This window comes from Schistocerca serialis, chromosome 6, assembly GCF_023864345.2.
Source record: "Schistocerca serialis cubense isolate TAMUIC-IGC-003099 chromosome 6, iqSchSeri2.2, whole genome shotgun sequence".
Lineage (NCBI taxonomy): Eukaryota > Metazoa > Arthropoda > Insecta > Orthoptera > Acrididae > Schistocerca > Schistocerca serialis.
Genome location: NC_064643.1, coordinates 181,124,272 through 181,187,198, shown reverse-complemented (window position 1 = coordinate 181,187,198; position 62,927 = coordinate 181,124,272). Strand labels below are relative to the sequence as shown.

Genomic DNA, 62,927 nt, shown 5'->3' with positions numbered 1-62,927 from the left:
TTGTAACAATTTACTGGATAAACTGTAATTTTAATTTTCCATCTCACAGGACAATTTGAAAATGAATTCAAGTAACACAAAACTAGTCATAAATTAAATAAAAAGTGAATCTTGCAAGTTTGGCTTTTTCTGTGCTGAACATATGTTTGTCAAAATCATGATGCTACCAGATTAGTCATCACACAAATGATAGATGGATGGAGGAGTCCACAGAATAATTCTGTTTATTTATAAGCTTATTGCCCTGTGCAAATTTGATGTCTACTGAGAACCCATTTTGAAGAAGGTTGCACAGAAATGGAGGATGACTACTCATTCCAAGATGGAGAATAAAAGAAAGAAGATACACGTGTACCTCTCTCAAGGATGGACACATATCATTAAACTATGCTGGAGGAATCTTTGTCCTTTCAATGTCTGCACTATGCCATGCAATGAGGCTCTAAAATTTTAAAGTAACCAGAAGAACAGCCACAAATTTCCCATCCACAATACTTTTGCACTCGATAATCAAATAAACAAATCTCTTCCATCTTTTTACAAAGAATTTGATGGGACCTGTACTAAAATAGAATTGAACAGAGAGGGCAGGCTTTTGGCATACACAAAAACTTTCATTTGCAACAGCAACATTTCAAGATCATCTCACTATGTGTGAGAATCGGGAGACTCCTATGGAATGTCATTAATATAACTGAAGTTCATTGAGCAATGGAACTGTGCATAATGCATTGTGTGAATCAGTTTACAGTTTAAATAATAACACAATCTTAGGTTTGTTGTCTCGCTCAACATTTCACTCATTAAAGGTATTCTGAAGCAATAAAATTGGAACTGGCACCCAGTATTTTGATTTACTTGTAGCACCAACGTAAAAATCAAATTGAGAGGGGTATGATAATCAGTCGTTTTTTGTAGCATATTAACAATATATGACATGCAATATTATTCTTTAAACTTGCATAGTTGATTTTTAAGACACTGCAAAACACTCCTCTTGTGACGTTCACCTGCTTTGTCCCTTCATTGATAGTTCTCTGTGTCAACTTTCCACATTGTTATACTGGCAGAAAAAGGGGGGGGGGAGGGGTGGAAGTTCAACACTGACTACTGTAAATGGTGGAGCCAACAGTTGCACAATTGTGTCTCACAGTTCTTTACTTTCACTGTTCACACCCCCTAATATTACACAATTATATGGGCACTTCACTGTTGGTAAAAGTTTGTAAGCCTCATTAATAGGTTGCAGGCAACATCAGCATACTGCAACAATAGTTTGCTGTTGAACATCTATGATCAGTAAAAACCTAACCACACAGTTCTTACAGAATAGTATGGCACACGTGACACTATTTTTCAAATAAACAGACATTGTCATTAATTGTTCTAACACACAGCCTATTTGTGTTACACTTATTCCACTGTTAAGTTGATGCATTGTTGTTATTCTAACCAATATTTGTTTCAAGTCTGAAAATCTGCCATGGACCGACTGTCTCAGGACCAAACATTGGTCCTTTACACATCCTCACAATAATAGGCACTGAAACTCTACATTGTTCGATGTTTAAGTTACAGAAATTACAATTAAAACATAACTCATTCAATTTACTGAATACATCGAAAAATTCCTTCTTTGTAACAATGCCTTCTACCACAAAGGTTAGACCAAATTATTTGTTCAAATAATAAAATTAACAGATATAGTTATACAAACAATACTTTTGACAAATCTGGTAATTACTTTGGAATTAAGGGCTGGCTTTGCTAATATGTTTTTGAATAGAGCCAAACAAGTCCTTTAAGAATCCTAGTAGTTCATCTTCCAAATGTTTATAATTAGTACAGAATTTATATTTGTTTATAAGTCAACAATAGAATCTAAATCACAAAACAATTACTGATTTCACCCTATAACAAAAGTATTAACTAGGAATGGGCAAAATAAATTAGGAAATTAATTGAATACACAAAACTAAGCACAAAATTAGACCTAGTGCTATATTCCTTAAAACTGAGTCTCCAACCTTTCTCTTTTGTGGAAATGCAGATTATACTCATGCATGTTAATGATAATAAGACAAAAATGGAAATCAAATGAATTTAAAGAGGCAAAACAAGAGAGAAAGTTAAGAGATCACAGCTTGCTTTGTCACACTCTACCTGTACCTCAAAACTAGTAAAATGCACATTCATTGCTTTCACATAAAAGGGCTGATACACTCCAACTCCAGGTACATAATGTAGCTGTGATCTGATTCATTGTGACACATTAACTATCAATGAGAAAAATGTGAAAGCAGCTTTAACAGTGGGAGGTTTAACCCTAAGATTCCTTCATGTTTACCAACACTAAGCCCTCACAGTCAAGCAACACAATCATGAAGCAGAGTGCACCTTTCTCCTTTTTTATCTACTTCCAATACCCTCATGATTCCACAGACTGAAATAGGTTAGACATACTCAGAGGCTTCAGAAACAAAATGCTGCATTCACCTGGCACAGAATCATATCTTGTGCACGTGATAGTGCAGCTTCAACATCAGCATCCTTTTATATACCACACTACAGCTTCTGTATTGTGCCAGTGCAGATCTGTCTGCTAAACTCCAGAGACCATGTCTTACTTCCCCTTCGGGGGTACCTGTCACAACTCATACTGTGGTAGTCTTTTATGTTTAATAATTACATACAAAACATCTCTGCTAGACTAGTTAAGGCAGTCAGCTCCTGACTATGAGGGAACTGACTGAAAGCTCATTATCTCTGTGTCTTGACATGGCAAGGAAACCGAAAATTTTATTTGAGAATTCTGTCACAAAAGAAGGGTTTACATACTGGAAAACTGTGTTTTAATGCAGTATGTTATCATACAATTACTAGCATTTCAGGTCAGTGTATGTCACACTACTATGTATCACAAATATTTATCTCCTACATGTTATGGTTAAAATATAACAGCAGTTTGTTTTACATCTTGACATCTGTTTCCTAATTATCACCTCACATTAATAAACATATGCATTAGGATTGAACCCCAGACCTTGGGTCTGTAGTCTGGCACTTCACTAAGTCCCACAATTTGCTCAGAGGGTCATGGATTGAAACATGCGCCTGTCATTCTGAACAGTGGTCCAGCTGCTTACACCATTAGTGGACAGCATTGTGAGCATTCTTGGGGATATCTGTTTTTAGTGTAAGAAAGATGTAAAATGAGATTAATAAGAATTACAATCAACAATTTGTTTTATAGGAGACCAGTAACAAAATAATGAGTAGGTGGAGTATACAATTGTAAATCTAAATACACTTATTATAAAGAAAAACAAAATCCTGCAAGCTGAGATGGATAAGATATTTATAAAATGTGACTGTAAAGGAAATTACAACATTATTAATGCTTGTGATAATTAACATTTCAACAACATACTAAATACAAACAACCTGTGAATTCTCTGCAAAAACAGCTTTGACAGTTGTATTACAAACAAGTGTTAGATGACAGTGAATGCTGAGATAAAAATTGCTGAAGTAACAAGTATTCAAACAAGATAATAAAGAAATGAAATATGCAGTTCTGTCAAATACACAACATGCAGTTAGATTATGGATTCTTATTTTGTTGTGGAAACATATAAATGCTACTGCAGCAACAAATGCAGACGTTATAACTTTACTGTTTAATGCAGTAATGATGTTCATTCAAACTTGGCTCAAGTGGTAACCACCACACAGTTACCACTACATTAATAATAATTAGCTTCTGATGTGACAAAGAAATAATTTGCAATTTTCTGTCCATTGACTAGCCCATTATCGTCACTGTTGCTATGCTTACTGTCATTGCATTTAATCATTACTCACATAATGTAACTGTGTTTTCTGTGGTTGGGTGATGTATTACAGCAGTCCTAAAAAGTAAGAGGTAAAACAAATGAACAGTGGAGCAACTGAGCAAACACATTTTCAAAACATATAGAAAATTTTGAGGGCATTACAGAAAATGTGAATCTTTATCTGACAATGTTTAAAACAGAAAACTCATAAATAAAAAAAATTAGGACTTTTACAAGCACAGCTATGTGCCTATTCAGATAATACAAAGACATAACATAAGCATAAAAAGATATATGAGTTGTGCCCACACAGCTGCTGATGGATAGACAAAAATTGTTTAGCTAAAGTCACTCTATGTACTGAATGGTACTTCATTTGTAACCCAGTGAAACAGCACATTGTCATACCAGTAACACACTATTAAAGATATAGTGAATCAAGGCCACAGAATGATGATGCTCCCTCCAGTATGGCATAGTTGGCATGTTTCTTGATGTTCACTTAATTGTTCTGGAAACCCTGACACAGATTCTAACACTGAAGTCCAGGGCACTTACGCATTGTCTGTAGTGGCACTAGTTTAGGAGCAGAGTCTGCACAGTGTAGCCAAAATATATGCTACGTGAGAAAGGTTTTGAGGCACATCCAGATTCACATTCTTCAGCTCCTAAGTCTGAAGTTGTAACTCATGACATTTTTCCCTACTAAGCTGAAGGACTGTAGTGCTGATACTTTAGGGTTGTGGTCAGGGTACATGTGCCTGGTACCAATTTCCTCTTAGTGAGGAAGATGAGGTATCTTTTTTGGTAACAAAATCCCCCTGTCTGCTCCTGCAGTGGGAGGTACAAATGGTAGCATGTGGCAGACAGTACATCGCCCCAGCAACATTGAGATGAGAAAGTGGAGTCTGTGTGTCTGAGAAATCAGAAATGTCCAGTCCTGCTATGAACAGAATGACAAGCTGGTGGCTGCACACCACACAGAAGAAATTCTGAGAAAATTTTCACAGTTATCTTGACCCTCAGGAACTGAAGACTTCACACTGTTCTGGCAGTCTCTATGTGATGCATCCAGCAGCATTATGAAAACACAAAGAAATAGCTCTCCTGGTGTTTGAGGCCTGGGTCTTCAGTGGCTGTAGAAGCTGTGAAGTGAAGTTGAGGCTATCATGTGTGTCCATTTTGTTCCCACTATAATAACTGCTGAGCCATTTGAGGATAGTTCAATGGTATCTAACAGCACAGGACATCTTGTAGGTGTGATGTTGTGATGTGTTTTCGACCAGCCCTACCACATATTCTGGTGGTCATGTCCTCATGGACATGTGGCAGCACACCTCCTGTATGGTGTATTCTGGGTCCTGACCATCATATCATCTGCCTGAAGAGTGAGGCTTAGCCCAGTTCAGTTTTGATGCATGCAGTTTCTGCTGCCAACTGTAGGTGACACTTCCGTAACAGACTCCTGTGTTAATGTCACACAAACTCACTCATAGGCTCTTTGAATATATATTACTTTCATTAGCACAAGCAGTATAACAGATTTTAGGAATTTGAGATGGAATCTTGATGGTACAGTTTACTGCACAGATTGGCTGACACAACTAAGCTTGCTGGTAAGCGCTCCACTTCCCATTAATATGTCTTCTGGAATGCAGAGAGAATTACAAAAACATTAACTGCATAGCATTCATAACAAGGACACAGCACCCAGAAAACATCGCAAATCATAGACAATAACAAAATGATTATGAAAAAATAAAAATATAACTTAAAAAACTAAAACTAAAACAAATTCCAGCAAAAACATAATTAGAACCAAACTTATAAACACATTACTTACTTATAACAGTAGCTATGTAAACATGTAGCATCACTGACATCCAAGCTGTCAAGAAACAAATTGCATACGTAAAGATGTATTAAAGTCAGACACATGCTTCCAATGTACATCTAAGGAGAAACCAGAGGGAAACATTCCGCATGGGAAAAATATATCTAAAAACAAAGTTGATGTAACTTACCAAACGAAAGCGTTGGTACGTTGATAGAGACACTAACAAACACAAACATAAAATTCAAGCTTTCGCAACCCATGGTTGCTTCATCAGGAAAGAGGGAAGGAGAGGAAAAGACGAAAGGATATGGGTTTTAAGGGAGAGGGTAAGGAGTCATTCCAATCCCGGGAGCAGAAAGACTTACCTTAGGGGGGAAAAGGAACATATATACACTCGCACACACACACATATCCATCTGCACATATACAGACACAAGCAGACATATGTTGTGTTTGTGTTTGTTAGTGTCTCTATCAACGTACCAACGCTTTCGTTTGGTAAGTTACATCAACTTCAGTTTTCAGATAAAAATTGCGTAGACAAACATTACTTTCAATTTCCCTACACTATGCACATATAAAAACAATATGATCACTAACATATTGATCAAGTTGTAAACCAGTACAAAAATACACATTTCCACAACTCCACAGATTTTAATAGGAATTTATCCCAAAACTGACTACAGCTTAAGAAGGCTTTCAATAGTCATTAACAAGGTTACTGCAATGTCAGCCAACTAACTGACAGAACATGATATGATAAATCTCAGTAGTGCCAAAGGGTTAAAATGAACATGACGTGAATAAGGACTATGCAACAAAGTAAACTTACATACTTACATTGACAAATAATGTCATTTGATTGCAATGTACTTATTATAGTTTCTACGTTCATTCAGTACTGATACAATGAATAACCTGTGTATACACAGTTCGCTCTTTTTTACACAAAAAAATATTTACTTTTGATCTGATTTGCCCTGTATTATGCACATGCATATACAGCAACAGAATGAAATGGAATCTAAAAAAAGACAGCAGTTACAACATTTATAAGTGCCTAATAAGTGAAATGTCCAAGTGGATATGTCAGTACAAAGTGAGAAAGGAAAAAGTATCTTTAAACATTAATTGTATTGCTATGAACTTTACATTTCATTTTGGATGAAATTTTCAGATAAATAGGGCAAAAAGTGTTTTAACACTATTAGTACTAGACTTAGCTGTACCCTTGAAGTACCATGTTGGTAATTTCTGCCCCACAGTACCAAACCACCACTTTATTGGTATTTGAGAGGGGTTTTTGATGTTGCCATGTTAACAATATGTTCAGGAAGACTGTAAAGTGTAACCAAAGAATAATTTTGTCCCTAAAATTAATGAATTTTACACTGTCAGAAATAACTGGTTTTTTTTATTTATTTTAAATTTTCCAGAAGAAATTTCTCGGTCTTTCATAAAACCCTATTAAAGCAAGTAAGTAAAATAATGTTACAGGGTTTTTCTTTATAAAAGGATTGAAACAGAGTCAAACATACTGTTTTTAATGAGTACAATAATGTTTTTACTTTTGCAGTCAAATAAGGTAAATACCAACTATTTGTAAAAGATTCTAAAATGCAGCATGTGACTAAAGTGCTCTGCATGTTTTCTTGCCTATTGCAATCACAGAACAAAAATATAAATAGAAACTATTTTACTCTACAATTATAAACATTTGGAAATATTAAGGAACAAAGGAGTGGACAGGATTGTCTAAGATGGGATAGACTCGCAGTTTACATGTTCCAAGAGAAATTGTACACATGCTTGTTGCAGTTGAACTGTCTGTGAAATGTTTTAGTCACCTTTTCTTTTATGCAGGAAACCTCAATCTGACAACACTTACTATTTCCAAGTTGGCCAGCACTGGTACTGAGCTTCTGCAAGATGATATTGGGTTCTCTCTGCACTTGTCTCACTACCAGGTTCGTCACTCGATTACATCGGGCAGGCCGCTGTGGCTGAGCAGTTCTAGGCACTTCAGTCCAGAACCAGCCTGCTGCTACAGTCGTGGATTCGAATCCTGCCTTGGGCACGGATGTGTGAGATGTCCTTAGGTTAGTTAGGTTTAAGTAGTTCTAACGAAGTCTAGGGGACTGATGACCTCAGATGTTAAGTCCCATAGTGCTTATAGCCCTTTGAACCATTTTTGATTTCATTGATGAAACATTCTGCAGATTGTAGAGAATCTCAGCCCCCACAAAGTCGTGTTGCCTTGCCATCATCATATCTACGATGTGAACTTGCTAAACTAAACTGTAAGCCCAAGAGCTTGATGCAGTGTCCTGCGCGACAAAGACTGACAGTACTTCATATCATGGCAATTTTTGGCCCCTACAGACTGGCAACATCCAGACTAACGAAGTGATGTGGAGAAGCCACAGAGTAACATATAACAACTACCCTGAACTACATCACTACCATCTAGACTGCCTCAGCCCACTTGGCTTAACCTCAGACAAGGATATACAGACAAGAAACCTCCATGGGGGTGACTTGCCTGGTATCTGCTATCATCTAATGCAACTATGAGCAAAGCCCCAGACAGTCCTGAAAACAGATAGGCACCTGAAGATGGGCACGACAGCCTGAAACTGATAATGGCAATAGGATAGGCCTACAGCTTTTTAAGAGTACTTGTGTATGTTGCATTCTTCATCAACAGTCCTTAACAGCCATGGAATTCAATGTGATACAACACATATAAAGTAACATGATATGCTTAGCTGATAACAGCCAGTTGATATAAATGGCATAGTTATAAAAAGAAATTCCACCTATAGAGCTATTTTGAAGCATTTATGTCTGTAAAATATGGCAAACTGAACAGTACATAACACCATTTGGCTATCCAGGCCCACCATGTTCCCATAATAATTTGAAATTCCCAGCCTTTTCCACTCTGGCCCACAGGATCATGCGGTTTTGGTTTTAGATTTACCATGGCTCAACTATATGACTTTTGTGTGGCTCTCTGGACTACTATGATTGTGAGAGTTCCCAGCTTGCGATTTTCAGATGTTTTGTTTCATACTATGATCACCAGTGAGCAGCAGGTCATTTCAAACTTCAATTAGAAGGCAAAGCCATGTATCCCTGAGGTAGGTAGGTACAATTTCATTAGTTTAAGGTAATGCTGCATTATTTTATTCTGCGAATGTTTAATTTATTGTTTATAAGGTATCTAAAAATGCATTAAATGGTTAGTAGGAGTTTAAAAATATTTATTTGTTTTTGGACTGGCACGGTCATGTGTGTCAGGTATTAATGATGTCAATCAAGCTCACTTTTATATGCATGCAGTGGAGTCAATATTCGCACCAGATTCTACTTGTAAATAAAATATACTTTTGTCTTTTAGAGTTGACAGATGAAGAAACAGTACAGTTTATATTAAAGAACCCCAGTTTACATGATTTCTCCAGTGAAGACGATAGTAATTTTCAGCCGAGACCTCATCATGCAATGTTGTGGGTGACAGTGATGATTCTGATGCTCAGGATTATGACAACAGAAAGGAGGAAGAACAGGAAGTACAAAACAAATACCTGTTCCAGTTCCAGCCAGGAGGCTTCTGTTCTGCAAATGAAAGTTACTCAAAACCACATTCTCCTCCATTGGATTACACCTCAATTCAGTTTAATGTCACTAACAATTCAATGTCATAACATGCCCAAAATAGGAACTGAGGCAATAGTCACCATCATGATTAATCAAATAAAAGATGTGAACTCAAGAGAAGGAGAAGTTGAAAGGGGTTAGTGTCTTGAGTATGTCCATTCTGGTGTTGCCCTAGTTGTAGTGGAATAGAAAGACAACCAGAAAATAGTTTTAGCATCATCCTGTGCAGGAACAGAACCACCTAACAATTTAAAAAGGTGGTGCAAAAAAAAGCATTATTATGTAAAAACTGACTGTCCATATGTTGTAAAGTATTATAACTAACACATGGGAGAGGTTAATATATGATCAACAGATAGAGTGTCATAAAACATGGACCAAAACAAGGAAATTAACTCTACAGTCAATAAGTCACTTTCTGACTTGAGTACTGTCAGTATTTGGTTGCAGCACAGAGAAGACTGCAGAAAAAACAAAATCCAAAAAGGAGTATCCTTTACAGAAAAACAGAAAATAATTGCTTTCATTGTTAGAAAATAATTCCTGGTGTGCAAGCCAGTTTTCAAAAGCATCACTGTACTATAGATCCCCTAGTAAGAATTTGCAGCAACAGTGTAAAAGCAATGAACATCACAGACTGTGTCTTAGCCCTTTATCTAGATACAGAAAGAGCTTTTGATGGCACATGTAATTCTGTGCTATGCTGCAAACTAATTGCTTTCTGCAGTGACCTCCAAATCATACAGGTACTCAGTACTATTGTGGACAACAGATCTACAAGTCACAGTGGACAGCATACATACTGAAGCTGGAGTACAACAGTGTGCCATCTTACACCTCGCTTCACTCACTGGAAAGAAATGCTTAGCATTATTTGCTGATGACACTGTCTATGGTGCCACAAAAAGACATGAGGAGACCTATAGTGCATGAACATGCACTATATCAACAAACTGGAAAAATGGCTCACCTTGTGACAAACACTCAAAAATGTCAACTCGTCATCTTCAGCCATAAAAATTTTGCAAGTAATAAAAGACAAACACTAAAAGTTGTGAAACTAAAACTATGGGGACAAGACACAATGCCAAAACTGAATGCTAGCTATCTTGGACTAACTATGGCTGTTCCAGAAGCTTCACATACACAGCATCATCACAAAAGCAAGAAAATGACTAGGACTCTTAGAAAATAATTAAGGAATGCAGAGATGGAGTTCAAATGACACATTACTATACATCTACATACATTTGTATTATATATATTGGTCACGACATCTTGGTAGATGATTGTTTCAGTGTCTGTGTGTTTATGGGTTGCATTTTTTCATATGACTCGTCAAGCCAATGGCAGCACGGCATCTCTTGCCGCAATTGTCACAAGTGTATCTGGCTGCTGAGGCAGGAGCAGTGGTAGCACTGCAAAGCTTTTTCTGCCTTAATCTGTCTAACAAGCCTTCATCATGCTTCGACATTCCAGATGATATATCATCATGCCACTCTGGTCTCATGCTAGCCCGTGCCTCCCATCTGTTAGTGTTGATTCCAAAGCTCTCCATATCTCATTTGCAGGGGTCCTTGAATCCCAATAAAGGACATCCTACAGGCCTTTTGGCTATAGAGATCTCTCCAAGCATCACCTCACATGGTAATCTGTCAGGATCCATACGGTGGACGTGTCCTGGCCAGCAGAGTCGTCTCTGCTTCAAGATAGCTGAAATACTGTTGCAGTTAGTTTTAGATAGCACTGCTTCGTTGGTCACTCGGTCCTTCCACATTACTACGAGGATGGATCTCAGGCACTGCATGTGGAAAGCATTAAGGTGACGTTCTTGTTTGGCATAGGTAGTCCATGCTTCCGATGCATACAAAAGGATGCTGAGGACGCAAGTTTGATATACAAGAATTTTGGTGGTCAAAGAGAGTTTGTTGTTTTTCCAAACACGTTTGGAGAGTTTGCCAAAAGTTGTTGCAGCTCTTCCAATGCGAGCATCAATTTCCTTGTCAACAGACGTGTTTGATTCTATAGTAGATCCAAGATAGCAGAAGTTATCTACGACTTGCAGAATAGTACCATCTAGTGTGATATTCGGCTATGTGTTAGGACCCTAAACCATAATTATGGTCTTACTGCTGTTTACACTCATCAAGAATAGGTGGCATGTGTGACTAAATCTTGACACTAGCTCTTGCAGCTCTTCTGCGGAGTTCACAACAATTGCAGCATCATCAGCATACACGAGTTCACAAGCGACTATCCAAAAATTCCAAAAAGTGTAGGTGCCAGCACACAACCTTGTCTTACAGTTATTAATTCCAAGTAAAGTATTTTCAGTGAATAGTATCATTTAAATAGATATTAGTTTCAATTGATGGATGAAGTCGAGTAATGCTACCACAATATGAAGTTTGTGTTCCACAGTGAATTTCAATGATAACTCAGAGAAAAAGCACATGACAAGCAAGAGTAACTAGTTTCTTGAGAAAATGATTACTGATATGAAGATAAACTGTATAACACAGAATATCTTTCAGAAATACGTGGGTATCTACACATTATCAGATGAAACTTGAAGCTAAGATTCAACGTTCACTGAGAATGAGGAAGCACATTAAGTGGAGGTCATAAAATATTGCAAAGCTCCCCACATCAAGCTATGTACATATCAACTCACTGGAGGATGTGGCAGTTTTCTTTCTTACGAGGTAGACTTTCACAGCAGGCATTTACTTCAGTTAAATCTGCTGGACTGAGAGGCTGTGATCAATATATGAAATTATTACCTGATGTTTTGTCACCAGCTGTGGGAGCCATCTCTACTGGTTGCTGTTTCACTCCAAAAGATATTTCCCACAGTCGGAGACAGAGGTCTGGGGACAGTTTCCTGTACTGACCACAGCCTCTCTGCCTGAAAGTTTTAATTGAACAAGTGTTCTTGATCTTCCAATACTCCACACCCAGATGAACCAACTGAGCAGTCTGGGGATTTTAGGCAAGTTAAGTCATTCTCTTGATCTGAGCTTGAGAACACCTGTTTGCATCACAGATTATTATTGAGTATGAAGAAACTCTATTCTGTCCCAGCTGCTCTGTATAGCAGCCCCTACACAGATTGCTGCATGTTCCTGATCCGATGTTGCAGCCCTCATCATACACTACTGGCCATTAAAATTGCTACACCAAGAAGAAATGCAGATGGTAAACGGGTATTCATTGGACAAATATATTATACTAGAACTGATATGTGATTACATTTTCACGCAATTTGGGTGCATAGATCCTGAGAAATCAGTACCCAGAACAACCACCTTTGGCCGTAATAACGGCCTTGATACGCCTGGGCATTGAGTCAAACAGAGCTTGGATGGCTGCCCATGCAGCTTCAACACAATACCACAGTTCATCAAGAATAGTGACTGATGTATTGTGACGAGCCAGTTGCTCGACCACCATTGACCAGACGTTTTCAATTGGTGAGAGATCTGGAGAATGTGCTGGCCGGGGCAGCAGTCGAACATTTTCTGTATCCAGAAAGGCCCGTACAGGTCGTGCATTATCCTGCTAAAATGTAGGGTTACGCAGGGATCGAATGAAGGGTAGAGTCACAGGTCGTAACACATCTGAAATGTAACGTCCACTGTTCAAAGTGCCGTCAATGCGAACAAGAGGTGACCGAGACGTGTAACCAATGGCACCCCATACCATCACACCAGGTGATACGCCAGTATGGTGATGCCAGTTACACGCTTCCAATGTGCGTTCACCGCAATGTCGCCAAACACGGATGCGACCATCATTATGCTGTAAACAGAACCTGGATTCATCCAAAAAAAATGACGTTTTGCCATTTGTGCACCCAGGTTCGTCATTGAGTACACCATCGCAGGTGCTCCTGTCCGTGATGCAGCATCAAGGGTAACCGCAGCCATGGTCTCCAAGCTGATAGTCCATGCTGCTGCAAACATCGTCGAACTGTTCGTGCAGATGGTTGTTGTCTTGCAAACGCCCTCATCTGTTGACTCAGGGATCGATACGTGGCTGCACGATCCGTTACAGCCATGCAGATAAGATGTCCGTCATCTCGACTGCTAGTGATACGATGCCGTTGGGATCCATCACGGCGTTTCGTATTACCCTCCTGAACCCACCGATTCTATATTCCGCTAACAGTCATTGGATCTCGACCAACGCGAGCAGCAATGTCGTGATACGATAAACCTCTATCATGATAGGCTACAGTCCAACCTTTATCAAAGTCGGAAACATGATTGTACCCATTTCTCTTCCTTACATGAGGCATCACAACAACGTTTCACCAGGCAACGCCGGTCAACTGCTGTTTGTGTATGAGAAATCAGTTGGAAACTTTCCTCATGTCAGCATGTTGTAGGTGTCGCCACCTGCGCCAACGTTGTGTGAATACTCTGGAAAGCTAATCATTTGCATATCACAGCATCTTCTTTCTGTCAGTTAAATTTCACGTTTGTAGCACGTCATCTGCATGGTGTAGCAATTTTAATGGCTAGTAGTGTAATTCTGTAAAAGAAGATCGGGAGCGCCTAGCCAAACCAGGCATATCAAAATTTTTTAAGGAGCTCCTACTCTTGCATGGCTCCCTTTTATCCTGCTGCTTGCAACAGACAAGCATAGCTTCTGATAGGAATTGAGTTTCAACAGTTAAAACTGAATTCACACTTCCTGTAACAGAAAAAAAAGATTAGAAATGGAGAAAGTATTGATCAAACCAGTGGTGTCATTTTAAGCACAACTTAAGAAATGTGTGCTCATGTTTTCTTATTCTTAAGCTAAATATTTTTTGGCTTTTTAAACAAAACAAAATTTTTTCATGATTTGCTGTTGACAAACTGTTTATTAAGTATTCACGATCTACAATGGAACCTTGCATAGCGAGCATAATTCAATATATGATGCAACCCAGCATTTTCGTTAAGTAAACTTGTAGCGTGTGTAGCCACTGCTTTATTAGGGTGATGATTTTCAATGCATGATGCAACACACTTCCATGCTTTCAGCTTTTCTCTTATTGTGCCAGAAGATTGCTGCTTTGCTGTTACCACCTTCTCCTACTCCTCTGAAGAACTCCTCTCCACATCTTCCTGCTGTGAAACATCCTGCACTCCTTGAACTCTTCGTTGGTTATTTCTTGGCTGTGATCTTTAACAAGCTCATTGATATCATTGTTATCAACTTCTAGTCGTATGCTCTGGGCCAAAGACACAGTGTTGTTGACTACAGGCTCCACAGGCACCAATTCAGATGCATCAGAGACACACTTGGCAATGCATTCTAGCCAAAGCTTCTTCCAACCAAAAGTGAGAACTCATTTGGTAACTCCTTCCCACGCCTTTTCAATCATTTTGATGCAGGCAATGATGTTGAAGTGATATTTCCAAACCTCTCTTAGAGTGATGGTGGTAGCTTCAGTCAACTCAAAGCATTGCTCAAAGAGTGCTTTAGTGCAGAGCTTCTTGAACTTAGAAAGAATCTGCTGCTGCTGGTCCACAGGCTGGAATAACAGAGTGGTGTTGGGAGGCAGAGATTGGATCTTGATGAATAGAAACTCTTCAAGGAGGTGGTCTTGTAGACCTGGAAAATGGGCAGGAGTGTTGTCCATAACAAGCAAGACACGGAGTGGCAGAGTCATCTCAAGCAAATAGTTTTTCACTGAAGCACCAAACACTTCATTGCTCCAATCACAAAAAAGATCACGCACCATCCAACCCTTGTTGTTGGACCTCCACATCACAGTTAACCTGCTCTTCTGGACTTTACACTTCTTGATGCTTCATGTAGTTTCTGGATAGTGAACAAGCAACAGTTTAATTTTCAAATCGCCGCTTGCATTGTGGCAGAGTAACAGTGTGAGACGGTCTTTCATTGGTTTGTGACGGGGCAATGCTCTTTTTCTTTGCTGCTGTAAAGGCATGCTTCAGCAGCTTTTTCCAGCATAGACCCATCTCATCATAATTCAAAACCTGTTAAGGTGGATAACCCTCAGAATCTACAAGCATCTTGCAAGTTGCTGATGAAGATCTCTGCTGCCTTTGTGTCTGGCTGCTTCACAATGCCTCACAACGCTGTGGATGCCAGTTCTTCTCTTTAAACTTCCAGAACTGCCCACAGCTTCCCTTAAACAATTCTTCAGCTGCTAATGATCTTGGCGTCTTCTTAATGAGGTCAGCGAAAATCATTCTCGCCTTCTCACAAATGACATTCTTTTTATTAGTGTCACCTTGCAGTTGCTTTTCATTTATCCGTATAAGGAGAAAGCTTTTGACATCGTCCATAATATGAAACCATTATTTAGATGCTCTTGTCACTCCCTTTGAAGCAACTATTCCCTTAAATATTGCCCTTGTTCTTGAGGATAGGGCAAATAATTGATACAGAACGATTGTATGTGCATACTAAATTAGCAACATTCACACCACGTTCGTATTTATCAATAATGTTACACTTCATTTCTATGGTCATTGCGCCAACTGCAAAGGGAGCTACCCACCCAATTTCAAAGTGTGCGAACATTACCAGAAGCGACTAAAACCGTTCAGACCAGCCCAAGAACAAAACATGACCCGGCAAGAATACACAACAATGGAACTACAGAAAAACCAGCACAGGAATACAACTAGAACCACATACAGAAGACAACAGACAGAAGCAAATGTCACCACCACAAGAGGCATGCAGACAACTGACCGCACGTATGCCAATGTAACATCACCCACTCAGCAGCACCCAGAACTTGACAGAACTCTGGCCCCAGGCACTCCATCACAACAACAACTGGGCACTCCGTCACAAAGACCACCAGCAGACCACAGGCCCTCTGAACTAGGAGCAGCATTGGCTGAGATACTGTCCGTACTGCAACTATTTAAAAAACAAAATCTCGTAGCAACAATCATAACAACGACCAACAAGCTCCGTACAGCACAAGACAAAACAGCAAAAGCAGTAATCCCGGTGGAAGCAGCCATAATGCTCATGGACTAAAAATGGTGGGCCACAGAAGACAAAAATGAAGCTTAACCACTTGCGTCTGGAATGCAAATGGCATCAAACAAAAAAAGGCCGAAACACAACCGTTCATTACCGACAAGGACATCGAACCGCCTGGAGCCATCAAATACCTTCCGATTCCGAAAATGACCTGCTACAGATCAGACCGACGAAACCAATGAGGTGGAGGCACTCAGATTATCTCCCAATTCTTTTATATAGATAAGGAACAGCAAAGGGCCTATAACACTACCTTGGGAGCGCCAGAAAAAACTTCTGTTTTAGTCGATGACTTTCTGTCGGTTACTATGAACTGTGACCCCCCTGACAGGAAGTCACAAATCCAGTGACATAACTGAGACGATATTCCATAAGCATGCAATTTCACTATAAGCCACTTTTGTGGTACAGTGTCAAAAGCCTTCTGAAAATCCAGAAATACATAATCGATCTGAAATCCCGTGTCAATAGCACTCAACACTTCATGCGAATAAAGAGCTAGTTGTGTTTCACAAGAACGATGTTTTCTAAACCTATACTGACTGTGTGTCAATACACCATTTTCTTCGAAGTAGTTCATAATGTTCGAACACAATATATGTTCCAGAATCCTGCTGCATATCGACGTTAATGATATGTGCCTGTAATTAAGTGGATTACTCCTACTACCTTTCTTGAATATTGGTATGACCTGTGAAACTTTCCAGTCTTTTTTTTTTTTTTTAATCTCATTTTGTTCGCTTTCGTTCGTTGTATCTGCTCGGGGCGGACGTCGCAAGACATCCGTTTAAGTTCGTTGTTGATCGATTAACTCAGTTTTTTTTTATAACAGAGGGCTGCTAACCCTCTGACCGAAAACGCTGAGCTACCGTGCCGGCTAGGTCTTGGGGTATGTATCTTTCGTCTCGCGAATGGTTGTATATGATTGTCAAGTATGGGGCTAATGCATCAGCATACTCTGAAAGGAACCTAATTGGTATATAGTCTGAACCATAAGACCTGCTTTTATTAGGTGATTTAAGTTGCTTCACTACTCCGAGGATATTTACTTCTACGTTACTCATGTTGGCAGCTGTTCTTGATTCTAATTCTGGAATATTTACTTCGTCTTCTTTTGTGAAGGCATTTCGGAAGGCTGTGTTTAGTAACTGTGCTTTGGCAGCACTGTCTTCGATGGTATCTCCATTGCTATCGCGCAGAGTTTCGTTGTGGAAACTGTTATAAGCATCACGCATTGAAGTCCGCTCTAAATTTCGAACTTCTGTAAAAGATCGCCAATCTGGGGGATTTTGCGTCTGCTAAAATTTGGCATATTTGTTTCGTTGTTTCTGCAACATTGTTCTGACTCGTTTTGTGTACCGAGGTGGTCACCTCCACCGGTTGTTAATTTATTTCGTATAAATCTCTCAATTGCAGCTTCTACTGTTTCTGTGAATTCAAGGCACATTTGGTCAACACTTATATCATTAATTTTGAAGTAGTGGAAATTGTTTCTCAGGAAGGCTTCAAGTGAATTTTTTCTGCTTTTTGAATAGGTATATTTTTCTTTAATTTTGGAGGTTTTGGGGGTTACAATACTCAATCTCGCTATGGCAACCCTGTGTTCACTAATCCCTGTATTAGACGAGAAACCGAACCACTCAGGAACACAGTACCAGACACACCACCAGAATCCAAAAGAATCATCTGCCTTGTAAACAGTAACACGTGAACGACGATATACTCTTCTCCTCCTGTAAGGCATTGCTGTGTGCTGCGTGCGGCTGCCTCGACGGGAATGAGCATGCTGTTGCCTCACGAGCAAGATATACAGTCCTCTGACGTCATAGCGATAAGCTTATCTGGGCGTGGCAGGAAGTAAGCCCGCTCAGAAGCGCAATGGCGGCACCGGAAGCTGAGTTTTCCAGCGGATCGCGCTCTGTTAAAACTAGAGCGCGATCCGCCGCGGCTGCCAGGCAAAGCTCGTTCAAAATCACCCGCCAATATGGCGGCGCACACAGCAATGAATAAGTGAGAAAAGAGATATGTAAGAGAAGTGGCAAAACAGCACCAGACCTCAACAAAATCATGCATATGCACCTTAAAAACCTCCCCAGGAAGCCCCTCGTCCTCCTGACCACAATAATAAACCGATGTCTGCAACTAGACTGCTTCCCCACAACATGGAAGAAAGTGGATCTTATCACAATCCCGAAGGCAGGCAAAAACCCCAGCCTACCAGCCAACAATCGACCAATAAGCCTCTTACAGACCATGGAGAAAATCCTAGAGGGGCTCATACTAAGCTCTATACAAAAAGCCCTTACTGAAGAAAACACCATTCGCGTAGACAGTTTGGCTTTCAAAGGAAAGTCTCAGCTGAGCTCCAAGTGCTTTGGATAACAGAGCACATCTCTCAAAATATGAACTATGAAATTTCAACAGCTGCCATGTTCCTTGACTGGGAAAAGGTGATTGATAAGGTGTGGCATCAGAATCTGATATGGAAACTCCTGAGACAGACAACCGTCCCAGCCATTTACGTCAAGGTCATAGGCAGCTTCTTGTCCAACAGACACTGTGTGGTCGAATTTGACAGAAAATACTAGTCCATACGGCCACTAAGTGCAGTGATACCTCAGGGGTCAGTTCTATCACCAACACTATTTAACATCTACGCCAATGATATTCCTCTGATTCCTCTAAGCCCAGTTCGCCGACGACACGGCCTTTTTTACAAGCGGAAAACGTCATCTCACCAACATCAAAAGGCTACGGTGGAAAGTGTCCTTAGTGGAATTATGGTGTCGCCAAAATAAACTGCAGGGAAATCGGCTGCAGTCTACTTCACGAGGAAAAGACCTATCCTTGAGGAAAGCCCAAGACTAAATGCACAGGAGCTACCCTGGAGTGATGAAGTGAAGTACTTGGGCATCACGTTTGACAAGAAGCTGCTCCGCCACCAGCACATCAAGAAAAAGAAACAGAAAGCTCAAAAGCTAGCTAAGGCCCTCTTCCCCATATTCAAAAATAGAAACCTCAAACAAGAAATGAAGTGAACACTATACAAAACTACAATCCTGCCTATGATAACAGACACCAGGTGCAGATCGCCCAAAAGAAAGTGCTGCACTGGATCCTAGGCATCGCACCATGGGCACGCATCAGGGACCTCCACAAGATCATGGAGATAGACATGCTAGAGGAAACAATTATAAAACTAGCAACACGGATCTACAACAAATTAGATGTCATAACAGACAACTGCAGACAGCTGACTAATGTAGGCACCAGCAAACCAAAGCACTGGCACAAACAACGAGTACGGCGTAGCATAATCAAAGAGCCAGCAGACTGAAGTAACACCAAGTAGATCAGATTAAACATATAAAGCCATAGATAGATTAGATTATTACCCATCTCTGTAAATCACCCGGTAGAAAGCTCATAGTTCAATAGAATAAGTACCAGGACTCTAATAATACTTACTAAAATAAATTACGACTCGAATTTTGACACTCCAAACTAGGAAAACAGGAAACAAAAACCGAGCGAGGTGGCGCAGTGGTTAGCACACTGGACTCGCATTCGGGAGGACGACGGTTCAATCCCACGTCCGGCCATCCTGATTTAGGTTTTCCGTGATTTCCCTACATCACTTCAGGCAAATGCCGGGATGGTTCCTTTGAAAGGGCACGGCCGATTTCCTTCCCCATCCTTCCCTAATCCGAGCTTGTGCTCCGTCTCTAATGACCTCGTTGTCGACGGGACGTTAAACACTAATTTCCTCCTCCTCCAGGAAACAAAACAAGGTACGACAACCCAGTGGCGAATCACCAGGGAAAACTAAGAAGACAACGAGAACATCCAACAACCTAACTCCAAGGAAGAAGAGCAAACCATCATCCAAGGAGGCGGGCTGGCAGATGGAAGTCCGATAACAACAACATTCCTGCACCCAAAGCTAAATAAAGAGCGCCACCACAGTAGACCTGGAATTGTTATGCTGAAGAAACTCGATTATTTCGTCTGTCGCCCTTTACTTGCGACACATTTCTGTAATATTGAAAATGAAGTAATGCCATTTACTTTTTTGTAATAAAACTTATTAATACGATTTGCTTGAATTGTCTCCTAGACACCCATAATTACTGGCTATGCAGGATTTAACACATATGTCACTGCTGACAATGATACATGTTCATATTGTTGAACGTTTCCCCCACCGCGTGTGAATGGCTGGTGACAAGACAATGAACCATTGTCACTCGTTATGCGAAACATTGCTCATTAAGTGACTCATTTTCATACAATTTGTTTTGCTCATTATGTTAATTGTGGATTACAGGAGGTGTGCGTTAAGTGAGGTTCCTGTGTATAATGAAAATTTTGAGGACTCTGTTCACAAGTTAAACAAAACAAGTGGCTCCAAAATTGCAGACAGTATGTTGTATCTTTGAGCTCCAACACACGTAGTTCCATTGACGAGCTCAGAGGTATAACGGACTCTACATTAATCCATATACAAACAATATTGCTTATAAGAAAGGTAGCTGAACAATTCTATCCCATACCGCAGCAGATATGTAGTTATTAGCATATTTTATAATCATGGAAATCTGTGCTTCATTTCAGATGGAAGAAAGACAATCTAATATGCCTAAGATTAACATGGCCATCAAGATGGGAAAAAAAGATTAGCTAGACAGTGAAACTGCTATCAGGTTCATCCAAGAGAGAAAGATAACTACTGGTGATGTATCAAGACACTTTAAGTACAAGAAGTCTATTCTGATTTTCCATCTCAAGAAACTCAAACAGCTGGGCTATCAGGTGAATTTATATTCTTCTCTGATGTTTGGCAGCATCAGCTAATACACAGTACAGCCTCACAGGGTCAAGTAATGTGCTTGGCTAACGGCCTATAAAGGCCAGTTCTTAAATCATGGGTGCAACTCAGATTACTAACATAAATGGAAGAAAACAGCGAGCAAGAAATATCTGCTAAACCTAACACTATCAGGTGCCCTAACATAAAGCTCAGGAAACAAGTTTGGCTCAGGATACAGCATTCGGCAAAAAAATATTCTAGCTGTCTCTATTTATCCAGCCCATGACAGATTATATGGTGTACCATACACCAGGCCACTTGCTTGTACAGCATGGACTACATATATAACATTTCTTACAAGAACTGATATGTGGTCAACACCATGAACTAAAAAAGTCTGCGTATTGTTGAAAATAGTTGCAGTATAATGAATATTTTACCATCTTTTTGGTGTAATACATAAGAATATCTGATCAACCCTGAAGTTTAGCCTAAGTAATATTGTATAGTACCTCAGTGTTGGAAGAATTTGTAAAAAAACTGCTAAAACAAAATTAAGAAGAATTATATTCCCCTGTGGAATTGTTGGATCCCCATTTGATGCCTTCCCGGGTGGTGGTTAGGGAAAAGCTCTCCAGATATGGATGGTACTGGGGAAATAAAACACCCAAGGTGGACCAAATAGCAGGTAGGAGAGAGCAGCTATAAAGGCAGGTCAAGGTCGAATGTGCAGAAGCATCTGGAAATGTACCACGTGAATCACAGCCAATCGCACATCACTGACATTCTTGTCTTCGTTCTGTGTGAGTGATGCTTTATTCTTAAGGTTACTGTTCAATTCAGTCTTAGTGTACCATGCCAAGTGATTATTTTCCCTCATCGTGTTCAGTATTAGTGATGATAAGCAGTTTTTTTGTCTAGGAATTGTGATATCATTGGATTTCAGACATTTTGCATATGAGAAAAGGACAGCCATCGAGCTGTAGTTTGTAGTGATACTAAGCATGACAACACGAGAGTAAAGAAACGAAATCTGTTTATAACGTGCGCCTATACCAAGACGCGCGGCCAGTGTTTAAAAGGTACTATTAAACACTATGACTCGCTGGGCGCAGATTTTTAAAATCATTGCCGCAGCGCTAGATAGCAAGAAGCTACGAAACAGAAGAAAGAACAATTTATCATTTGTTAGGAAAATTCTAGAGTCTTTATGGTTAGTTGTACTTCTGGTCGCTGATATGTTAACATGTACTTCATTACCTTTGATGTTTGGTTGCCGACCTCTTAAGACGTGTTGTGTAGCACCGCTACAAGTTATATTTCATTTAGTGTGGAAAACCACGTTATCACCAAGAAAACAAAAACGCTTTTGTAAACCTTGTGAGGATAAAAAATACTTACGCGCACGACAGGACATTTAATTTTTACAAAATATCACACATACAAAAGCAGCGATTGTTGGACTGTTCCACGTATGAGAAAAACATAAAAGTGTAAGTTTTGTATTCATTGTAAATTTGTTAATGTTTATAGTTTAACGCCTTTGTTCTTTGAGAATATATTGATGCTTCACTGTACAGAAAATCTATGCTTGTTCTTTTCTTTAAATTAACCACAAATAATGTTTATGTTTAAATGAACTTTGTTACAGGTTCGCTCTTTATCGCGGTGTCTCGATTGTATTTGGGAGACCATTAATGTGTTCAATTTCCGATCCGACAACTTTTTTTTACAAAATTTCACTGTTTTGCATTTTTTTTATTATTCAAATAGGTCCCTTAGGTAATTTCATTGAAGAGTCTGATTGCGTGAAAGCAATCCGGGTTAAGAGGTCATTTGAGAAACTATTTTCACGCAGTCAATCTGTACGTCTCCTGAACACAATCGAGAACCGACGCATCGTCGATCATTCATTAATTTTTCTCTCTTTCCAAGTCGTACCAAAAAAAAAACGGCCAAGGAGAACTGCCGTGAGTACGCAATCTAGTGTTAAAAGGTTGCATTCTCTATCTTGTCGGCAAACATTGCCATAAATTATCATCATCAATGTTATATTTGGTTAAATGTAAAAAAGCCAAAAAACCTTTTAACGCTAGATGTGGCGCCCGAACAGGGACTTGACTAAAAAAACTAATTTGTTCTTTCTATTTTCATGCTACCATCTGGAGAAAATTGGAAGCCAAAACCAGTGAAAAAAAAGAAGGACGCATATGCATAAAATCGCAGTAAGAATCCACAACAGCAATAAATAGCAGTGCGCAAGACAACTAATGTGAGTACGATTTTTCATTACGTTTGAAGCTTTGCGTACCGAGCATTCAGTCGGCTCGTGACATTCACTCTCTACGCTTTTTTCTTTTTCCTCAAGCAATTTAATTTCCAAATTTCTGTTTCCTTTTGCTATTAGATCTGCCTCTATCACATCATTTCGCTTATAATAGTTAGAAATAGTTAGCAAGAATTTCCATTGTTGTGTATTTTAGTGAATCACAATGGCCGCTATCTGTGCCAGTTTCAGTGCTCTATAAGTGTTTTTCATTTATTTTATCTCTCTCGTTGCCATATTGGCATTTTCGTGTGTCAGAGTTTCAATTGTTTATAACGCGCAAGCAATATCTGAGAAATCAGGACGCGAAATCCTTGGCCCACCTGACAAGTGAAAATCATAATTTAAAAAAAATTATCTTTTCTAGCTCGTGCGGTGTAACTATTTTAAATTTACGATGGCTGATGAGCAACCAAGGCCACTTAGATCGCGCGCGGGTGTAAACAAACCTGAATCTCGTAGTGAGGGAACAACAGAGGACGAAGCGACACGTGAGCTCTCGGCGCCACAGACCGCGTCGCAGTCACGTGAATGCTCGCTGTCAGATATACTAAAATTGTTTGCTGATATGAAAACCAGTTTTGAAGCAAACATGGGTAATCTTGGAGCGCAAATCAGTCAGTTAACAAAGCAAAGTGACAATCTTGGAACGCAAATCAGTCAGTTAACAAACCTAAGTGACAATCTTGGAACGCAAATCAGTCAGTTAACAAACCAAAGTGACAATCTTGGAACGCAAATCAGTCAGTTAGCAAATCAAAGTGACGGCAGGTTCAGCAGTTTAGAATTAAGGATAGAGGACATCCAAGCACAAATCAAAAATTCGAATGACACCATGGAGGAAAAAATTAGAGCCATTACCACTGCTTACGCAAGCGAGCTAAACGCAAGCGTACACGCAAAAATTGATAGTGTTCTTTCGATGGTGGAATCCGCCGAGACCAATATTGGTAGCAAGTTCATAGATATGCAGGCCCAAATAGATGTGTGTAAATCAACTGCGAGTGACTCTTTGAAACATTACAGTGATGTTTCAAAGAGAGTAAGCCAATTGACAGAAAGTGTCAACCACGTTGGCGAGCGAGTCGAAGACCTTGCTCAGCAAATATCCGATGTCAATATTGACAAAAAGATCGCAGATGTCAACACCGGTATAAGCAATACACTTAATAGGGAATTTGAAGAGTGGATGCAATCCGCAGAACAGTACATTGTCAGCAAGGTACACGCTGAACTAAAGGGTACGGTTAAATCTGCTACAGCAGAAATCTTAACCGCTCCCGGTACTTCTGGTGACACTTTAACCAGTGAATTAGGTGAAATCAGACGAGCATTTAGCCACTATCTTCCTGAATGGAAACGTCAGCTAAGCAATGATATAGATCAACTGAAACGACAAGTTACGGAATTGCTAGGTGACAATCAATGTGAGTATTCGCTACCGCCAGAACACGATAATCGTCAATATCCCGAGTGTCAGGTACAATTCTCACCAACAGTAAATAATACGCGTGGCGAAACTTCTACGTCACGTAGTCATGCCGATCAACTAACACTCGTTGAACTAATTCGAGACGAGAGTGTGCTAAAACACAGAGTTTTTCAGCCTTTTATACCTGAAAAACGGAATATACATCCAATGGTATTTCTAAAATCATTCACAGGCGCTTTTACAGAATCATGGAACGACAGGCAGCGGATACAGTTCACGGTAAAGGATCAATTTGGGGTACAGAAATAATAAACAAATGTCCCACCTATGCAGATTTTGAAAAGCATTTTTTGAATAAATTTTGGAGTTCAGGTATACAACAAAGACTCCGAAAAGAGGTTGACAACGCCGAACCTTTCAACACCAAAGGAGGAGGTTTGAGACGTTATTTTGAAAAATATCTACGTAAAATTCAGTATTGGGGGCACGCCCATTTCAACCAAAGATGTAATCATGATCTTAAAGTCAAAACTTCCTGTGTCAATAAGAGAAAAACTAGTTAATGTGAGTGAAGAAGACCTAGAAGCCTTTCTTTCTGTTCTTGACAATTTGGATATGATCTATGAGGATGTGCGTGCGAGCGCGCGGAATAATTATAATAATGGACCGCCCGCTCCGCAGCAGCACATAACAAATTGCGTCAATGGAATGTCGTACCAACATAACACGGGACAACCAAACGCTCAGCCTTACGGCAATCATAACAGTTTCAACCGCCGTAATGGAAAACAATATAACAAACATCCACACCAGAATAGATACAATCCGATTTATCAAAACACACAGCAACAACACGGTAATTCACCGATAAATCACAACGGTAATTACCAGTACCAGAACAACAAGACGAATAATGGAAATCGTCACAAGGGAAAGAAATGGAACAATTATAACAGACCACAACAGTACAGTCAGCCGAGTCACTTCACTCCCTCTCAGCAAATAAATTTTTCACAGCCGAAAAATGCGACATTTTCTCACCAACCCAACCAACAGTTCAGGAACAATAGTCAGGACAATTCGTCGGATGCTTTCCCTGACACCGCCGGTCATAATAGCCAAGGAAATTCGACTATTTTTTACACACAGGCGAGCCAAGCACCAAACGCGATGTCAAATAACACGCAATCAAGTGATGCACAAGTCGTATGGGATACGAACGCGAATTTTCGACCTGGAAGGTCGCAAAATACTAGTCAAGTAAAAATAACTGACATTTCAGCTCCACCCCAGTCGGAAAACCATTAGCAGCTTCTTTATGCCTCCACGGGGAAGCTGCGGAACCAATGGGGGGCAACTTCATTAAAAGACATATCAACGTAATTAGATACGAAGACGACAGAGACTTACGGGACGAACTATTAGACGAAAAGAACACCTACGAAAACAACGACTTTTGGGAAAACCAAGTACAAGCGTCAACTCTGATTCACATTTATGATATACCAATCATTGCCATCATCGACACAGGTGCAAATATTAGTGCTATGTCTATGTGTGTATATAAAAAGGTATGCTCTGTAACAAAAATTCCTTCACTTCCTGTACAAGGATGTACTGTATCCGGAGCAGTAGGCTCCCTAGTACAGAAGGTTAGCTTGCAAGTACAAGCAACAATACAATTTAAATCCGACTGTATACCGTGCACATTTTTAGTTGTAAAGAACCTGTCAGTGCCATGCTTGTTAGGAATGGACTTTCTACGAAGAAATCGTGCCATCATTGATTTAGCTGAAGGTAAGTGCACGTTAAGACTAGATGATAGGACACTGGTCATTCATCTAATGAGAACCGAAGTCAGGATAACCAACCTGGAACGTAAAGTGAAAATACGTAGACTTTCTGACAGGCAACATTACCACCGTGCGGTTGACGAGTTCAGTGACGTCAACAATGACCCTGACTTATTACCAACTGGCGACGAGTTACGCATAAAAATTGTGGAAACAGACGGACTCGACGACAGACAGAAGTATGAACTACACGACCTATTAGCAACATTTGTGAACATTTTTTCCAGAAAACCAGGTATCATAGCAGACTATGAATTTAACATGAGAGTGAAACCCCATGATACTTTTTGCAAAACAACCTATTCAGTTCCGCAGTCCCGTAAAGAAGCCGTCAAACAAGAAATACGTAAAATGCTTAAGTGGAAAATCATAGAACCGTCCGAATCTCCCTACAGTAGCCCGTTGTTACCCGTTTTCAAAAACGATGGAAGCGTCAGACTTGTCTTGGACGCAAGGAATATTAATAAAATCATCATTCCAGTATCCACAAGACCAGAACCACTGGAGGAACAACTACAAAAATTCCATAGTGTGAGGTTCTTATCCTCAATAGACCTCCGAAGTAGCTATTGGCAGGTGAAACTATCATCATCATCGAGGAAGTACACAGCCTTTATCTTTGCCGGCAGATCCTATCATTTTCGTGTAGTACCTTTCGGTCTCAACATTAGTTCTGGTGTTTTTATTGCAGGACCAGAGTTACTTGACCAAGTCACCGTCTATGTTGATGATTTACTGATCGCAACGACTTCCTGGGAAGAACATTTAACTCTCCTACAAAAGATCTTTCAAAGATTCTCTGACTTTGGTGTTACCGCAAATTTACAAAAATCCAAATTTGCCAAGAAAGAAGTCAAGTTTTTAGGACATATAATTTCTTCGGAAGGAATCTCACCTGATCCCAGCAAGTTAACAGCAATAGAAAATTTCCCTGTGCCTTGCACTAAAAGGCAACTAAAAGGTTTCATTGGATTAGCTTCATTCTTCCGTCGCTTTATTCCGAATCAATCAATGAACAGTCCCGCATTGTTAAATTTGCTCAAGAAAAACGTCCACTGGATGTGGACTTCTGAATGCCAAAAAGCCTTTGACAAGATCAAAGAAGCTCTTCTAAAGAGTAACATTTTAAGTCATCCAAACATGAGTTTAGATTTCTGCATTTCTTGCGATGCATCGTTTCAAGGATTAGGTGCATGTTTATTTCAAATAGACAAAACTGATGGGCAGGAGGAAGTCAAAATAATCAGCTTTGCCAGTCGGATCTTAACCGAATGTGAGAGATCATATTTGGTAACCGAATTAGAGGGATTAGCCGTTGTGTGGGCTTTTCGCCGCTTTAATTACTATATTTATGGTCATAAAATCAGAGTATACTCAGATCATCAAGCACTGAGCTTCTTACTCTCTTGCAAACTGTATCATCCTCGGCTTACTCGATGGTGTTTATCTCTACAAGAGTATGATTTTGAAATTATTTACGTAAAGGGCAAGAATAACATCATTGCTGATGCATTGTCACGTATGCCGGAAGGATTGCCGGAGCCTACTGAATTAATAGAACAGATTTCTAATCACAAAATTCTTCTTATGAAAGATCCTCTACATCGGAGTTACTTTCTGTGTCTTTGCCGTCAAATGAATACTCTTCAAGACACAGATCGCAATTGGCTAGAAATTAAACAGCTTCTTCAAAACAACCCTGATCACTCGTTGTCAATATTTTATAAAGTACACAATGGAGTTTTGTTTCACCGAACTTCTCTGTTGACAGGAAGGTGGTGTGTCTGTATTCCTAAAGATTATGTTGAACATCTCATTTGGTACACTCACCTCTCCTGGGGTCACTATGGCCCAGAAAAATGCAAACGCAAGATTTCAACATACTGCTATGTACCTAATCTTCACAAGAAGGTGCACCAATTATTAAGAAATTGTTCCATTTGCCAAAAGGCGAAACCTTTCAACTTGTCAAATGCCTTACCTTTAAACCCGATACGTACAGAAAGACCAAACCAAATCGTCAGTTTGGGTTATGCAGGTCCACTTCCTCAGGGAAGAGGAGGTGTGAAGTATCTGATCGTATTGTTAGATCTTTTTACCAAACACGTGAGACTCTATGCAATGAAGTCATCTAATATACTTCCACTAATTAGACGTATTGAGAAAGACTATTTTCCTCGCTTTGGCAAGCCTGAAGCCATGTTATCTGATAACGCATCAACTTTCGTGGGGAAACGATGGAGAAATTTCCTTGCAACCAACGACATCAGACAAATTTTGATATCCCGGTATCGACCGCAAAGTAATCCCACAGAAAGAGTATTCAAAGAGTTCAATCGTTTCATACGAACGTATATTCCAAACCAGCAGACACGGTGGATTGATTTCGTCACACCCTTTGAAGAGATTGTTAATAACTTACCTCACACATCAACTGGTTTCACACCATCAGAACTAGTCTCTAAACGACTAGAAAGAAATGAATGGGTAGACCCTATCCCAAAATTACAACAGCCTGAAGTAACATTAGACGACAAGTTAAGACAAGCTCTCATATCTTTAACCACTCATGCCAACCTCAGAAAAAAGGCGCATGACAAATACATTAGCAAAGTCTTATCGTATCGTATAAATGAACGAGTGCTATTAAAGACCCACTTCAAACCATCTTTGATTCATCATAAGAATCGCAAGTGGCAGCACTTGTATGAAGGACCATATATTATATTAAGAAAGCCGCACATTGGTTTCTATCTATTAGCTGACCCTGTATCTGGACGAATAAAAGGGTTGTTTCATCACGCAGACTTGAAGAAATACCGAATCAACCATAGAAAATATCTGTTAAATTAAGCTGCTAAAATAAAATATAAACACGCTCTAAGTTGTCATACTATATGTGAAGTACCAACGTATGTAAGAGTAATGCACAGCAAGATAAGTAATTTATATGAGCACCTTAAGTAAAACACATTTATTGTAGAAGAGCAAGATTTGCCTTAGATGTAAGTTAGTTTTAAGTTAATTGAGCCATGAACGGCCACAGCCGAAAGAGCTGACAAATAAATATTATAGTAGGGACGTGCTAAGTGCCACCTGCTACCACTAGTTTTAAGTATAGCAAAGCTCTCTCCTCTTGAATGAAATAAATTAAAATGATCATTCAGACCAGAATGATTGCTCGTAGGTTAAAAAAAATTTGATTAAGGTCGCTTACTCTAATGAGGTAAATGTTATGTTATGCATAAGGAGTGTGTGACAACAAATTTTATGAGACCACCTATGAAACGCAGCCGGCAAAAAAAAGCAGCAGCTTAGCATATAAGAATCAAGTAAGTCAATAACGATCCAGGTAGCAGGAAAGAAGTGCGCAACTCAATTATTTTATTATAATACGGAGAAAACCGTATACGCTCATAACAATTTTACGGCACAGTGCAGCTGAAATACTTACAAAGATCATTTATAAATAAACTAATTTAGTACTAGACATATCTATTTCAGGTCCTCGAGATACGACGATTTTTTTTTAGGAAACCAATTTTACGATACATGGAACAGAAGATAGTAAACAGACACAGTTCACTGCTAATGCATGGTTTAAGTAATTTTAGATATGCATAGAAAATTGTTTAGAGAACTGGATCAGACGACACTGTAACTACTGTATCGATTTAATTATACTATTTGTCACGAAAAACTAAGGTGATAATAATTTATGTTAAGCTCATCATATCATACGTCGTTAACACTGTGTCTTCAAATCTCTTCACTCCATAAAAGTCTTTTGTGTTTTCCTCTAGCCAGTATCCTTACCATCCTACCTTATCCAGTAGAGAAGTGAATTTTACGAGCTGGTTGCATGATTGATACATACAGGCTATACGAATGGATAGTCGTGACACATTGGTTGTCGACGGGCTATGCTTATTCTCCGCAAATTGCGAGTTCAATTAAGATTTGTTATGTGCAATTGCACGACAGGGAACACCAAGCTTCCCAATTTCCCTAATGGTTGTTTGAACACGAACTGTTCATCACGTAAACGAAGCCACATTGACTATGTCTTCAAACTAACGACGTAATAGAGAGAAAATAAAAGAGCTGAACTCGAGAAAAGAGTAACCATTGTAAAAAGAAAAGAATAACAAGATTTCGAGCAAAGGGTCTAAAGTGCCTTGGAAGCACAAACTACGAACAAGAGACACGCTTTTCGTCAGGCCTTGTAGTCACAGAGACTAAATATTTCTTTGTAAATAATTTTTAGACATGATATGTATACTAAATGTTAACTGTACTTTGTAGTAATAATGCAGTCAGTAATAAATGGACACGTATATGCTGCTGCGTGTGAACCGACTATAGACAAGTAATTCATGGGCACGTATAGAAGTGGTGCGTGTGAACCTTAACATGACGACCAAAGAAATGTGAACACGAATTAACAATAACGTGTGAGCTGAAAAGGTGATAACTCCAAGGACACGTGTGAAATACCGCGTGTGAAGTAAAGTTATAAGTACTTGTACCACGAAACCACGATGTAGAAAGCCGAAGAGTGAAAGTGAATAAGTGTTGTACTTAACCACAAACGGTACTGTACGCCTTTCCACGGACACATTCTTCGAAACAGCTGCGGAAGTCGCCGCATCTGGCTGCTTCCGTAATACAGAGTCGATGAAAAACTGTGTAAAAACTCACACCACGGCTAGTACACACCAAACGCTCTGCTTCTCGCAGAATACTGCTGCTAGCGTTGTGGAACTGTCAAGTTATTATCACATGATTGTGACCAACGGACGTAACACTGTGTACGCTGAGCGCTCAACAATCAATTTTTCTTTGCACAACGAGCGCGGATGCCAAATGTGTTTGAAATCTATTCAAAATAAAATATGATATAGCAATGAATTAAGCACTCATGTACCTTGTGAAATTATAAAGACACTAATCGGAAGAGTCTTAAGCTCAAATCTGACAATTGCTACCGAATTTACTGACCAGGCCTAGTAATGACGAAAACGTGTCGAACCAAATAAAACCAGAAAAATAGATAAATATGAGAACTAAGCATTCCTAAGAGAAGGAGACCTTATGTACTTAAACAATTGTTGTCCTTACCTAATCCAATTTTCTTTTAGACTAAGTTCTTAGTAAGTAAGCACATTCTAATACAGATTTTTTTTGTATTTTTCATGTACGAAAACATAAATGGAAGCACGGACATGTGGCAAGTGAAATAGAGACCGCCACCATACGGCTCAACATGTAGCAGAACCAATCTTCCAGTTCCTGACCCACGACGTATTTCCAACGCAACATCACACCCCGACAACTACTCCAATTTCCGCAGTGAAAGTGATGCCTACTTTTCCTCCACTGTGAATGTGTAATCAATTTCCCCACTCAAGTTCAGTGCTATCGTTTATACCCGAAGTTCTACCACTCCCAGTGCAACTCATACCTACCCAAGTGTAGTGAAACATTTTTTTTTTGCAGGTCATGAAAGCCACAAATAAGTAAAGTGTTACGTATTTACTGCAAGAAATCTTCGACGAAACAACGATAAAAATATTCCTGTAATATGTCATTGTAAAACAAGAATGTCAATTTTTTGTAACATATTTTTTCCACGAGTGCACACAGCACCCAGACTTCCTGCGAAGTCAAGTAATTTATTTCTTTGTTATTTTTCAATATTTATTATGCCATGTATAATGTATCTATGTATGTGTATCTTTATCTTAATTTCATTATCTTTTACCGAGAAATGAACATTTGTTATCCTTGTACAACACATTAGAAAGAGCACAGTTAAATTGTCGTGTAGTTACCCTATGGACAAATTACTATCAATTTCAGTCGTACGAATATACTTACCTGATACTCTGTATGTTAACCACTTTGCCTGATGTAGTGTGTAAAATCCATTGTAAAGAATTTTTGCAAGTAATACTAACTTGTTTCACGAAAGCAATAATATCACGACTACGCGTGAGTCGCGATGATCCTGACGGAGTCATCGCTCCTCACGCGGGAAGCAATGTGATATTATTGGATTTCAGACATTTTGCATATGAGAAAAGGACAGCCATCGAGCTGTAGTTTGTAGTGATACTAAGCGTGACAACACGAGAGTAAAGAAACGAAATCTGTTTATAACGTGCGCCTATACCAAGACGCGCGGCCAGCGTTTAAAAGGTACTTTTAAAAACTATGACTCGCTGGGCGCAGATATTTAAAACCATTGCCGCAGCGCTTGATAGCAAGAAGCTGCGAAACAGAAGAAAGAACAATTTATCATTTGTTAGGAAAATTCTAGAGTCTTTATAGTTAGTTGTACTTCTGGTCGCCGATATGTTAACATGTACTTCATTACCTTTGATGTTTGGTTGCCGACTTCTTAAGACGTGTTGTGTAGCACCGCTACAAGTTATATTTCATTTAGTGTGAAAAACCACGTTATCACCAAGAAAACAAAAACGCTTTTGTAAACTTTGTGACGATAAAAAATACTTACGCGCACGACAGGACATTTAATTTTTACAAAATATCACACATACAAAAGCAGCGATTGTTGGACTGTTCCACGTATGAGAAAAACATAAAAGTGTAAGTTTTGTATTCATTGTAAATTTGTTAATGTTTATAGTTTAACGCCTTTGTTCTTTGAGAATATATTGATGCTTCACTGTACAGAAAATCTATGCTTGTTCTTTTCTTTAAATTAACCACAAATAATGTTTATGTTTAAATGAACTTTGTTACAGGTTCGCTCTTTATCGCGGTGTCTCGATTGTATTTGGGAGACCATTAATGTGTTCAATTTCCGATCCGACAACTTTTTTTTTACAAAATTTCACTGTTTTGCATTTTTTTATTATTCAAATAGGTCCCTTAGGTAATTTCATTGAAGAGTCTGATTGCGTGAAAGCAATCCGGATTAAGAGGTCATTTGAGAAACTATTTTCACGCAGTCAATCTGTACGTCTCCTGAACACAATCGAGAACCGACGCATCGTCGATCATTCATTAATTTTTCTCTCTTTCCAAGTCGTACCAAAAAAAAAACGGCCAAGGAGAACTGCCGTGAGTACGCAATCTAGTGTTAAAAGGTTGCATTCTCTATCTTGTCGGCAAACATTGCCATAAATTATCATCATCAATGTTATATTTGGTTAAATGTAAAAAAGCCAAAAAACCTTTTAACGCTAGAGAATCCTGCATACTCGGTTCGCTAGACAAACAATCAAACATTAATGAGTTTTATTACAAATAAGACAATTACAATACTTAACTCTGATAGATGTGTTGCAAGCAAAAGGCAACATACAAAATAAACAGTCTTCTTCAGAATAGGCAAAACACAAGTCTGTGCTACATAGAGAGATCTAATGAAGTGGCTAACGTTGAAGCTGCTATCGAAGCGTTCTCCCACCAGTCTGGTGCAGTCGCATTGTTGTCCTGGAGGGAGGTCAGTCAGCATGTGATTGACTGAGTTTTGCTCATAGCCTTTTCTTCCCTGTTGTTCCAGATAGGCATGCTGGTGCTGCCTTTATGCCATAAAAGCAATCATGCTAAGTGTTGTACAAACAAGTAAAAGGAATATTGATCCATGACAGTCTATGCTAAATCCACACCGACACAAGGAACACGCTGTGCCACTGCCATATTCTGGGAGCAAACAGCTGAAGCCTGTGGTATTGGTTTGAAGGCCGTTTAGAGAATATCCAGTGAATCTAAGGCACATATGCAAGCAAGGAACTCAAATGTTTTCAAATCACATGCAACACACCTGCAAAGGAAGTTGGTGAGCTGGATGTTTTCACAAAAAATGTTTTTATGTGCATAATATTCAGCAAGTATGCTAAAGGTGAATATCTAACAGCAGAAAAATTAGTATTTTGTATGAAAAAAATTTTAACGGAAGAAAATAGACCATACTGAGGATACTGAAAGACGTGGGGATCAGGTATCAGAAAACAAATGGCAGGAGGAAATTATTAATGGAATGAAGTGATATTGTAGCTGAAAGGACTGTGCTTTTGAGAACAATGCAGCAGATCAGACAAGCTGGCACATTTTCATTTTTCATTTTATAATATGATGAAATTTTTGTCAATCAAAACCATGCAAGGACTATGTGCTGTAAAATGAGCAACAGGTATGGTGGGTTAAAAGTTCCAGTACCTAAGTAAGGGTAGTAGAATTTTAGTGTTTCGCATCGGATCAACAGAAACTGGCTTTATTCCTCGGATTCGGAGTAAACTGATTTTAAGGTGTCAGAGGTCAAGGATCCTGAAAATCACCATTCTGGAATAAAATACAGTGTTTTCAAATGGTGGTTTACATCCTCTTTCCAAGATGGCGGCGAGTGTACAAATGTGTGATTCTAACTTGAGAAATAATGGTAGTTATGCGGTTAGAAAGGCAGTTTGTAAGAATATTGTAATGCTGAAATAACAACGTTAAAAGAACGAACTGCAAGCTTACAAGCAAGAAAATCTGGATCTACGATCGAAGCCAACATCAAGTGCAGTGATGCAAGTCAAAAGTAAAAGATCGTCTGAGTGGATAAAAGTGTCGTATAAAGATAGTTTTCCTACTGCAAAACGTACAGCAAACTCTGCTAAAACTGTTACGTTTTCCGATAAAATCAAATAAGACGTTTTGCAAACAAACGACTGTGATAACGACTCTCCGAATGATCGTGAACTAAAAATCAGTGAGCTGAAAATGAATAGTGTTTTTGCAAAATATGTCAACAACAAACACAAATCATCAGGGAAAAAGAGTAATGTACTATTACTAACAGACACTCATGGCAGAAATATGTCCAACATGTTCCGCGAGAAAAATCGCGACATAGCAGTGATTAGTGTAGTGAAACCAAGGGCAGGATGTAGAAATGTTATAGACACGAACTCTCGGACGAAATTAATGCAGGAAAATGACTTTACCGTCTGTATAATGGGATCAAACGATGCAAAAAAAGAAGCAGAGGCTTGCGGGGAAACGTTGCAGAATTTTTTACAAGCTAAAGAATGCAAAAACACAGTAGTTGCCACACTGCTTCATAGGCACGACCTGATTTATAGTTCGTGTGTAAACAAAGAAATTCGGAAAACAAACATTAAAATAAGAAAACTGTGTTCACAATACGCTAAGTGCGATGTACTGCATGTAAGCAAGGTGCATCGAAATCTGCACACGATGCATGGAATGCATTTGAACTATGAAGGGGAAAGGTTTTTTGTGATTGTGTTATTGAAATAATTGAAAAAAGTCTTTTAAGGAATAGAACAATATATCAGCTTCATGTATATCCTTCCAGCAAAAGCGAGTAAAACAAAATGAATAAGAAAGAAGAACGAAAATATAACGCTACTGACGATCATAATTTAAACTCATGGTATGTGATGCTGTAAATATGATTCCCAATCACCAAATCGTGAATACACCCGGTCTAAAAATTTATCACCATAATGTGCAATCCCTGCTTAATAAGATCGATGAAATCAACATACTGTTAGCAGGTGAAATTAAAGATATCTCAGTGTTATGCATTTCTGAGCAGTGGCTTAACCTAGAATTAATCCAGAATATGAAAATAAACATTCATTTTGGCTTCTTACCAGTACAGGAAAAACAGCGGGCCGATCGCGGTGGTCTAGCGGTTCTAGGCGCTCAGTCCGGAACCGCGCGACTGCTACGGTCGCAGGTTAGAATCCTGCCTCGGGCATGGATGTTTGTGATGTCCTTAGGTTAGTTAGGTTTAAGTAGTTCTAAGTTCTAGGTGACTGATGACCACAGATGTTAAGTCCCATAGTGCTCAGAGCCATTGAACCACGTTTTTGAAAAACAGCAAGCATGGTGGGGTGGCAATTTATACAAAGGAAAGTGTAGAATTTATTACCCTATCTGGCTTAACTAGAACAAATGTCGAAAAGGATTATGAAATTGCAGCTATAAAAATTATTCAGTTCGACCTGGTTATTGCTACAGTTTACCGATCACCATCCGGAAATTTTGAACTTTCCTTGAGCAAAATGGAGTGATTGCTAAATAAAGTCAATAAAATGGATTGTTAATTGATGATCTGTGGTGACATCAATATTGATTTCCTCACAGATAATGGAAATAGACAGATCCTTTTGAAACTTGCAACATCATATAATTTAAAGGCTGAAGTAAAAGCTGCTATCTGAGTAGGCCTAACAGAAACTTGACAAACAGCTCTAGACCAACTTCTAGCCAAGAAGAGTCTACACAACACTTCACTAAAAATTTTCAATGCAGTTTTTAGTGACTGTCTTGCTCAAATATTAAGCATAAAAGCAAAAGGCAGTATTGTTAACAACATGTCTTTAAGAACCTAACGTATAAGCAATAATCAGGATAATGTTAACTACTTCAACAGCTTATTACAGAAAGAAAAATGGTCGAAACTGTATAAAATGAACGATATAAATGAAAAATTCAACACCTTCATTTGTACATTAACACATTTCTTTCAAATTGCGTTCCCACTGAAAACTGTAACCATATGGGAGAACCCTACAACAAACAGCTGGATCACAAGGGAAATGAGGGTTTCATGCCAGAATAAAAGACCACTTCATGAAACATGTAACTCAAAAAATTCATCACCTGATGTATGTGCGTCTATAAAAATACTCCAAAATGTTAAGAAGAGTAATGAAGTCAGCAAAAATGATGCATAATGATGATTACATTATAATTTAGCAAATAAATCAAAGGCTATGTGGAGTGTTATAAAAAAAGAAGCTGGAGAATTCAGACAATCGTGCAAAAATATAACACTATTACAAAAAAATAAAAAGTAACAAACCCCTTAGAAGTAGCCAACACATTTAACATTTTTCACAGATATTACTGGTAGTATGCTACAATCAAACTTATATAAGAGCACCCAGTTAAATGAATATAAAATAAGTGCATGTAGAGGATCAATGTACATCAGTTCCATTTCACAAGATCTAGTAGCTGAGGATATGAAAGGACTAAACAATTGGTGGTGTACCTGAAACAATATTAAAGAAGAGTGCATCAAACCTAATTGAAATACTGACACATTTATGTAATAGATCACTTCAGGTAGACACTTTCCCTGATTTATTGAAAATATGAAAAGTTATTCTGGTATACTAAAAAAGTGAGAAAGATAATGTAAATAACTACAGACCCATCAAAATTTCCTCGTGCATCTCAAAAGTATTAGAAAAAGCTATATATGACAAACTTATGAAATTTATAAGTAAAAACAACATCCTGTGTAATGAACAACTTGGATTCAGAAATAAGAGATCAACAACAACTGCTATTTATGAGTGCATCAATTCCATCCTAAAGCTGATGGTCAAAAAACAAGAATCAAACGAGTATTTATTGACCTGTCAAAAGCTTTTGACATGGTGGATCATAAAATTCTGCTATCAAAGCTTGAAAGATATGGTATTCGAGATCTGTCCAACAACTGGATCTTTTCCTTCATTACTAATCGTAAGCAGACAGTGTGCATCAAGCACACAAATGTCAAACTAAAAACTGTATCCAAACATTCATCTGACTATGAACAAATTAAATGCGGTGCAGCCCAAGGATCAGTAATGGAACCGTTTCTTTTTCTTCTGTACACAAAAGACCTAAACTTAAATGTTGATGCACATAAAACAGTCATATTTGCAGAAGACACCAGAATGCTACTAAAAGGAGACAGCAATGAACAGTTACAGCAGTCAGCAAACATAGTCACGAAACAATTTATCAATTGGGCACAGAATAATCAGCTTATAATAAACAGTAAAAAAAAACCGTTGCACTAAAATTCTGCAATGCTCCTCACAACCATGTGTTTATTCCATTGGTCTCTATCAATGACTGAAACCAAATTTTAAGGTCTTTAGCCGCAGAGCAACGAAAAATGGAATCAACATATTGAATATCTCAATGCAGAACTGCGAAATACATGTTGTCTTCTTTTCCCACTAAAATCATGCTGTAGTGAGAAAGCAGTAACAAGTGCCTATCATACCTACTTTCATTTTCTTCTTAGATATGGGGTCACTTTCTCGGGAAACTAAAACAGCTAATAACGCTTTTAAACTACAAACAAGGGCCATTAGAATCTTGTTTGGGTGCAAACCTAGAGACACATGTAAACTCCTCTTCAAGAAACCTGGTATCCCTCCATTAGCATGTGTATATATTATGGATACTCATTTATTCTCTAAAATAACTGTAATAGGTAAGGGCTGCAGACTGCAAAAAGACAGTGATATACGTGATCACTTCACCATACAAAACAAAAACGTACATTTAACCCAAATCAGCACAGTTCTGTGCTAAAAAAGTACTTTTCACATGGGAGTTAAGCTTTACCACAAACTTCCTAAAAACGTAAAAGCTATACTGTGGTCAGTACCTTTGGAAAATGTCTAAAGTCATATTTACAGCATCACTGCTTTTACTCCATTGAAGAATATTTAAATTTATGAAATGTGTCATATAAATACTTATGTATAAATTGTATTAATATAACCTTCAATAAATATGCCTAGAAATGACTTTCAGCTGTGTGCTTATTACTTGACTTGTCGAATGTCTTATGAATAAGCTGCTTTGTAGACAACTAGACCAATAAATAGAATACGAAAACAATTGTTACCATATATCCCTATGTGTTCAGTTATTCTCATGGACAACGTGAGCATCTACTCAGTGGAAATGTACGTAAGTACAACTATAAATTCCAAAAAGGTGGACATTGTTGCATGTTTTCATCTAATGGAATACCTTATGGTTCGCCACATACCAGAGCAGAATTGCTGGTTCTTGTCAATGGTCACAAGCCTGCATATAGAACTTATGAGATAGATGAAACTGCAAAACAGTATGGACAGTGCATTGTTAGATTACCCCCATAATATTGCCATTACCACCCAACTGAGCTGGTATTGACTCAATTGAAAGCATATATAATGGAAAAGTACAATAAATTTAAAATTGCAGATGTTGAGGCACTTACACATAAGGCAACAGACAGCATCTCAGCACCTGCAAGATGATGGTTATGACAGGGAAACTGGCAGGGATATGATTGTTGAACTTTTCATTATAAATCTTGCTGAATGTGAGTCATCTAGTTGTGTGTTCTTGTTCCAAAGAATGCACTTCACTATGGAACAATATACATGCTGGTTCATTGTCAGCTATCACACTGCATGAACTGACAGAAGAATATTGGCAGTGTTGCAACAAATTGTCCCTCTCTCTGTGTGCTGAATGTGCACTGCACCTACCTTCATAACTGTTTCCTCTCTAACACAGGATTAAACCAATTAGCATCTGTTCTGACATTCAGCAGCTAGTGGCCAGAACCTGTTCATTAAACTGGTGCAGCTGCTACAAATATGTCTTGATGGCAGCCGTTAAATCCTTAACTGTTGGTATCTCGAACAGAGAGCATCACAATCACTTTCATTTTCAAATAATCATAATGGATCAACAGGAAAGATATCTACTACCCCAGCTCCCAGCAAATGTGCCGGATGCTCCTGGTCAGAAGGTTCTTGGGCAACAAGGAAGAGCATGAAGAGGAGAAAAGTCAGAGATTCTCAAAACTTCTTCAGAAACACGATAATGGCATATTTGGTACAAATACACTCGTCATACTACACAAACTTTAACACTTAATGGATACCCTGAAAAAGTTCCACATGGAAATCCTTGCATTACCACTTTAACACAGAAAACTACAGTATATACAAATGAAAACCTATCTTAAGAGGAACACCAACAATGTGTCATAGAGGATTTGCAGGACATGAATCAGACACAGACAACACCTTATATTTCAATTCAGTATGAGAAAGGATGTTCAGAATACCTTTCAAACCAGGAAACAAAAGATTCATAATGACCAATCCACATTCACTGACAAACAATCACAACAGAAAGAAACAGCAGGAAGTCTAGGACTTTTAGGAAGGCATGGAAGAAATAACAAACAAAATACTAGAAATACCTATTCAAATTGTATTAGGAGACTTCACAGCAGCACTAGGCAAAGAGAAAAAGCAAGCAAATCACAGGCCCATGCACATGCAAATGCACGAACAAGAATAGGGAACATCTCATTCATTAATGTCAAAAATTTAACATAAAAATTATATACATACAATTTCAAAAACCAAGACAGAAACTCATAGCATGGAGAACACCCAAACACATATGGGGAAAATTTTAAATAGATACTGTAGCCAAAACAAACAAATATACAACAGAAACTCTGAGTGCGAGAATACACAATAATTCTACAAGTCCTGCGATCTCTTGCAGCAAGAAAGGATTAGATCAATCCCAAAAAACTGAAAAAAACTGAGGACAAAATTATAACACTGGATGCAGTATACTTGAAGACAAATAAAGTCAACATTATTGAAGGAATTAATTGAAATGCGAAACAAAATTGTGACAGGCCTCACAATGACTGTTCAGAAGGCAATGAGTTCAGGTCAACATCCCAGGAAATGCAGACATAGATGGTAGAACGCAACTTTGTTGTCACAATTGCACAAGGAATCCAGGTGTGAAAGACTTTCAGCGGTAATATAACAACTGATACATGCCAGGATTACCATACAGTCCCGAAACAACCTTCGAGAAAGATATTAGAAGAGAGAAAGGGGCATATGATAAAAATAGATAAAATTAAATCTAAGAAGAATTCTAAAGAAATAACTTGAGGAATTCGTATAGAATATTGAGTGAAAATATAAATGATTATCAGCCTCAAAAAATTACTTCAAAAATATAAACAGATCTCTAGAAACAAATACAAATGAATTGTAAAATTCTTAAAACGTGCTTTGATAAACTCCTCAATTTCAAGAAGTGCTAAAGAAAAACTGAACTTGACAAAAATGATACCATATTAAGATTCGAAACAGCCTACAATAGCGGAGGTAGAGGAGATAATAAAACAACTAAAAACCAGAATAGCCCCTAGAGAATATAGCATTATCACCGAGATTTGGAAACTCATACACCAAAATGTCACAAAGAAAATTCACAGAAAATACAGAGGTATCTCATTACTACTGGCCACTACAAAATTCTCTACAGGCTAGAATCTCGAACTGATGTGTTGATAGCTGAATACCAAGCAGGCTTTAGGAAAGAAGATGATGTATTGAACAGATTTTGAATCTGCTAACACTCGTGAAGGTCAGAGAGCCAAAAAACACTGTAGACATATTTGTGGACTTTAAGAAGGCCTACAACTCCACTGACAGGCAAACTCTCTTTGACACATTTCAGGAATATGGGACAGACAGGGAAACTAAGGCAATCGCATGACAAACATTCACCAACACCACATCCGAAACAAACTGTATGGAATAAATCTCAGAATCATTTGAGATACACATAGAGGTTGGACAACGAGATGGACTCTCTCCACTTTTATTCAGTATGGTCTTAGACAAAGTTATCAGACAATGGGAAGAAAAAGCAACAGAGATTCTATTAAAAAGTACAAGTGCCAAGAAAACAGTCATAAAATGCCTGTCATTTCAAGGTGATCCGGAAATAAGCAGCAACAATACACAAGTTTTACAACAAGTGCTGAAATACTTACATGAAGTCTCTACCAAAATTGGTCTACAGGTGTCACTTGAGAAACCGAAATATACAGAAAGAAACAACAACAGAGAAGCCATCCACACAAAATGTGGGAAGATAACAAGAGCAGAAAAATTCAAGTATCCAGGGGACAATGTACAAATAGGAGGATAAAAAAACCATCCAGCATAGAAAGAAATGAAAAACTCCAGAAACCACATGAATACAATGACCCACTACAATAAAACATACAAATTAAGACCGGTCGTACTCAGAAACTACAATACAGTTGTACTGCCAGAAGCACTCTATCCATCACAAAGAAACACAATCAGAGCATAAGATATCACAGAGACAGCAAAAAATAGAATGTAAAACACCCAGAAAAATTTTTCGAGCATTACACAAAGATAGTATACAGATGAAGAGAGCAGCCAAAGAATTATACAAACACACAGACAGACTCACATATATGATTAGAAAATGTCATCTAATGTTCTATGGACACACAAACATAGAATGAACAACAGACTCATGAAGATGGTTTCTGATGTAGTAAAGAGATAAAAAGAACCAATTGGTTTCAAGAAACAGAAGAAGATTGAAAAAGCAGCAATCAAGAGAGAAATGAAAGCTGAAAGAGACAAATTCAGAATCAAAATATGAACATAAAATTTGGAAGAAAATGAAAAAAAAGGAAATGGGCACATAGGTTAGAAAATTTAAAAAGGGAAATGGGTAGGTTAAAGTTAGATATAGTGGGAATTACTGAAGTTCGGTGGCAGGAGAAACAAGACTTTTGGTCAGATGGATATAGGGCTATAAGTACAAAATCAAATAGGGGTAATGCAGGAGTAGGTTTAATAATGAATAAAAAAATAGGAGTGCGGGTAAGCTACAAAAAACAGCACAGTGAATGCATTATTGTTACCAAGATACACACGAAACCCACGCCTACTACAGTAGTACAAGTTTATATGCCAATTAGCTCTGCAGATGATGAAGAAATTGATGAAATGTATGATGAGACAAAAGAAATTATTCAGGTAGTGAAAGGAGACGAAAATTTAATAGTCATGGGTGACTGGAATTCGATAGTAGGAAAAGGGAGAGAAGGAAACATAATGGGTGAATATGGATTGGGGGATAGAAATGAAAGAGGAAGCCGTCTGGTAGAATTTTGCACGGAGCATAACTTAATTGTAGCTTGGTTCAAGAATCATAGAAGAAGGTTGTATACATGGAAGAATCCTGGAGATACTAGAAGGTATCAGATAGATTATATAATGGTAAGACAGAGATTTGGGAACCAGGTTTTAAATTGTAAGACATTAACAGGGGCAGATGTGGACTCTGACCACAATCTATTGGTTATGAACTGTAGATTAAAACTGAAGAAACTGCAAAAAGGTGGGAAATTGAGGAGATGGGACCTGGATAAACTAATTAAACCAGAGGTTGTACACAGTTTCAAGGAGAGCATAAGGGAACAATTGACAGGAATGGGAGAAACAAATACAGTAGAAGAAGAATGGGTAGCTTTGAGGGATGAAATAGTGAAGGCAGCAGAGGATCAAGTAGGTGAAAAATCGAGGGCTAGTAGAAATCCTTGGGTAACAGAAGAAATATTCAATTTAATTGATGAAAGGAGAAAATATAAAAATACAGTAAATGAAGCAGGCAAAAAGGAATACAAACGTCTCAAAAATGAGATCGACAGGAAGCGCAAAATGGCTAAGCAGGCATGGCTAGAGGACAAATGTAAGGATCTAGAGGCTTATCTCACTAGGGGTGAGATAGATACTGCCTACAGCAAAATTAAAGAGACCTTTGGAGAAAAGAGAGCCACTTGTATAAATATCAAGAGCTCAGATGGAAACCCAGTTCTAAGCAAAGAAGGGAAAGCAGAAAGATGGAAGAAGTATATAGAGGGTTTATACAAGGGGGGTGTACTTGAGGACAATATTATGGAAATGGAAGAGGATGTAGATGAAGATGAAATGGGAGATATGATAATGCATGAAGAGTCTGACAGAGCACTGAAGGATTTGAGACGAAACAAGGCCCCGAGAGTAGACAACATTCCATTAGAAGTACTGACAGCCTTGGAAGAGCCAGCCCTGACAAAACTTTACCACCTGGTGAGCAAAATGTATGAGACAGGCAAAATACCCTCAGACTTCTAGAAGAATATAATAATTCCAATCCCAAAGAAAGCAGGTGTTGACAAATGTGAAAATTACCAGACTATCAGTTTAAAAAGTCACAGCTGCAAAATACTAACGCGAATTCTTTACAGACGAATGGGAAAACTGGTAGAAGCCGACCTTGGGAAAGATCAGTTTGGATTCCATAGAAATATTGGAACACGTGAGGCAATACTGACCCTACTACTTATCTTAGAAGAAAGATTAAGGAAAGGCAAACCTACGTTCCTAGCACTTGTAGACTTAGAGAAAGCTTCTGACAATGTTGACTGGAATATTCTCTTTCAAATTCTAAATTTGGCAGGGGTAAAATACAGGGAGCGAAAGGCTATTTACAATTTGTACAGATACCAGATGGCAGTTATAAGCGTCGAGGGGCATGGAAGGGAAGCAGTGGTTGGGAAGGGTGTGAGACAGAGTTGTAGCCTCTCCCTGATGTTATTCAATCTGTATGTTGAGCAAGCAGTAAAGGAAACAAAAGAAAAATTCGGAGTAGATATTAAAATCTGTGGAGAAGATATAAAAAATTGTAATTCTGTCAGACAGCAAAGTACTTGGAAGAGCAGTTGAATGGAATGGATAGTGTCTTGAAAGAAGGATATAAGATGAACATCAACAAAATCAAAACGAGGATAATGGAATGTAGTTGAGTTAACTCGGGCAATTCTGAGGGAATTAGATCAGGAAATGAGACACTTAAAGTAGTAAAGGAGTTTTTCTATTTGGGGAGCAAAATAACTGATGATGGTCGAAGTAGAGAGGATATAAAATGTAGACTGGCAATGGCAAGGAAAGCGTTTTTGAAGAAGAGAAATTTGTTAACATCGAGTATAGATTTAACTGTCAGAAGGTCGTTTCTGAAAGTATTTGTATGGAGTGTAGCCATGTATGGAAGTGAAACATGGACGATAAACAGTTTGGACACGAAGAGAATAGAAGATTTTGAAATGTGGTGCTACAGAAGAATGCTGAAGATTAGATGGGTAGATCACATAACTAATGAGGAGGTTTTGAATAGAATTGGGGAGAAGAGGAGTTTGTGGCACAACTTGACAAGAAGAAGGGACCAGTTGGTAGGACATGTGCTGAGGCATGAAGGTATCACAAATTTAGCATTGGAGGGCAGCGTGGAGGGTAGAAATCGTAGAGGGAGACCAACAGATGAATACACTAGGCAGATTCAGAAGGATGTAGGTTGCAGTAAGTACTGGGAGATGAAGAAGCTTGCACAGGATAGAGTAGCATGGAGAGCATGTGGAGATAGTGACAACTCGTTGCAGAAACCACTCAGTAAGCAGACTCTACCAGAAACAGTGCTGTTAGCGGTCGCCTTTGTGCTAGAGTAACCAGCCCAGCCTTTCTACACCAGTTTGGACAGTGTCCACTGTCCACAGAAGGCGCCCCGATCATGCATCAGACCAGCGAGTGTGAGGGCAGTTCCCTCTTGACACCTGTCCATGGTGGATGACCAACCTCGTGGGCGATATCTAGCAGTGCAACCATGGTGTGCATGTGCTTCCGGTTTTTGGGATCTGTGTGTCTTCGTAGCATACGTAGGAGTATCTGGCGGTCGATAGCTACATGCAGGATGTGGAAGTGATGATTTTGTCTGATGCAGAATACGAATTGTGTTTAGTACAGCGACGGAGCGAATTGGTATGGTGGTATCATCGTTTGTGGTAATACAACCTGGTTTGACACCGAAAAATTATAGCTTTTCTCGACAATAGCAGAACAGTGTAATTGACGAAGTGTCTTTGGCAATAGTTTCCATATTTCATGATCTGTAGATGATGATTATGATGATTTGAGGTGAGGGCCCTCAACACCATGGTCATCAGCGCCCTGACGAAAAGTCAGCATGCCAGTCTCATTGGTGGTCCCACGTGCAGAGTAGTTGATAATACATCAAAGTGTGCCTCCATTCCCCACCAATTTAGGGATGAGGGCTGACTGTTCACAAACTTTCACCACTCCTGTAACACTGGAATCAGTATCAGTGAGGATGGTGAGCAGATCTCCATTGAGACTGAGAGCTGCCTGAACGTCAGTATATAGGACACACACTGGCAAAATATGCTTAACTGAAAGTGGCACACCGCAAACCTCACAGAGTGGTGTATCCTCCCACTGGAGGAGGAAACCGTGTATAAAAGGGCTATGTCCACAGTGCAGCCTCGTAAGCAGAACCTCTTTCCAATGGTGAGGCTGACATGAAGTCCGCCATGCCACTGTGGTCGATTTGAGCAACCACAGTTTGTTTTCTGGCACCTGTAACCGTTCAGTCTCCCACTGAGGCATGTTGCGTCTGTCAGAAAATGAGATGATGGCGTACAATGTGATAGGACATTGACAGACAACACCATCCCGATATGCTTCCTTGGCTGCTTTGTCAGCCATGTTGTTTCCCTGTATCCCGATGTGGCCAGGTGCCATGGTGTTGAGGTTACTGTAAGGAGTCATGGATGAACTGAATCAGTTGGCCTATTGGATACATTTGATGAAGTGCTTGTAGTGCACTAAGCGAATGGGAACAGATAAGAAACCTTATACAGTGATGTCTGTGGATCCTCTCCAAGGCCATCACAATGTCGTATAACTCCACAGCATGATTTTTAAATTATTCTGGAAAACGCATTTTGAAAACCCTATCATGGAAAACAGTGGAACAATCGAGGACATTCTCTTACTGGAAATGATCTATCCATCTGTATAATCAACGATAAAACTGTCGTATCCACTTAAAATGGAAGAAAGCAAAGTTATAAAAACGTAATCTGGAGTACAAGTTTTTTGTACTGTGCCTTGCTTAAAATCACTTTGGGCCTCTGAAGACACCAAGGTGGCAACGTGTTCCACCCCTAGCTGCGTATTTGGTGGTCTGCTAGATCCAGATGCTTGAGACAGTCAGTAGCATGTATCCCGAATGGCCTGGTCGCATGCGGCCGATTTGTGAACAGCCAGTCAAAGTTAGAGAGATCGGTCGTATTTTGTCGTGAGGGTTGCAGGGGTTACGTCCCCTGGGGAGGTGGGTGGGTTGTCTACTTGTTCTCGCTGTATTATAGTTGTTCTTCATCAATTCCTTATCTTTAAATTAAATTATTTATCTTTTAAGTTTGATTGTGGTGGTTAATGGTCGCGCCAGACCGCTCGTGAAATTTTTTTTTAATGAATTAAAAGAAGTTAACATCTTGCAGAAAACTAACTTCCTGCTTTTAATGAGCGCGTTTTAATGAGTCATGTCGGTACGGCATGACTGTCTGCTCGCTGCGGCTGCCTCGAGTCGAATGAGCCTGCAGCTGCCTCAGTACGGGATGACGCCACTGATAAGACGTCACCGCGCTATCGCTGTAGTTGCGCAATCAGCAACACCTGCGTTTTTCTGCAACACGGTCCTAGTAAAACTAGGGACCGTGTTGCGCAACGGCCTCGTTCTGCGGCTAAGTCCCGCTCAAGGTCACCCGCCTTACACAGCGGCATACGGTGAACGCACACAGCGGAGTGATGGTTCACCAACACCCAGAATCTGAACTGGTCTGGTCCAACAATCTCCAGTCGCTATCCAAATGCCCTCATGGTGGACAGCGTCTAACATCATGAGATAGGAAATGTGGGATGATCCATAGTTCCATGCTGCCATTATCTAAACGTCATCGAACAAATGCCCTATAAAACTGCAGGAGGCGGCATATGTCAGCTTCCAATGCTTAACCGCTAATGCATTTCAAAATATTCAGTGACTGGAAGCTCTTTGTTCATAGGTCTTTCAAGTGTGGGAGCCAAGTTAATTTTGAGTCCAATAATAACCCCAAAAAACGCACAGTTTCCTGAGAACGTTAAGCATTGACCCCCATTGTGAGCACTGGTTTGTTAAAACTTAGACGAGTGTGGTTAATGTTTTCCTGCTTCCTAATCGTCAGCTATAGCTGCCTCGTCGATACTGTAAGATTGGAGGAAGAGTAGAGCAGTTCGAAGTCATCCAAAAGCAAAGAGCATTTGACAGGGCTCCTGAGTGTGGAGGCAATGTCGTAGATATCAGTGGCAAACAATGTGACACTGAGTACACTGCCTTGGAGGCCACATTCTTTTGAACACAGCAATCAGACAAGGCATCGCCAACGCGATGTCGAAAAGCTGGTCCTCGAGAAAGAATTGGATAAGAAGTGGCAGACATCCACATTGTCGTCATTCATGAAGTTAGTGAATGATGTTGTACCTTCAAGTAGTGTCATATGCTTCTTTGAGGGCTAAAAACACGCAAACCAAATGGTTTCAGAGTAATAAGGACTCGTGTTTCGTCGTCTCCAATAGAATTAAGATGTCAAGTGTGGAATGGTAATACCTGAAACTGCACTGGGAGCAGCTCAGGTAACTTCAGAATTCGAGCAGCCAGGCGAACTGGCAGTTGACCATGCATTCAAGACTTTTACCCATGCAACTGGTAAGGGCTAAACTCTGATAACTGTTAGGGGCGCTAGAGTCCTTGCCTCGTTTCCAATATGGAATTAATGTCTCCTTCCAAGTCGTGGTGTAGTGTCCATCAAACTAGATCTCATTGAAATAATAGAGGAACTATCCTTTCGCTTCAGGGCACAGATGACGCAGCACGGCATAATGGGTCTCATCAGATTCTGGACCAGTGTTTCTAACCATAGACAGAGCTGATTCCAGTTCGCAGTTTCAGAATGGAAGATTGTAGACCGCCTCATTATGCAAGAAGAAATGGAGCTTTTTCATCTCCGCAGCCCTATGGAACACCTGAGACACAGGAGCTTGTCTAGATGACACAGTGACTGTAAAAAAGTTTTCACTTAAAACCTGAGCTACGTCTTCAGGCATGTCTTCCAAGACCCCATTTCTTGACAAGGCAGTAAGGAGACGTTTACTGCCCTTGCCTGAAATCCGCCTTACTGGTTCCCAAACTTGCACAGTGGAAGTGGAACGATTAACGGAAGTCATGAATTCCTTCCAGGAATCCCTCTTCCGTTCTTTTATCACTTGCCTCTCATGTGCTCTCGCAGATCTGAAGGCAAGAAGGTTTTCTGTAGTTGGATGGTGTTTGAAGTTCCACAGAGCTGTTCGTTTGGCTTTGATTGCCAGGCGACAGTCGTCATTCCACCAAGGAACAGGCTGTCATTTGAGGTGGTTACTAGACCAATAGACAGACTCTGCGGCAGGCGATATGGGCCGCCATGTCCAATACACAGTCCTCTTGTTCAAAAACAGCCTGTCGACTGTACTGTAGCCATTTAGCCCTTTGAAGCATCCACCTTTGTGGTCTCCTGTTAACCGCCATTCAAGTCGCCAGACAGATCCACACTGGGAAGCGGTCACTAGAATGTAAATCTGTAGTATATTCCCACTGAACTGATTCTGCAATAGCTGGGAAGCAGAAACAAAGGTCAATGACTGAAAAAGACCCCGTAGCTGAAGAAAAGTGTGTCATCTGACCAAAGGAGTTCAAAAGGCATATATTCTCAGAATGGACGAGTTGCTTGATCATTCGACGCCAGGAGCAAGTGGTAGCCAAGGCCCACGGCAGGCTGTATGCATTGAAGTCTCCCACGAGGAGGAATGGAAGTGGGAGGGCCTGGAAGAGTTCTGTCAGTGTGTCTGCATCCAAAGCATCATGAGGTGGAAGATATAAAGATCACACTGTGATATTAAATGGTGCTAGAACATTAACGGTAATTGCTTGAATGGCCATGATAAGAGGAACAGGAGAGGAGTGGCTTCTGGCATCAATGAAAACAGCCACTCCACTTTTAGACCTGTCTTCAGTAATATCGTCCTTCCTGTAAGGGTGGTAATCCCATATTGCAGGTGCATCGGTGACTTTAAAATGAGTTTCTTGAAAGCAGATGCAGAATGGTTTCTCCTAGACCAGGAGCTATAATTCTTCCAAATGTGATGGTATCCATTTAAATTACATTGCAACATAGAAGTCCCTGTGGGGGTCATTGGTTAGTGATGATTGGTGTTGTCTTTCTCCCTGGGAGTTGGTGATTTACCCGTGAGGTCAGGGGGAAAATTAGCCAGTTCCTGGCTCTCTTGTTTCCCCTATTGGAAGTCCATATCCTTAAGAACATAGTCTCTATCTGAGAGGGAGAGAGCTTGCCAGTCTGAAGACTTAATCGACACTGTCTTCGACTTTGGATTACTCTTTGAAGGATATTGTTCCTTACTTATGGGAAGAGTTGGTTGTTTGGGTTGAATGGATGGTTTAGTAGGATTCTGATGGTGGGCATCGGTTTGTGGCTTAGGTGGGAGGCCCATCGCCAACAGCTTCCAAATGATTTCGGATGCCTTGTTGTGCTATCTGTCAGATAGGGGAAAGCAAATTATTATTTATGGGCTCTTCAGTGTTGATTTACTGAAAGAGTGTAATAGCAAGAATGACCTGGAAGTCGGGCGTGGTTCTTTCAATTTGACATCTGTCATTAATTTTCCTACTCGGGTAATAAAGGACAGCAGCACATTGATAGATAACACTTTTATAGACCAAGATAGGTTTAAAAACATAGATTCTTGTCCTGTTGAGAATGGCCTTTCTGATCTTGACGCACAGCGAGTTACAGTATGTGACATAGCTCCATTCAGTAATTCAAAATTACCCTCCAGAGTCGTGCATTCAATTAAGGACTCAACAATTAGAAATTTCAGAGAAAATCTTCAGCAGTTAGACTGGGATGAGGTGTACAAATAACCCAATGCTAATTTAAAATATAACTTATTACATGATACACTTGTAAGACAATTTGAAAACTGTTTCCCCAAGAAGTGGTTAAATCTAATAGTAAGAAGACATGCAAAAAACCTTGGCTTACTAAAGGAATAAAAATATCTTGTAACCACAAAAGGGAACTGTATCTAACAACAAGAAAGAGTAATGACCCAGAAACAGCCAAATATTATAAAAAGTACTGTGCTACATTAAGAAAGGTTATTAAAAAGTCCAGAAGCATGTGCATCATGTCTGAGATTAATACCTCTGATAACAAAATCAAAATAATTTGGAATCTTATTACAGGGGAGACAAGGCAACCAAGAGTACAGGATGACGGCATCTCCATTAAAGCAAATGGAAACTTGATAAACAATAAGCCAGAAGTTGAACACATTTTGAATAATCATTTTTTAAATGTTGTAGAGAAAATAGGATCTAAATGTTCATTAGAAGAAGTAAGGTAGTTAATGGAAGAACACTTACCCACACCATTTGATACAATTGAAATTCCACCCACCTCTCCTTCTGAAATTAAGAAGATAACAAACTCTCTCAAGAATAAAAGCTCACATAGAATTGATGGCATTTCCAGCAGGGTAATAAGAGCTTATTCCCAAGAAATAATTGGGATTCTTAGTCACATATGTAATAGCTCTCTGAAGCACGGTATTTCCCAGACTGAAGTATGCCATTGTTAAACCACTGCATAAAAAAGGGGATACGTCTGATGTCAACAACTACCGCCCAATCTCTCTTCTGACTGCCTTATCCAAAAGTCTTGAAAAAGTAATGTACTGTAGAGTAACTTCACACCTTTGTAAAAATAAAGTTTTAACAAAATGTGGGTTTGGTTTCCAGAAGGGTTTTTCAACGGAAAATGCTATATATACTTTCATTAATGAAATATTATATCCTCTGAGTAACCGGAAGTCACCCATTGGGATTTTTTGTGATCTATCAAAGGCTTTTTATTGTGTAAATCATGGAATACTTCTAGATAAGCTCAAGTACTGTGGTATGAATGGGACAGTGCTCAAATGGTTTTAAACATACCTAACTGGAAGAGTGCAGAAAATTGAAATAAGCAGTTCACATAATATGCAAAAAAACTGGTGATTTCTCAAACTGGGGAACAATCAAGAATGGGGTGCCTTAAGGTTCGGTCTTGGATCCTCTGCTGTTCCTAACATGTATTAATGACTTGCCATTCTATACTTTTTGCCGATGATACAAGTATGGCTATCACACCCAACAGACAAGAATTAACTGGTGAAATTGTAAATGATGTTTTTCAGAAAATCATCAAGTGGTTCTCTGCAAATGGGCTCTTATTAAACTTTGACAAAACGCAGTATATACAGTTCCACACAGAGAATGGAATGACACCATTAATAAATATAGACTTCGATCAGAAATCGGTAGCTAAGGTAGAATATTCAAAATTTCTAGGTGTATGCGTTGATGAGGGGTTGAACTGGAAAACACACACTGAGGATCTGCTGAAACATTTGAGTTCAGCTACTTATGCTATTAGGGTCATTGCAAATTTTGGCGATGTACATCTCAGTAAATTAGCTTACCACGCGTATTTTCGTTCTCTGCTTTCGTATGGCATCATATTCTGGGGTAACTCATCATTGAGTAAAAGAGTGTTAATTGCACAAAAGTGTGTAATCAGAATAATTGCTGGAGCTCATCCAAGATCATCCTGCAGACACTTATTTAAAGAGATCTTCACTGTAGCCTCACACACAGACACACACACACAGATATATATATATATATATATATATATATATATATATATATATATATATATATGTGTGTGTGTGTGTGTGTGTGTGTGTGTGTGTGTGTGTGTGTGTACATGAGAAGAATCGGAGCTTCTCAAACTCCCTCAAGACCAAACGCAAACACTACATCGGCACACTCAACGTGAACACACTGATGAAGACAGGAAAGATGAAACAACTGACAGACACTCTCGAAAAATTTCAAATCAAAATATGTGCACTGCAAGAAACACGATTCACAGACGAAGACCATTTCAACACGGAGAATTTCAGAATATACAAAGGAAAACCATCGAGACAACTGAAAGACCTAAGGCTTTTTGGCACAGGATTTGCAGTACACAGGTCCATCACGGACAGCATAATCGACTTTTCGTCACCAAGCGAAAGAATCAGCACCATCACAGTGAAATCAGCCAATAAATCCTACACAATAATCAACGCACATGCACCAACTAATGACTACAACAGGAAAAACCCGGACGAAATTGATGACTTCTGGACGACAATGGAAGAAACTATCAGAAAAATTCCTGCACATAGAGTCAAAATAATACTGGGAGACTTCAACGCCAAACTCGGAAAAGAAAAGATGTACAGACATATCACAGGAAAACATACTCCACACAAGGACACCAACAAAAACGGAAAACATCTGATAGACTTTTGCAAAAGCCACGACCTCGCCATTATGTCAACAAAATTCAAGAAACCAACACGAAAACTTACCACATGAAAATTCCCCAGCGGAAAGCAAGAACTACAAATCGACCACGTAATAGTGCAGAAAGACTCACAAAAAGAAATTTTGAACATAGACACCCGTAAAGGCTACTTCGACTCAGACCACCACCTACTACAGATCAGGATTCGTCTTTTGCCCAAGAAAAAGCTCCAGAAGAACAAAATTGTTAGACCAGATCCAGAATACGTTACTTTAAACCAGACACAAATATTACACAAAATTAAAATGGAGAAAACGACAGACTGGACACAACTTTCACGAAGAATCCGAGAGGCCATGAAACTAGCACAAGCACCACGAACACGGAAACACCGTTGGTGGAACCACACATGTGACCAAGCTATTGACCAACGAATCAGTGCATGGAAAAAATTTAGTTGCCATAAATCCCAAGAGAATTGGATGAACTTCTTGAAAACACAGAAGCAATCAAGCAAAATCATTCGCAGTGAAAAACGACAGTATGACAAACGGCGACTGACAGAGATCGAATCGGACTTCATGAAGAACAATACAAGAAACTTCTACAGAACGTTCAGAGAAAATATGACTGGATATCAACCACCCAACTTGTGCTTCAGAAGACCGGATGGAACCCTAGAAACCAATACCAAAAACAATTGTGACATTCTGGCAAAGTACTTTGAAAAACTGCTCAACACGGACCCCCCCCATGGAAGAAATGATGACAGAAATGAGCACATACAATCCAGATAGTGAACCTCCAACTCTAGAAGAAGTTAAAGAAATAATAAAGTCACTCAAGAATCGTAGAGCACCAGGAGAAGATGGCATCATCGCGGAAATCTGGAAGTTACAAGACCCAGAACTCACCAAAGACATCCACAGGATCTTGGAAGACATCTGGAAGACCATGAAAATTCCTGACGACTGGAAAACTGCCCTGATACACCCACTACACAAAAAAGGTGACAAGACTAACCCGAACAACTACAGAGGAATATCCCTACTACCGGTCACATACAAGATCCTCTCTAAAGCTTTACTGAACAGACTAGAATGCCAAACCGACCACTTGATTGGGGAATACCAAGCAGGCTTCCGTAAAGGGCGGTCTTGTGCGGAACAAATTTGGAACCTGAAAATGATTTTACAACACAAACAGAACCTGATCATTACCTTTGTTGACTTCAAAAAGGCGTACGACTCTATCGACCGGAAAACTCTCTTCAAAATTCTAGCAGAATACAAAGTAGACAACAAAACACGGGCTATCATAGAGCAAACTTTAACCAACACGACCTCCAAAGTAAAGTTCTGTGGGGAACTATCAGAGCCCTTCGAAATTCGCACAGGTGTCCGACAAGGCGATGGCCTCTCACCTCTCCTTTTCAATCTGGTGTTAGATAAGGTCATAAAAGAATGGGAAACATCACAACAGGGGATAACCTTAGGAAATCTACAGATTAAATGCCTGGCTTTTGCAGACGATTTGGCGATTGTCACGAAAGGTATAAAGGAAACAAAAGACGCTATTGAAAAACTGCACGAAATCGCTTCCAAAACTGGACTACAGATCTCTTACGAAAAGACACAGTTTATGAGCACAAAGAAACTCTCATCTCTGAACACAAAGTATGGCACGATTTACAAAACAGCAAACTTCAAATACCTCGGTGAAACACTACAAATGAGTGGACATAACAGAGACTCAAATGAAGAAAGAAAGACTAAACTGGACAAGGCATACAAAGTAGTGTGGAATCATTACAACAAGAAGTCTATCTCACAAAAAGCCAAATTACGCCATTACGACACGGTGGTGCTCCCCGAGGCACTATATGCAGCAGAGACCACACTAATCCGAGGGCATACACGTATCAGACAATTAGAAAAAGTAGAACGGAAAATACTTAGGAAAATATTTGGCGCAACTAACAACAATGGAATATGGATCAAGAAACCTACAGAGGAACTGTACAAACATACGGAGACAATCACAGAAAAGATTAGAAAACGCAGACTACAATTCTATGGACACCTATACAGAATGCCATCACACAGGCTGACCAAACAGATCTTTGACTGGGTAACCACTAGAAACAACAAATGGGTGTCAGAGGTAGAAAACGACCTGAACCAGCTCAACATAACAGCAGACACAATAAACGACAGAATAAAGTTCAGAAACATCATTAAGAAAAGTAAACTACATGAGATACAATGCGACAAACGAACAGTCATAAAATGGACCGAAGAACGAAAGCAAGATCACAGCCAGAAGATGAAAGAAATATGGGCAACCAAAAAGGCAATCAAGATGAAGCCGAAGACACGAAGCCGACAAGAAGCATGGACAGAGGACCGGAAACAGAAACACAGCGAGCGAATGAGGAAAGTTTGGGCAGCAAGGAAGGCAGCAAAAGGAACTGGCCATGTAGCTTAGTCCAAATGCGCTCTTTAAGGGCAAAACACCAATAATAATAATATGTGCACATATTTTCACTTATGAAATTTGTTATTAACAATCTGAACGAATTCAAAAGTAATAGCAGTGTACATGGCTACAACACTAGGAGAAAGGATGATCTTCAGTACTCAAGGTTAAATCTAACTTTGGCTCAGAAGGAGGTAAATTATGCTGCCACAAAAGTCTTTGGTGACTTACCTAATAGCATCAAAAGTCTGACAGATAGCCATATAGCATTTAAAAGGAAATTAAAAGAATTTCTTAATGGCAGCTCCTTCTACCCATTAGTGAATTTTTGGATATAGTAAGTGGGTAATTTCCCCAACCCCCACAAAAAAATTAAAAATATCAAGTGTTGTGTAATGTTTTGTGTAATGTAATATCTTGTGTAGACACCTTTTATTAACCTGACACATTCCACATCATTACGAAGTGTCGTATTCATGACCCATGGGACAAGTACTAATCTAATCTAATCTAATCTGGTTCAAGTGTAGTGTTTCCCCCCCAGGTGCACTGACAGGTGCATGTGCTCGTACTTGAATCTATTGTCTGAGTTTGTGTGGAGTCATCACATTTGGTGATTGGCTTCTTAAGGGCCGATGCAAAAGAAGTAGCAAAAACAGAAGGTTACATAGCTTTGAAAGGTTTTTTAGCTCCACCATAGGGTATACATCTTGTGACTTTCAACTCCCGAATTTTTGTTTCCTCATTGTAAACCTAAAGTTTTTTTCTGCTCCATACTGGGTGATTCCTGGAGCAGTTTATACAATTTGGAGGAAGTGTATAAGAATTGCCAGGTTCCTGAGCTGAACCTCCACAATTGCCACATGTAACCCTCCCATTACATCCCAAAGTGTTATGGCCCAATCTTTGACATCTGAAGCATCACATTGGGTTAGGAATGGACAGATGAACCTTAATACGGATATAGCCTGCAAGGACGTATTCAGGCGATTCTGGAGTACCAAATGTAAGAAGAAATTTTGCAGATTATTCCATTGTGGCACTGACTCTCCTCATAAGTTCTGCATTTCCACAACCCCCTTATTTTTTCATTCTTTGAAACAGAAAGTGTTGTCCTGTTCCATATTTTTCTCAATAAATTCCGGTACAGGAGAATTATTGCGAGAGTGTTTTTATTCTGCAGAAGTAAGCCTGTGAGTGACAAGCAGAGGAGAATGGACCAAGCGGTGTTTATTTATTTATTGATTTTTTATTTCGTGTGTGCCACATTTCCTTGCATCCTTTCCCTTATGCGGCCTTGGACTGTATGAATGAGATACTGTGTGGAGTAACAGAAAGCTTTGGTCAGAGGTAGAAGCACTGCATGAGTAGAGTGGTTAAACGCAAACAAGTATGGCATAGATAGTGTGCAAGTCAGGTCAGAGAGGTTGCAAAGGCACGAGTATTGGCTCTGTTAAGTTTGCAAACCACCCCTTCCACCACGTTTTGAACGAACAATGGTTAGGTGAGGTGTTGGCAGGCCCACTTGTCCCTGGGTAGCGGCGCTGGAAAGATGTGGAGACGCAACTCTCGATGTTGGTAATGTTTACAAAGGTATCAGAATGTCTCAAAACTGCTAATAATAAAGTCCAGATGTTGAAATCAGGTGTGAGATTACCACCAAACCCCCCATAAGGGAGCTTAATTTCATAATTTAGTCAAATTTCAGTAAGAGCTTTGCATTTGTGCCTTGGTCAGGCCACGTGCCATGGGCCTTAAGCTCATGGTCGTATTATTGCTCTGTGTTTAACGTAAGTGCACTCATTTAATGTATTTTAATGTGGTCTTTCTTTTACAGTAATATTTTGAGGGATTTTTATTTATTTTTCATATGTTCTCCCTGTGTACTTGTTTCCCGCCATGTGGTTGGTTGGAGCAACTGCCACATTGGTAAAGTGCAGTTTCGGTCTGAAAGTGTATAGTAGACGAGTGAATAACCATACAGTAGTGGGCAAGTGTAAGATAAGGAAGGAATAATCTCGTGTGTCCCTATTTTTTGCATTTCTGTTGGCTAGCGCAACTTGGCCAAGTGTGTGGAATAGTATTAATGTGATAGTTAGTTAATGTTTCTTGTGCCCCCACAACTATTTGATTTGGTGGAAATGTTGCATGTTACATAAAATATATGGGTTAAACTCTTGTATCCAGTAAAGTTCAGATTCTAATGCCTATTGATGGAATAAAGACTTGCAAATTTTTCCCGCCATTTGATAGTAAATGTTCTCCCCCCAAGCTCAGTAACGTGGTGTTGTTTCTCATAGCAAGAGTCATTCATAGTTAGGTGCACCACTTGCTACCCATTCTTCAGCATATGTTTTAACGAAAGTTGAAATATGCAGGCAAATATTCTTCCGCCCTAACTGAGTTCGCTTGTAGTGTCTTTGCTGAACTTGTTCTGTGTGACTTTTAATAATTGGTTGTAATAAGCATGGGTCTGGGTATAACTGTGTGCCCACATAAAGTTACATTGAAGCCAGGTCTGCGTTCTCTTCTCACTTTCCACAATTGCGAGGCGAAAGTAAATCACGTTAACTAAAGAGACCAATTGTGATTATGTATAATCCAACAAACACACAGCTAGTTATTCAAATGCCATCGGTATAGAATTAATATCAATTAACCTATACCCTGTGACTGATTATTTCCTCCATTCATCATAAAGCATAGGTAAAAGTCAGTACCATAGTTCAATGCTGCATCAAGAAAGTAAACAATGGCTCTATGCTCCCTATTAAGGGCTGCATAGGTGCCTTCTGTAGTGGTTCCAAAAAAATTGCGTTAACCATGGCATTCAAATTTTTACCGGTTGGTTAAACCCACCCGCTAGAAATGATTTATACGCCAGCAGTAACTCGCAGGGGCTTCGTGGACCACACGAATTTGTTTAACCATTACTACAGAGGGTAGCTTGCAGGAGCTGTAGGACATGACAAGCAACGGTAATCTTCATACCAGGTTGAGTTCTAACTTTAACTATACCACCACCAGTACATATGTTTCATTGCATCTTCATATAACTCTGCGGGTTCCAGAAGCAGATAACCATGCCTTTACTAAAATTAAGGGTGTTATGCAACTCAGCCTCGACTGGGTAGTCACCTAAGGCCTTACATCCCAGAAGTTTATATACTTGATTTCAATTAGCAGTTTCAACTAGAAGTGTTCCTTTACCAAATCGTTTGACAAGTTTTAGGGACTCAGCAACACTATCCAACGCCTTGTGAATATAAAAAGGGGAGACCTTCTCAAAGGTTCCCCTGTTCTCTTAATTATAGTGAAAGTGTTATAGCACTGTTACTATGATTCTGAGACTTCTTCTCAGGAGGACTGACTAATCGAGCTCTCTTTGATAAGTGGGTGTAGGTACTACATGACGGTACACCCATCCCACCAGGAGTAGCAGTTTGATTAGACCGTTTCATGGGAATCCAACATGGCATTAGGGAAACAAATGTTGAGTCCTGCATGCCTGAACAAGCCTTACACAGCTTGGTGGGGAGAGGGGTGGCAGGTGCCCCAGAGCTTACCTGCTAGAGACTTTTTTACCTCAACCACAATTCACCTTACTTTGAGGTTGAGAGGTTCTTCATAGATGTTCGTACCCTCTTGCAGTCCAGGCGGCAAAGCCAAGGCCCCTGTTCCCGACAACACAGAATATTTCACAGCTGTGTCACATGGTGGCCACTGATGCTTGCCTGGGATTTACAGTAACATAGGAGTGGTAGCAGTTACCAGTCCCCTATTCAGGAACACGGGGTCACCAAGCAAACGAAGCTGAACCCTTGGGGGGGGGGGGGGGGGGTGACCTGTAGACCACTTGCATAGTTTAAATGTCAGTGCAATATGATTTCTGGACGTTTTTCGATCTGATCTCTAAAAAATTGTCTTCCTCTGAAATTCTCGTAATTTGTCCGCCTCTACATAGTGGCGAATACTACTTCCACACCACTAGCATCTCTTTGGCAGTTAACTTCAGTAAAAACAATGTGGATGCCCCATTTGCAGAAAGTTCCATGGCGTCGGAGAGTGACAAGACATCCTTTGTGTGTGTTGCACGGGGGGTGGGGGGGGGGCTAAGAGTCTCTACAGACTGTTTCGAACAAGACAGGGGCAGAACACGGCATCTACGGAAAGTTCCGTGACGTCATAGAGTCAAGGGATGTCTTCTTTGTTCGAGTGTTCAGAGAAAAGTCCAGGAAAACCAACCTCCACTGGTTCGGACAAGTGGGATGCTGTCCCCCACCTGCCATTGTGGCTTTAGAGTATCTTCAGACCAGCAATTGTAGAATATCGAAAATTCGCCGGAAATTCCATCCATTATTGTAAGACGAATCCTAGGAAAATCTTTTAGACATCTGATATGATGTGTCTGTATTTTTTTTTCCTGGTATGTTGCGGGGTTTCGAAATAAGTATGAACTTTTAGGTACGTAATTGTTCAGATATTCCCATTTGTATTTAGACACGAATATGAGTTTCCGATTGTAGAACTCTGCTTCGAAAAGTGAGGAAAATAAATAAGTGTCTTAACATACCTGACTCCAGCGGCGAAAATACATCATTAATGCATGACAGATTCAATCATCCAAGACAGGCAAATTTGTCCCGATCTTCAGAGTCATATCAAACAACCAGCAGTACATAGATCACATGCTGGAAAACAGTGTAGACATTTTCCTTGCACACAACAGCGTTGAACCCTCAAAGCCCCCAATCCACAGCTGGTCTAATGCCAAAGGTGCCAGACATTCAACCAACATATGGATAAATGCACCTCCACACAAAAATGTAGCCGCTGTGGAGAAGACCATCACCTCACCCAATGCAAACTAGATGCACAATCCACTAACATCTGCAGAGGACTACACCTGGCAAGGTCTTTCAAATGCAAGGACCGCTCACAATCAGCGCAAAACAGCCTGCTACAAGACCCCCTACAGCTTGCAGACACTTCCACACTTCAAGATGAACATCTAAACATCAACGAATTTCTGACATGACTACTACAATGACGCAAAATAGGATAAAAAACAGAAGCAAGCAGGCGTCCTAGCGCTTCTTCTACATTGATCTCATGTACAATCAGATCAGTCAACAGGTGACGATAATCATCACTGAATGTTCCAACTGTCAAGCACTAAGGATCAACCTCCCCCCCCCCCCTACACACACCACACACACAGACCATAACAGCACCCCCACAAACAGACACCACCAACCTCCTGTTCGTAAATGCAGGAGGCATTATATCAATAAAACCCCCACTGAAGGACATAATGAGTAGACATGACATACCATTGGAATAGCCAAGAGCTGGACAAAACCAACCTGTAACACGAACATCAACAGAGACAATGTCAGCTACGCAAAAAACCGACCAGATAGCAGGGCTGGATTTGCAATATATGCCAAAAACTCCATATCAGCACATGAAACTCCAGTCCTCATTCAATTCCAAAACACAGAAGCAGTCATGATTATAATTTCAAGACCCAGCCCATGATGACTACTAATCGTCTGTTTCTAAAGCAACCCCAACTCAGAAATACCTTGGGCATTTCTCAGGTATGTAGCCACATTCCATGAATATATGTTAATGGGCGATCTAAGCAGATGGCACGCTCTGCTAGTGGGCCTAAATGGAGAGGCTGTACTAAACTTTCTAACCATAGAAAACATGACAAGACTACCAACAGCAACTTATACCTTCCTAGAGCACATTGTCAACTCCCTACCCGACCACATCCTAATACAGGGCTTCCCAACGTGTGGTCCGCGGACCCCTTAGGGGTCCGCCGGCTCTTTCTAGGGAGTCCACGGCCACACTTCACCAAATCGTGTAAAATAATGAGTAAAATTATTGAATAAAAATGTGAAAATAAAATTCATCACTATTTTTTTCCGTGTGAAAAACGTGTACTTTTACTTCAGGTCGTATTCCCAAGCAGCCTTTGCGGTTCCCAAGTGAGAATGCATACACAGTTTAGTGCCGGATAATGCGGCTACTCTGATTGACTGTTTCCCAACAATATGGGGGTCGTTTGTGCGCCGGCTCACGGCAGTAGATGCACTGAAACCTTTTACGCATGCGCGGAGCGAGGTTTGTCGACCAATTACTGCACTCGCTGGCACGTATGCGGCCCCAGGCATCATTAAATGTTAAACTTGCTTTGTCAGTGCACTACCTATTTCATAAGTCGATTTTTGACCTTCAAGTTGTTTTCATTCATCTCTAAACCAAAGTTACTTCGGGTGGGGGGAGTCATTGGGAACATGGAACTTGCATTAAGAAGCTTTCAGTTCCCATGGGTTTCGCTCTGAAATTTAAAGTTACTGTGCTCTTGACTGACTAGGGGTCCGCCATGGATTTTCGACTGGAGAAGGGATCCACGAGCTGAAAAGGTTGGGAAGCCCTATCCTAATAAGTCCCAGCCTGCCTGCGCCAAGACTGAAGCGAGAGGAGACGGAATTACGAGGCAGCACCTCCCCCATCCTCTTTGGCACAACCTCAATAAACCCTCCATCACCTCCATAAAATCCCTACACCATCCAACTATACACCAAAGCTGATTGGGATAAATACTAAGAGAC

At 39.7% G+C, this 62,927-nt stretch overlaps 1 long non-coding RNA gene across 1 annotated transcript; it reads right to left on the bottom strand.

Moving 5' to 3' along the window:
• Positions 1–2,762: 2,762 nt before the first annotated feature.
• LOC126484028 (uncharacterized) lies at positions 2,763–40,065 on the bottom strand. The gene is made up of 3 exons (XR_007587799.1): positions 39,832–40,065; positions 3,865–3,911; positions 2,763–3,185 (listed from the first exon to the last, which is right to left on the bottom strand). It is a non-coding gene; the product is annotated as an uncharacterized LOC126484028 (long non-coding RNA).
• Positions 40,066–62,927: the final 22,862 nt, after the last annotated feature.